We start from the raw sequence: 69,357 nt of genomic DNA, 5'->3' as shown, positions 1-69,357 counted from the left end.
CCATGGCCTCCAAGCTCACCTGGCCAGGTGAGGAAGAGAGAGAGGAACAACTCGGCATTAGAATGTTATGTCATAATGTAACACACACACACACAGAGTTGTTGCCCCGCCCACCTTGTCTCCAGTGGGCGTTACCCAGTAGAACTGGGGGGCGGGGTCAGCGTCCGCCCAGCACTCCAGCGTGATTGGCTGCCCGGCGCTGACGTTCAGGGCCGATGGAAAGGCGTGAGGAGAGATGTGAGGCAAGCAGCTGTTGGCCCCGCCCCCCGCGCCCCACCCGCCCCCCACCACCTCCTGCAGCTCTCGACCAATCAGGTGAGGAGGGGAGGAGCAGAGCGTGATGGAGGACTCCTGCATCTTGAGGTGTGATTGGTTGCCGAGGTGAGGCCCCCAGGAGGAGAGACAGTCACAGCGCAGCGGGTTGGAGTGGAGAGACACCTCCTCCAGGGAGGGGAGGGAGGACAGGAGGTCTCCAGAGAGGAGGCTCAACTGGTTACTGTGGACCAGGAGAGTCCGCAGGGAGGACAGCTCACTGTGGGGGGGGGGGGGGGGGAGGAGAGGAAGGGAGGGGAGAGGAGGGGAGGGGAGAGGAGAGGAGAGGAGGAGGAGAGAAGACAGTAAAAAAAAGGACAGAAAAAGGTCATCTTTAGACAGACAGACAGGTACCTGAAGGCCTGTGGGTCGATGTAAGACAGCTGTGGGTTGCTGCACAGTTCTAGTTTGACGATTTCCGGAAGGTTCTTGAAGGCAGCACGCTCCACCATCAACAGCTGCTCCATGTTGTTCAGACTGAAACAGTCAACGTGTTATTATTATTGTTTATTATTGTTGTTGTTTATTATTAGGGTTATTATTTATTTCTTTATGACTGGATCCAGCAGACTGTATCATCCAAATGATTTAGAGAAACACGTCGTCATAAACATCTCTGTTTCCATGGAAACATCTCACCTGAGCTCCTCCAGGTGCTGAAGGTTCTGGAAGTCTCCCTGCTGGACTCGGCTGATCGGGTTCCTGTTCAGGTCCAGGAATTTTAGGTTGGGGAGCACGCTCAGAGCGTCCCGAGGAACGGACCTGTCAGGAGGTCACATGACAGTCGGTCAGGGGGACAAGTCACATGACAGGCGGTCGGGGGCACAAGGTCACATGACCTCGAACCAGCCAGCCTCCTCAGACTCACCTGAGCCGGTTGTCGTAAAAGGAGAGGCTCTCTAAGTAGTCCAGACCCAGGAAGGCCGCGGAGGGGACCGAGGAGAGACCCATCCCAGCCAGCACCAGGCTGTGGAGCCGGGACAGAGGCAGGAAGTTCTTCTCCTCCAGACCCAGGATGGGGTTCTCCCCGATCATCAAGATCTCCAGGGACGGCAGAGACTCGAACCAGCGGCTGTCGATGGCCACCAGCCGGTTGGAGTTCAGGTGGAGCCTACAGCACAAAACACAAGATCAGAGACCGGTACTTTTCTAGGTGGTTCCTGTGGTGCTTTAGAGGGTTCTAGTGAGCATTCAAAGGTTCTCTATGAGCTTAAGTACTACTGGGGTCTAGGGGTCCTGTATGACGTCGCTGTGGACACTGAGCTGGATCTAAGGTGATCCCTTTAGGTGATTCTGGTGGTATTTTAGGGGGCTCTTTTGGGTCATTTAGGTGGTTCCTCTGGTCATTAAGGAGGTCCTATAGGTATTGAGGGGTTACTAGCGTTTAGGTGGTTTTATTGGCCTTTCAGGTGATTCTAGTGGTCACTGAGGAGGTTCTAGGGGTTCTGTATGTGGTGTTAGTGGTTCTTCACAAGGCTACGGTGGTTTTAATGGTCTGAGATGGTTTTAATGGTCTGAGATGAGATCAAAGGGTCACGTAGGTGGTTCTAGTGGTCACTGTGGGAGTTCTCAGGTCACTTAGGTGGTTTGAATGGTCTTTGGTGAGGATCTGGTTCTCAATGAGGAGGTAATTCGATGCTAGAGGTTCTATAGGTGGTTCTTGTGGTCACTGATGTGGTTGTAGGGAACCCAAACGTGGTTCTGGTGAAGAAGTTACCGCAGCAGGTTGGTGAGTCCAGCAAAGGCTTTGGGTCCGATGGAGGAGATGCGATTGTGGTTGATGTAGAGCTCCTCCAGACTGGACAGGTTCCTCAGACTGAAGTCCTCCAACTCCTCAATGCGGTTCTCCTCCAGGTACAGGGTCACCAACCGGCTCAGAGAGGACAGACCCATAGAACTCACCTAGACCGGGACGGTTTGATATGTGACATGTAGAAGAACATTAATGGAGGAGAACATGGAGGAGAACGTGGAGGAGAATGTGGAGGAGAACGTAGAGGAGAACGTAGAAGAGAACATGGAGGAGAACATGGAGAAGAATCAGGAGGAGAACGTGGAAGAGAATGTAGAGGAGAACATGGAGGAGAATGTAGAGGAGAAAATGGAGGAGACTGTATAGGAGAACATGGAGGAGAACATGGAAGAGAACATGGAAGAGAATGTAGAGGAAAATGTAGAGGAGAACGTACCGGAGAACATGGAATAGAACGTATAGGAGAACGTATAGGAGAACGTATAGGAGAACGTATAGGAGAACGTAGAGAAGAACGTAGAGAAGAAAATGGAGGAGAACATGAAAAAGAACATACAGAAGAATGTAGAGGGGAATGTAAAGGAGAACATAGAGGAGAACATGGAGGAGAACATGGAGGAAAACATGGAGGAGAGCGTAGAGGAGAACATAGAGGAGAACATGGAGGAGAACGTGGAGGAGAACGTGGAGGACAACATGGAGAAGAACTTACAGGAGAACATGGAGGAGAATGTAGAGGAGAACATGGAGGAGAACATGGAGGAGAACATGGAGGAAAACATGGAGGAGAGCGTAGAGGAGAACATGGAGGAGAACGTGGAGGACAACATGGAGAAGAACTTACAGGAGAACATGGAGGAGAATGTAGAGGAGAACATGGAGGAGAACGTGGAAGAGAACATGGTACCTGGGTGAAGTGGTTCTGAGACAGGTCCAGCTCCGTCAGGTTGGTCAGACTCTGTAGTTCAGTAGTGATGAAGGAAACGTTGTTACTCTGCAGCAGCAGAACCTGGAACATTATCATAAACATTATTATCATTAACAGTATTATCATAAACATTATCATAAACATTATTATCATTAACATGATCAGAAACATTTAATCATAGACATGATTATAAACATTATCATAAACATTATTATCAGAAACATGATCAGAAACATTTAATCATAGACATGATTATAAACATTATCATAAACATTATTATCATAAACCTTATTCTTAAAACGGGCAGCGGCGGGTCACCTGGGTGTCGGGGGACATGTGGACCGGGACTCGGTGCAGGTGCAGCTCGTTGCAGTCCACGGTCCTGGCCTGGTGGAACACGGACTGGGGGGTGTACCAGGGTCTGGTCTCACACACACACTGCAGAGGACATGGAACAGCGCCACCTACAGGACACAGCACAGGTCAGCATCCACGCCCACGTCTCACTCTGGCCCAGTCTACAGTCCCACCTGTACCTGGACTGGCCCCGCCCACTCCAGCACACGCCGATGATGTCACCAGGCAGACTAGGAGAACGAGGACTGCAAATCCCATGGTGCACTGGGGGCGCGACAGGGAGGCCGTGCCGGTTCTATTGTGGGGACAGGTCCGAGGAGGCGGGGCATCTACCGCTGGAAACACACAGGAAGTGATGTCATAGTTATAGTTATAGTCCCGCAACAAAAAATAACTTTTGCTGATTCAACAGCTCTCAGATCAGGGTTTCCCATGATGCTCCGGGGTTTACTTGAGTTGTGGTTGGTCTCTGTTAACTGAGGTTTCTACTTTCCCAGACTGACCTTGAATGCAGCGTTCAAACATGTGAGCTTCCTCCTCCCTCTCCCCTCCTCCTCCCCTCCTCCTGCTGCTGAGCAGATGGAATATTGATGAGGTGATATTAATTATTTAACGAACTGTGAGCCCCTTGTTAAGTGTCCTGCTGAAGACGCTGTGATTGGAGGAGAACTGGTTAATTAACTCTGAGCGGTGATACATACACACACACACACAAATATACACACATATATATACATATATATATATATATACATACATACATATATATATATATGTATATTTATACATACTTAACTTTAACAATAACAATAATGAAATATAATATTTGAATGTCAGAACAGTTCTGAGATCAGATAAACGAACCACTTCTCACCTCTCTCTCTCTCTACCCACCTACCTACCTCTCTCTCTTTTCCCCCTGCGCTCTCATTGGATACTGTCCCTGTACTCTGATTGGATACTGACCCGACGACAATCACCTTCAGGTCTTGACCAGACGGGTCTTCACGGTATGAGACAGGTAAAAGTCACCGTGAGGGGTCGTGAAGCAACGTTGGAGGAGAAGAGGTGAAGAGAGGAGGTGAAGAGGAGGCGTGATTACATAAAGCAGAGTGGTTGTTACCGTGGAAACCTCCTGAAGTGAAACTAACTCTGTGACCCAGTTTTATTACACAGTGAGACAGGGGGAGAGACAGGAGAGGAGACAGGGGACAGAGTCCACTGAAACAGAACCCTGACCCGGCGGATGGATACACTGTTGAAGAAGTAGTCCCAGTGACGTGTTTCTACGTCGGTTTGGGTTCAGAACAAATGCACGCTGGCCCGACTAGCTGGTTCCTCTAATGCTAAGCTAGGCAAGGCTAGGCTAAGCTCGTCCTGACGTCACCTCACTAGCAACAAAAAACAAACTGCTTGTGCTGAATATTTTATTGATATTATTGTTGTTGATCATCTGTTTGTTCGTTTTCAGACACACTGGTCACATGGTGAACAACCAATAAGAAAACACGTGACATCATGATTAAAGATTGCTTCTCTGTTTTAAAGACAATCACGTTTTTGGTGATTTTTCGTCTTGAATCTTCCTTTCAACACAGCTGATGATGCGTTCAGGGACCGTCATACAGTGTTGATAGCATCCTGACATTAAACAGCAGAGAAGCAGCGACCTTATAACCTGCGCTCTTATACATAATAATAATATAATATAATATTAATAATAACATAATTATTGTTCACACTGAGAACGAGCACCGCGCGCTCCCGCGTCTCCAGGAGGACAGACGCCCATGTTCTCACCTTGCTGCTCCGCCGCTCCGAGCCGGGACCTCCGAGCCGGGACTGGGACCACCGAGCCGCAGTGGGACCTCCGAGCCAGGACCGGGACGAGCAGGGTCCGGTAGGAGTGGCAGGGTCCGTGGTTTCAGGAGGTTTAGTGGATCCAGATGAGTCCTGCTGCCGCCGCTTTTATCTAAGGCCCCCCCTCTCTCTTTCCTGTCCTCTATCAGGTCCGCAGCAGCTGACTCCGGATCAGCCAATGTGGTTTATAGGCCACTGGGTGATAGACCAATCAGAGCTCGGATGCTGCACAGCGATGATGGGGAGGGTTATGACGTAATGCTCCACATTCTCCTAATGACTCGAGTCTGCGTCTCTCTTCTACCTCACTTGTCTCTCGTGTCTTTCACATAGACAGACAGGCAGACAGACAGGCAGACAGACAGAACCTGACATTTTATACGTATAAAAATAACCTACAAGTATAAAACTATAAACACTAAAAGTTACTGCAAAAAGGATTTATTTTTTATTCTTGTTGATGAAACTTTATGACTTCTTGAATTTATTTATGATGAGCTTCAACATTTAATATTTCATGTGTTTAAAAATCGTGTTAATGACGATAAAATAAATATGTTGAAGTTTGTTTACAAACAATAAAACTCAGTTCAGACAGAACAACGACCACAGAAGAAGAAACAAACAATTTAACTTGGTATAGGTATAAGGTATAAGATTATATAAATTATAAGATTATATGTTTATACAATTCATATAAATGTTCATATTACTGTTTAATATTTGGACAAATTATATTTTGATGCTTCGGCAACATTGTTACCGAAACATTCAGCCCATAACAATCCTTTGAATTTGAGAAGCCATGTTATGAGACAGCTGTGACATCATCAGTGATGACATCATCAGGGATGATGTCACAGCCAGCCAGTAAATGTTCAGCTGAGTCAGCGTCACTGAACTCTGATGAAGACTACAGCTGCTGCTAAATAATGAGATACAGTTGAATCCAGAGGGGGGTCAACATGGGGGCCAGGGCCTCTCAGAGGGGGGTCAACATGGGGGCCAGGGCCTCTCAGAGGGGGGTCAACATGAGGGTCGGAGAAAGTGATTATTTTAAATGATCGCTCTCCAGTTTTTAATAATCTAAATCAACTATACCAAGACTTCTGTATTATAACACACAGACAGGCAGACAGACTGTGTATTTCCTGGAGTAAAAACAATCCTGCTGCCACTGAAAGCAGCTTAGTTTGGATTAATATAAAGAGGGGGGGGGGGGCAGTAACATCACAGACACAATCAAACAACTGTACATTGTGAGATCATTTAAACTCAGATGTCATGTGACATTTGTCTCTCCTCTTCCAGGGTCCCTGACCTGCAATATTATTCTATATTCACTTTCATTCATATTTGCTTTATTTTTACCTGTAAAACTATCCTGATCATGTACTCCGGTCTCTACAGGTACTATTTTTTAACCTTTATTTTACCAGGAAAGTCCCATTGAGATTAAAAACCTCTTTTTCAAGGGAGTCCTGGCCAAGAGGCAGCAAAAGTTACAAAGTTACAATATACAGACAACAAATAAAATGATAAAAAACAGTTACAAGGAGGTCGTCTCGAGTGCTCTCAGCCTGGATTTAAACGCATTCAAAGATATCAATTCAGTTAATTTCCAATCTTTTGCAGCATCTTCCAGGTAGAAGGAGCAAAACAGAACTATACTGGTCACTACCTTTTAAAGACCTGACCCACTCTGCCTCTGATTGGCTCATAGATGTAGGACATCAGGTTAGCCAATCAGAGGGGGGCTGGTGATGTCCAGTCCACCCATCAATCACCTGTTTCTAGTTTTCCTGTCCAGGGTGGTGGGGGTCTAGAGTTGATCCCAGGGGATCCTCAAACATTATTGTGTTAGTGTGTGTGTATATATATATATATGTGTGTGTGTGTTTGTTAACTCCGCCCAGAAAACAAACACATAATTTATAAACAACACAAACTGACGTCAGGTCCATAAAAAATAATTTTCTTTTAATATTTGTTTCCAGTAAACGACACATAGAACTCTGTCTCAGAAAAATAAAAAGCAGGCCCCGTCCCTTTCACATCAATAAACCCCTCAGCCAATCACAGCCGAGGAAGGGCGGGGCCACGCAGGAATCTGACAGCGACGATTGGCCACAGAAACAACACGTCATCAACACTCCTCAGCCGTACAGAATATAGAGATTATATTTAAAACATCCCATAGAAAACCGTAAGAAGGTAGCTCTAATCCCGCTGCAAAGGATCATGGGATTGCCCAACAGCGCTCACATGTAAACACACGACACGGCCCGTCATCAAATCTATTAGAAACAAACACCCGGATCAATGACGAACCAATGACACGGATCAATGACGAATCAATGACACTGATTAATGATCAATGACCCAGATGTCACTAATTAATCACATCAATAATCTCCGTGACGACGTTTACATGCACACTGATATTATTGATCAAAATATTGATCCGCATCATTGAAACAACATGGCGTCTGTTCTCCTACATTGCCGTGGCAATGGTTCACCATGGCAACAAAGCGACGCAAAAAAGAGACGTGAATCTGCACGGCTACAGAGAAAGAGGCTAAACCCCACCCCTTCCCGTGTCTCCATGGAAACCTGATTTCAGAATAAATATTTTTCTACCTTTATTTATAATTTATTGATAGCGTCCGATTGTCCCTGAACGCCACGTGAGATGTTTGTCAGTGTAACGTTTTGATTAGTTAACGAGGTCGCTTCTCTCACGCGACGTAGCATAGCTAGCTAACTTAGCTAGGTACATCACCAACATGTAGCTGGCAACTTAGCTAGGTACGTCACCAACACGTAGCTAGCTCCGCTGCTAGCTAGCAACTTAGATAGGTACGTCACCAACACGTAGCTAGCTTTGCTGCTAGCTAGATAACTTAGCTAGGTACGCCACCAACACGTCGGAAGTGTAATTTATGGAACAATTCAAACAGGATCGAATTATTCGTCTTGACTAACATAAATATTTATTCTGAAATATAACCCTGAAGGGATAAACAGTAGATATTCTCAGCCGTCCAATGAGATGGCGAGACAAACAACAAGAAAGGTCAAAGGTCCCCGTATCTAATCTAATCAGAGAGCGCCGCTGTCAGCCATCCAATCAGAGAGCAGTTGCAGGACAACCATCAGATTGAATAATGAGCCACTTAAACAGCAGATCAGCGTGTCAACGTTAAAGTAACTAAATACACAACGTAAGTACAGTCAGAGGTACTTTCTACTCCAAATAAATATCATACTCGGCTTCAGCAAATATAATCAATGTCTAAATGATGGATCCAGCAACACATCATAAAAATATATTACATCATCAGGAGAATCTTCATTTTTGGTACTAAATATATTTTGATGAAACTTTGTTCAGTTAAATTCTGAATGTAGTACTATATGTACATAGTGGTATTTGTACTTGTATTGCATCATTCTTTGTATAAAACATTTGTTCACGGTTCTGTTCATTTTGGGGATTTTCCTATAAATTTAGTCATTTGTTTATGTTTTTTTTTTTTTTATTTCTTTGAGGTTGTGTACATTTGAAAACTTTGTAAATGGAGAAATTTAATTTGTATTAATTAATCAATAACAAGAGGAATCAATCTTATATATGATTATAATAATAATAATAATAATAGTTGTGTCTATGGTTCAGAGATCAATATTTAACCAGATTAGTTTTGCTGCTGTTAAAAGTGGCACATCATTTTTTACAGTGTACTTCCATCAAACAGAGCCTCACACATTACCCAGAATGCAAGGCTGTTACTAATCAATAAAAACATTCTTGTCCAATGTTCTGCTGGTTCGAGAAATCGACCGCGAATCAGAAACTTTGTTTTTAACGAGCTGAGAACCAGAAGAAGAAATACATGGTTGAGTCGATGACATCATCAGAGAAATGCCGCTGCCAAACAGGAAATGACACATTAGTGAGGAGCATGCGATGTCCTTCATCATCAAAGTCCAGATGTTGGTGATGACAACATGATTCTGGACAAGACTTATTTATTATTATGTATATTTACTCATTGATGAATCTGGTTTGATGATGTCATCCGCTGCAGGATGGATCCCAGCAGGCGACGGCTTTATGACGTTGGTCCAACATGTGTTTTTTCTTTCTTTAACCTCATAACTTCTGGCTCCGTAACGTCTTTTTGTAAATCCATCTACAACGATTCACTGACACCACAAACGTTAGCGAAAAGATGTCGGACACAAAACCTTCGTCCCAGGTTCAGCTGTCTTAGAAATGGCTTCTTCTTCTTCCTCCTCCTCCTCGTCATCTTCATCATCGCCTCGTTAAGATGCAGCTGTGAGCTCGTTAAGGCTTCATCGCACTTTAAAAACGTCTCGAGTAGAAAAATAGAGTCATGCTGTAAAAGGAGAGAACAGTCGAATACAATGGCTTGGTGCTGCGTTCAGGTCTGCGCCGAGGCTGGGAAATCCCACCGCCAGGAACCGAGCTGAGGCTGAATGTTCGTTAACAAGTCTGTCAATGTTTCTGATCCGGACCTTTTAAATCTGACAGCAAGCGCTGGTGCAATTTTAAAGACCATAACTAACAATAACTACAGTAACAATAACCAACGATAACCAACAGTTAATAACAATAACTAACGATAAATAACAGTAACTAACAATAACTACAGTTACGATAACCAATGATAAATAATAGTAAACAATGACTACAGTAACTAACAATAACCATCAATAACTAAAATAAATTAATAATATCCAACAATAACTAACAGTAACTAAGAGTAAATAACAATAACTACCAGTTACTAACAATAACTAACAGAAATTAACAATATCCAACAATAACTAACCTTAACCAACAATAACTAACAATTACTTACCATAACTAACTAACAGTAACTAACAATTACTTACAATAACTAACAATAACAGTAACTTACAATAAATAACAGTAACTAACAATAACATTAACCGACAGTAACATACAATAACTACATTAACAATAACTAATGATAAATAAAACTAACTAATAACCAACAATAACTAATAACTAGAAAGTAACAGCAACTAATAACGATACCAACGATAAATAATAACACTAACAAAGTAACAGTAACTAACGATAACTAACAGTAACCAACGATAACAGTAACTAACAATAACTAACAGTAACTAACTTCAATTAATGATAACAATAAAAAAACCGATAAACAACAATAAATAACAAGAACAAACCATAACTAACAGTAACTACAGTAAACAACAATAACTAAGAGTCACTGACGATAGCTAACAACTAACAGTAACAAACAATATAAAAATAAGTAACAACTAACAGCAACTAAGAGTAACTAACGATAACTAACAACTAACAGTAACTAAGAGTAACTAACGATAACGAACAACTAACAGTAAATAAGAGTAATTAACGATTACTAAAAATAACTAACAACTAACAATAACTAAGAGTAACTAACGATTACTAAAAATAACTAATCACCTACAGTAACTAACGATAAATAACAATAACAACTAACAGTAACTAAGAATAATAACAATAACTAAAAATAACTAACAGTAACTAAGTTACTAAGAGTAACTAACTAAGTTTAATAGTTCACTTTTGAACTATTATCCATGTCTCTCTCTCAAACACACACCACGAGCAAAGCGCGGTCCATTATTTTCTTCTGAAGTAATCATGATTTCATCTCACAACATCTGCTTTACTCCATGTTTGTTGATGTTTAGCCTTGAAAAAGCTGCTCTAACACCCATTGAACCAGATGCCAATCTGCGGTTGTGTTAAAGCTGCATTCTCTCTGCTGACCACCTGGGGGCGACTCCTCTCTGGTTGTATAGAAGTCTATGAGAAAATGATCCCAAAAAATGTGTGGCTTCAAGACTAAACCTCAACAAATATGTAAAAAAAAGTTGATCAGATAAAATCATGTTGTGAAATCAGGAAATGACATTTGTCTGCTTTGATGAATGTTGACTTTTGACTGAGTTGTTTATACGTCAACATAAAACATTAACAATCAATCAGGTGGTGATATTGTATTGATCATAAAGCTGTTATATCAATTATTAACGTAAAGTTAAACCTTTTGTTTTGTGTTATTTTATTTTACTGATAAACTAGAACATCAGCCTCACTCAGTTCCTGCGGGGGTGTGTGTGTGTGTGTGTGTGTGTGTGTGCGTCTGTGAGTGAGACAGAAGCGTAGCAACACATTAACAGCATCATCACGAGGAGGAGGTGGAGCTTCAGATGCTCCGCAGTAACAACAACAACAACAACAACAACCTGCAGGTGAGCAACAGTCAGCAACAGTCAGGTCAGGTTACCGTGGCAACCGCAGAGCTCAGCTAGCTTGGAAACAACAACAATAACAACAACAGTCGTTTTAGAAGAAGAACCTCGATGTGTTTCTGCAGATCCAGATGTTGCCACAAGTTGAAACCTCCAGGAAACCAATGATGGCGAGCAGCGACTCATGTGACGCTCTGGTCAGTTGACCTGAAACCACCACGTCATCTACTTTACCTCCGCAAGTAAACCTCAACAAAACTCACGGTGAAATCAGATTTATATTTGCCGTCAGTTTGAAAGTATGGATGTCTTTTCAACATCTTTATTCATTTATTTATTTTTTTAAATAAAGCTTTCAACCACATCTGGTTGTCTTCCTCAGTTGTCGTGACAACCAGAGCATCTACATCGTTGTGTCTGAGTGAAGCCACCACGAACGTTAACGCAAAAGTCTGAAAGTTCAAAAGTCCTGCAGTCAACGTCGTTATTGAAGTGAAAAGAGGATTTGATCTGTGATTTAATATCAATAACCAGATGAAAAGGATGCTGAAATAACTCCATAATGATGGTGATCAGTAAAAAGTCATGCTTTGTTAGGTTCGTTGCAAGACCACAAGATAGCTACTTTTAAAACGCTGGTTTTCTGAATGGAATCTGGTTGATGGGTGCTAGGCTACGCTAACATCGTAGCTGCTCCATCAACACTCCAAATAAGGTCATCTAGACATAAATACAGCAGAGACCTTGTTGTCTCTGGTTTCTCCACATAGTCTGGTCTCTGGACTAATGTGAGCTACTATCGTAGACCTCTAGGGGACCACAGACAGTCTCTGGTTTCTCCACATAGTCTGGTCTGGTCTCTGGACTAATGTGAGCTACTATTGTAGACCTCTGAAGAGCTTGTTGCCATGGAAACTTGTGGCAACATCAGTGCAGAGTGACAACACGCCGAGTATGAGGCGTTCAGGAACAAACATTCATCGAAGCTTCAACAAACATCTAGCGGACGTTGTTAATAATGAAGAATACAAACGGCTGCATCGTCGGCGTCGTTACAAAATATACAATCTGTCACACGGAGAAACAACGTGGCTGTGATCAACGGGTCATCGCCGCCGCTTCTCTGTGATTGGTCGCTGAGGAGCTCGGTCCAATGACGGGCCATGCATAAGTGGAGAAAGGCGTGGCCTTTTAAAACAGCGGCCAATGAGAGCGAAGGAGCAAAAAAAAAAACCCCTTTAAAAGTCTGAAGGAATAAAAGTAGCCACATGGTCGCCATGATGAAGAGCAACGTTCAAGAAAGAGAAATAAATAACAAAGTTGGTAAAAAAAACAGACGAGGAGTGAAAAAAACCCAGAATAGAAGATTTGAGATTCCTCGAGAATATTAAAGATTAAATCCTTTAAAAATGGAAACACGAGCCACGTCTTAAAAACCTCTTCATGCTGGTCCCGTTTTCAGGTCCCGTCTTCAGGTCCCGTTGTCGTGATGCGTTCAGGGGCGTGAGATGCGTCCCGTTTTCCCACAATCCCTCGCCATAGCGTAGAAGACCAGTACGAGGGTCTCGGAGGATGAAGCCCAGACATCCTCCCTCTTTAAAATGCCATTCTGGTTTCTGGTCCTCCACCAGTGAAAAGGTCCCCATAAATCACCAAAACCCTTCCAGTCTTACCAGTTAGGGGCCTAAAAAAACTACATGGTCCCTGGTTTGAGTTTCAGACTGGGTCCAGATCCAGGTCTCCTCCAGGGAGGCGAGACGTGAGGAGCACAGTGAGGAGCAGCCCGAGGGGGGCGGGGGTCTCAGGGTTTCTGGGGTCCGGGTGAGAGGACCACGGGGGTGGAGAGACCGTCCACGCTCAGGGCCGGGATGTGGATCTGGTTGCTGCCGTTGGTCGGGAACTAGACGGGGAGACAGACCGGGACTCGTTAACAGGAAGTCAGGGACATGGGAGATAGAGGAGGAGGATGGAAGGAGGGGAGGAGGGGAGAGGGAGGAGGGGGAGGAGGGGGAGGAAGAGGAAGAAGAAGAGGAGGACAGGGAGCGCTGACGATATGGACTCCATAAATACAAAGACAATAACTCATGATATTGATTTAGGAAAGAATAAAAGCATAAAAAGAATAAACAAATACTAATAACAAGAAAGAAGACGGGAAGGAAGAAATAAAAATAATCTATTGTATTGATTGATTTGATCCCGTTAAGAATAATTAGTCTCTTTGTTTAAACGTTCATATAAAAGGTTTCGTTATGTAGAGATGTGGAAATGATGGTTTATAAAATCAATGATTGTTTATAAAATCAATGCTGCTTTTTAACATTCATGACTCATCACTTCTCCTTCATCGTCACTAACACAACGTGATGAAATAAACCTCTGACTTCTTTTTGTTTTATTATTAAACGGATATAAACACGTGTGTGTGTGGTCTCAGTCTGCATTAACCAGCTGCACCACAAGGAGGCGACATAGTGCCACAACAAGCGAGGGACTACTTCCCTGTTAGAAAGTAGTCCCTGTGAGCCCGGCACTGGATCACGGAGCCTGGACACGGTGAGACCAGATGGTGTTTGTGATCTGGAGCATTAATAACTGATCAAGACACAGATGGAGCCCAAATAACGGAGCCAGAACCCTGCAGAGGCAGAGGCCCCAGAACCCTGCAGAGACCCCAGAACCCTGCAGAGAACCCAGAACCCTGCAAAGACCCTAGAACCCTGCAGAGACCCCCAGAACCCTGCAGAGACCCCAGAACCCTGCAGAGACCCCAGCTCTATGAGAGACCTGGTCCTGGATAAGAGACAGGTTCACGCAGGGCACACAGAGAGAGAGAGAGTGTGTATGTGTGTGTGTTAGGATCTTTAAATAGAATGAAATGTGCTGATTCAGTCAGATTTAAAACAATAATGGAGGAGCTTTAAAATGTGAACACACACACACGAAAACACACACACACAAGAAAACACACACACACAAGAAAACACACACACACACACGAAAACACACACATGAAAACACACTTACTGTGTGGGTGTATTACCTGTGAGGAGGGCTGGGTGTATTACCTGTGAGAAAGGCTGGGTATATTACCTGGAAGGAGAGTTTGGCAGGGGAGCGAGGAGCAATGGGACTCAGCGTGCTCCAGAAGTGGATGGTGGAGGGAAGAGGACTGGGAGTCAGCAGGACTGGAGTCTGGACAAACAGAGACAACAACCTGTCAGAACAAACCATGTCTCCCTCACAGAGGACCAGAGACCAGAGAGACAGAGACCCAGAGAGACAGAGACCCAGAGAGACAGAGAGACCAGAGAGACAGAGACCCAGAGAGACAGAGACCCAGAGAGACAGAGACCCAGAGAGCTGTGGGTGCTCACCAGAGCATGGGAGGTGATAACGGTCGGCGTCAGAGTGTTGGTTGCTGATCCAGGAGCCAGTAAACTGTTAACGGCTGCGTTCACCTGCAGAGGAAACACCTGTTACACCTTTATTCACTTTATTCAACAATCTAGGATCTGGTTCTCTGCAGACCTTATCCAGGGAGAGGCCAGGGGGCAGGGAGGGGGAGGAAGGCAGCTCCAGACCCCGAGGCTTCTTTGGTTTGGGAGGAACGGCGTCCGAGGTCACCGGAGGGGTCGCCGCTGAGGAGGAGGTCACCAGAGGGGCGGAGTCTAACAGGGAGATATGAGACTAGTGTCATAACAGAAACTGTTCTCAAACAGGGTCAAGGAGGGATGTCCTGGTCCTGATGCAAACCATCAGCATCAGGACTCATCTGGGAACCCAGATAAAACCTGATCCTCAAGACCCCCCCCCCCCCCCCCCCCCCTGCTGCCAAACCAAACTAGACCTACAAAACCAGAGTCCCAGACCCTGTTCTCTGCTGGCTGCTTGTCCTCAACATTAATAATAAAATCTAACACCAATCTAAACATGGCCACTTCCTCCCCGTGGCCCCTCCATCCTCACCTGCAGGTTGCTGACCTCCGACCCCGGCCTCCACGCAGGGAGGAGGTGGGCTCTCCACGATGGTGAGAGGGGGCTCTGGATCCCCGGAGCCACAGATCAGCTGAGGGACCTGGAAGGAGGAGGAGCAGAGAGACATCATGAGTCATTAGTCTGAACCATAACTTGGCAGAAACCGTTAAGCTCCTCCTCTCACCTCTTCCGCCCGCCGCTCCTCCAGAGAGACCATCTCCAGCAGCTCCTCCCCTGACGGCAGGCTCTCCTCCTTGATGACGATGGGGGGGGGAGGGGCCGAGGCAGCCGCCATGGCTGCCTGCTGGTGGCTCGGTGGGGGGTTGATGATGACGAAGACGGGCGCGGGGTGAGGAGGGTGAGGGGGTAAGCTAGCGGGGTTGGCCATGCCCCCGCAGTCTTCCTGCTGAGGCCCCTGGGGGCCCATCGATACGTGGGGGGGAGGGACAGGACTCACCGACCCCCCCACAGTACCCAGGGGGATGAGGGAGGTCAGGGAGGACGGGTCCCCCACCGTGGTGAGATAAATCTGAGGAGGGTCGCTCAGAGGAGGAGCAGGAGGATTCTTGGAAAGAAACAGAGACCAAGACTCAACACAGACCAGATGGGACCAGTTTATGACTAACAGGGGGGGGGGCTCACACTGACCTGGGATTGGCTGTTGGGGCCGGCTGATATCTGAGGACTGAGAGACGGAGTCGGACACGGAGACGGATGAGTGACGATCACCTGCAGACAGGAGTCAACACCTCTTCCTCCTGGTGAGGACTCTGGTAGGACACACACCTGAGGGGGAGGAGGAAGGGGGCGAGGAGGAAGAGCAGGAGGGGGGTACAGATGAAGTCCAGACAGGAAGTCCAGACAGGAAGTGAGGGTTCAGAAACAGGAAGAAGAATCTCACCTCTCTGGGCATGCGATCGGTTTTGGCGGCGGCGTCTTGCTGCAGCAGCAGCTCTGTTTTGATTGGCCGAGGACCGGGCGAGGCCTGCAGTGATTGGATGGTGAAGGTGGAGTAGAGGCCGGACTTCATGTAGTCGTTACGGGAGCTCCTCTGGGAGCCAACAGGCGACGAACGCTGATCAATAACCAAACCAATCAATCTCTGTATGGATCTCATGTTAACACCACTGTGTGTGTATCCCAGAGGACGTTTACCTGAGGTAAGCCCTTCGACGTGCAGGTTGAGGACCCGCCCCCCAGGCCCTTTGATTGGCTGTTGGGGTCGGCGGCGTCCCTCCTCTGGACTTCCTCTCCATTCCGCAGCGCGTCAGTCAGAGAGTCGGGCTGACTCACGAACTTATACACGAACTTCTGCCCGCTCACCTTCTTTATGATGTTCTGCCACCACAGACACACAAGATCAATACACACACACACAATACATACACACACAAACAACACAGGAGCGGCTGTAGCTCAGAGGTAGAGCGAGTCGTTCTCCAATCAGAACATTGGCGGTTCGAATCCTGGCGAAGATACTGAACCACCAATGGCCAATGCTGCGCCATGTGAATGTGTGTGAATGAGTTAGATCCTGATGTGGAGGCGGCTCCTCTGCCATCTGAGTGTGTGTGAATGAGTTAGATCCTGATGTGGAGGCGGCTCCTCTGCCATCTGTGTGTGTGTGAATGTGTGTGTGAACGGGTAAAAGTGACTGACTGTAGTGTGAAGCGCCTTGAGTAGATTATTTATAGCTAGATATATAAATAACACTATATAAATCCATTTAGTAGTACCAGTACCATGCCTGGCTCAGCTTGTCGTAGTAGTAGGAGTACCAGTACCAGTACCTTGTCATAGTAGTAGTAGTACCAGTACCTTGTCGTAGTAGTATCTCAGTGCCCGGCTCAGCTTGTCATAGTTCATGTTGTGCTTGTTCTTGCGGAGCCCCCAAAGCCGGGCCACCTCCTCGGCGTCCAGCAGCTTGAACTCCCCGTCCTCGCCGGTCCAGGAGATCAGGTGACGCTGCCGCTGGTCCTCCAGCAGGTGGAGGAGGAACTGCCACAGCGTGATGGACGGGTCCATGGCTGAGGGGGACGGACACACAGATATACTCTCATCAGACATTTCCCCTCATCAACTTCTCACAGAACCCCCACCTGGAGGGTGGAGGGCGCTGTTTTACAGAAAAAAGTCTTATGATACTCTGTTTAATGTGAAATCGTGTCGTAAGTATGAAGTTAACTATCAAAGAAATCACATAAACTGAAGTTTAGAGACATCAGATTATTACATACATGTATACTACAAACTACTACTACAGACAGGGGGACAGACAGGGGGACAGACAGGGGGACAGACAGGGGGACAGACAGGGGGACAGACAGTCCTGAGAAGGCTGACATTAAACAGACCCCAGTCAGCCATGTTAATGAGCCTCATTGGCATCAACTGACCTATCAAACACCTTGGAAACCATCGCCATGGTGAGGCCTTTCATCAACGGTGACCAAGGGAGAAGGAGGCAGCCAAGAGGTAGAAGTACAGACCGAGAGACGTGAAGAGGCTGCTGCCCTGCTCAGAGGTCTACCATAGTAGCTCACATTAGTTCAGAGACCAGACCAGATTATGTGGAGAAACCAGAGACTGTCTGTGGTCCCCCAGAGGTCTAGATAGCAGCTCACATTAGACCAGAAATCAACAAGGTCCATCCATCCATCGTCTAACGCTTATCCTGTATTCAGGGTTGCGGGGGTCTGGAGCCTCCCAGCTGACATTGGGCAGGGGTTCACCCTGGACAGGACGGCAGTCTATCACAGGGCCGACATGTAGAGACAAACAACCATTCACGCACACATTCACACCTACGGGACATTTAGAGTCATCAACTAACCTATCCCCATCCTGCATGTCTTTGGACTGTGGGAGGAAGCCGGAGAACCCGGAGAGAACCTACGCTGACACGGGGAGAACATGCAAACTCCACACAGAAGGAACCTGAAACAGACCCGGGAATCGAACCCGGGACCCTCTTGCTGTGAGGCGACAGTGCCACCCAAACAACAAGGTCTCTGCTGTATTTATGTCTAGATGACCTTATTTGGAGTGTTGATGGAGCAGCTACAATGTTAGCATAGCCTAGCACCCATCAACCAGACTCCATTCAGAAAACCAGCATTTTAGGAAAACAAAGTGACTGTGAGACGGGACTCGGTACTCCGTTGGGCCTGTTAGAGGTTTTCTCCTCTTTTCTTCTCCTAAGTCATAAACATAATGAATGAATGCTGGTGATAACAATAAGCCAGTGAACACCTCACACAATGTGATTGTATAATCTGACTGAGCCATGCTCGGAAACACTAAATCACACTAATGGCTGTGATCAGCTTCTGCATTAATCAATCAGCAGGACTGACAGCTGATCTTTGTGTTCCATCTGCTCAGTAGAGACCCAGTAGACATGGTCAGTACTACAGTACTCCTACAGTGGTACTACATTACTAGTACTACTGTGACCCCCCTATCAGTCCCTCCTGGCCCACAAACTTGTCACATCTCATACACACCATTCAACACCCTCATCAGAGTGCGTCAGTGTTGCCATGGCAACGTGTGAATATTACATCACAGGTCTCCATGTTAACAGTCAGCATCACGTCTGTAATGAGGGCTGACATTTTAGAGAGCAAGGTTCAGTCCAGGACCCGTTTCCACCTGAACCTCCTGATTGAATATCTCAGTAAATATCAAAAACACGACTTCATGCTCTCCAGACTTCAACCAGAGATAGTTTACCGGGTAGAAGAACGCTGTACAATCAATACCAAACATGTATGTATTTATCAGTTAAGAGCTCAAATGATGTCCTTTGTGATCGATTGATCATTTAATTGACACCCAATCACTGGCTCTGACTTCTCCGAACACCAGAGCCGGATTTCAGTCAGCAGGATCAGATTTTACTTTGTTTTCTCAATCAAACGTTCACCGATTCTGGTCTCTATCCTGAGCCTGACCCCTAACTTGGTCTCTGTCCTGACCCCTGACCTGGTCTCTGTCCTGACCCCTGACCTGGTCTCTGTCCTGACCTGGTCTATGCTCCGCATTGTTCAGGTGTTTTAGTGCAACCTGAACACTCTGATGGAACCAGACTCCATGAGGACAAGCTGCAGGTTTCTACACGAAAACAAACCAGCATGCAAATCCACGGGCGCGCACACGCACACTGAGCTGCAGGCTGCAACGGGCCTCCGCAGCTTCCACACACACACACACACACACACACACACACACACCTGTTGGAACGGCCGCTTCCCTCCAAACAGCTCAGAAACACACACACACACACACACGTGCACGCAGACGCGCACCTGCAGCACGTAAACACAGCGGCAGCGTCTCTTACCGTTGATCAGCGGGTTTGAATCCATCTTCAACAAAACGTCCCGTGTTGCCCGTCTGTCTGCCTGTATGTATGTGTGTGTGTTTGTGTGTTGTGTGTGTGTCTGTCTGTCTGTCGAGGCCGGTTCCGGCCGTCAGAGCCGGGCTGAGGAGGCCGAGGAGGAGGCGACGTTCAGCGGCTTCTCCCGCGACCTGCTGCCGTTATGTAACCGCTGCGAGCCGCCGCTGCTGCCGGGCTGCCAAGCCTCCATGCTAACGCTATGCTAACGCTATCACCGACTGGCACCGACCACTGAGAAAGTTCCGCTACGCCCGAGAAGCACGGTCCGAACACACCGACGGGAGAAGCGGCGGAGACGAACGTTAGACGCGTACGGCATTTAAGCCGCACACAGCTTAGTGCTAATTAGCATGCTAATGCTAATTAACGTCTAATAACTTTTGTATTAGCGTAAACATACGTGACGCGGTGCGTTACACCCCGCTGTCAGAGCCGTGTTGACGAGCGCTGATGGGAGCTAATTAGCTAGCTAACTAACTAATGATGTTAACGCTAACGCGGGAATAATTGTCGTATTTTTATTGTGTTAGACGTTTCCGGAGACGCCGATTAACCCCACAAAGTTTCTTTAAGTTGAGTTTTTTGGGGGCTGAAGTAGTTATCCTAGCATGCTAGCCTAGCCTAGCCTGCTGCTGTGACAGCCCCCCTCCCACCTCCTCCTCCTCCTCCTCTCCTGCTGGTGCGTCAGCCCCCCGAACAGCACTGCTCCCTGCGGGCTGGAGTTCCCCCACAAACCACCCAGCGTCCTCCGACACGGAGGGAAAGTCCGCCCGGGAGTCTGGTGGCCGTCCAGCCGACTCGAAGTGTCCGTCACTTCGGCGTGTTTTCCCAGTTTCTTCCTGTTTGGACGAACGCCTCCTCACTACTTTTCACCACTGTCAGGTTAGCCGCCATTCAAACGGGCGACCTTCCGGTGACGGATTTCTAAATAATGGACTTGTGCTATCAAGTGTTCAGCACACCACGATACAACAGAATAAAACATTAGTTAATACAATTTATGTGTAAAGAGTGTCTTTTTTTCATTTTTGGTAATTTTTCTATTTGGTATTTTATTTAAGTTCTTCACTGCAGTTCGTTGCTTTATTGTTTATTCTTTGTAAAAAAAAAAGAATGTGCACTGAAGACTAAGGCAAATTCTTTGTATGTGAAAACGTACTAGGCAATAAACTCCTTTCTGATTCTGATGTGACACATACAAACTTTTACTTCCGTTAATGTGCACTTTATGTTTATTGTTTTCTTCTTGATGTTTGGGTTGCATTTATTTGCATGGTGTGCTCGTTCAAGTCATCAGTGGTTATTTTAAAATGTGCTGTATGGACAGGGGAAGGGGTGAAAGGTCAAAACATCATATCTTCATCTTCTACATATTTCATATCTTTATTTGCATATTTCATATCTTCATCTTCTTCATTTACATACTTATGTTTTGTGTTCCTCAAGTTGGTGCTTTTATTTTGATGAACAGTCGCCAGTGCTTTGTCTGAGTTCCGGTATTTTTAATTGTGTGAAGCGCGCGCTTGCGTTTCTACAGTAGCAGGGCGGTTACGTCACACGAGACGACGCTCTGCTCCCACAGCGAATATCCTATCTAAAGTAATAATATAATAATAATTATAAATTAATAACAATAACATTATTACAATTAAATGATATAATAACTATAATATAAGAGTATTATAATAATTCAATAATATAACAATAATTATATATTATAATTAAATAATATGAGGTTACAAACAAAGAATAACAATGATAATTTGAGGATTGAAGACACGAAAATGAATAAATGTACAAATATGAGAAAGACAGCCACCGTCACAGGTTTGTCTCTGGAATAACAGATAAATAATTTTAAAATACATGAAATAACAATATTAAATATATAGATGTATTTAATATTGAAGATACATTTAATATAAACAGATATATTTAATGTTAAACATAGTTTTAATATAGAACAGATGTATTTAATATAGAAGGTTTAATAAAACTGATCTGCTCATGAAGACGACGAGACAGTCACTTGATGTCTGTTGAGTTTATTCAGCAGTTTCTGTTCATCAGAGCCAGGAGGAGACACGGCTGTTGCTGAGGAGCCGCTGAGCAAAACACCAAACCAATGAAACATTAGTACGAGTCTATCTGGTTTCGACCGTCCAATCAAATCAGCTGCAGTCGTTGTTTCATCTGAAGACTCAACATACGAGCTGCTGTGTGTGTGTGTGAGTTAGTGAGTGTGTGTGTGTGTGTGTGCACGTGGGCATCATCTCTCAGCTTCTTTACACCACTGCCTCGATTTAGCATCTAGTTTCCATGGCAACAAGCTGGGTGTTGACAAGGCAGCTCTGAGAGCATCTTGTTTGTATTTGCTGTAGAGCTCAGAACACAAGAATCTCTGATCATGTTCACGCTCCTCATTGGTCACATCCTGTTTATTTACTTTAATCTAAGCAGGACAATGACATCATCAGGACGTTGCTCAGCTGGTTCATATATAAACATAAACAAACACATAGAGCGACTTGTGTAACCCGTCAGAAACGTCCTTGTTAACCGCTGACATCACTGGTTTAGAGTCACACGACTTTATTGAACCACCAGACAGTTAGACAGACAGTTAGACAGACAGACGGACAGACCGGCCAAGTTAAAGATGATGATATCATCATGTGTTCGTGAAGAGATGGAGGGACAGTTGGACTCTCATTCACCTCCGTCTGTCTGTCTGTCTGTCTGTCTGTCTGTCTGTCTGTCTCTCCGTCCTGCTAAAGGTCCACGTCTGTTACAGACCATAATAATGTCTGAGTCTAGAAGACTTCTCTTCTTTTGCTCTCTGGAAGGTCTGTCAGTCCCTGCAGCTCCCTCAGACCCTGAGGTGGAGCAGAAGGAGGAAGAAGAGGAGGAGGAGCGGGAGGATGAGGAAGAGGAGGAGCAGGAGGAGGAAGAGGAGGAGCAGGAGGAAGAGGAGGAGCAGAAGGAGAGTTAAACCAAAACAAATGTGCGAAATATCAGAAACATTTCACAAACAAATAAAAAATATATTAGTAAAATATCAGAAAATTCTGAGTAAATGTTTTGTTGTGTGTGTATGTATGTATGTATGTATATATAATATAGTGATAATCAATCAACTGTTATACATAAAATATATATTTTATGTGTGGTGTTTGAACTCTGACCTCCAGCACCATGCGGATGTTGGCTTTGATCTTGGCAGAGTCTTTAGTCAGCTGCTCCGTGAAGCTGAAACACACAACGTTAGCACGGTTAGCATCTCTCTCTCACAACAATGGTGGAGCTAGCGTCCAGCTAACACCCTCCGGCTCCATTCAGGGTGTACGGGGGAAACCACAGAAGAAGAACTGACGCTGTCAGCTGACTCGTCTTCTTGTCGATGAAGCTCAGAGCCTCGTCGTGGGTCATCTCCACAAAGAAGCCGTAACCCACGGCAACGTGAATCCTGGACGCATCGTCCCTGAGAGACGAGTCAGATCAGAGTTATTGATCAGATCAGAGTTACTGATCACAGTTATTGATCAGTGTATCAGCAGCTCACACTTCAGCCTGGACGAAGAAGTTACAGCCGAGATCCACGTCTGTCTTCAGCTGCTGAGAGCCTGCCTCCTGGAGAACACACACACAATATACAACATAATAATGAGATTTTAATTTGTCCGTGTGTGTGTATATGTCTATGTGTGTGTGTATGTATGTGTGTGTATGCATATGTGTGTGTATATATGTGTATGTGTGTACCTGTAGACTCTGGATTGTGTTCTTCAGCTGGAGATACTGAGAGATCTTCTCATAAACAGAGTCTCTCTGATGCAACACTTTCCTGTAAACAACAACAACAATACTGAGTGTGTACTGTGTGTATATTGATTGTGTACTGTGTGTATAATGAGTGTGTACTCTCTGTACTGTGTGTATAATGGGCGGTTCTTACTGTAAATCTCTCTTCAGAACCTCGTTGATGAAGTTTTCATATTGCAGAAGCTTCTGATCCACGTTAGCATTAGCGTTAGCATTGGCATCATCAGGCGGCGACATCGTCTACGTTTCCCTCTTTGTCTAAACTTCCGATTCTGTGAGAGGACCTCCTCCGATAAACTCCTCCGGTAAACTCCTCCGGTAACCCGCGGAACGTCGGACTAACGCGTCTGCGTCATCATCGAGACACAAACGGTCCGGTTAGCCGGTTAGCTACTGAAGCCTCGCGTAAACACCGATCTACATCCGGTGTTGACAAGTATTTCCGGATTTCAGAATAAAAGCACTAAGCAAAACTCGCCTCGTGACGTTGGAAAGAAGGCATTTGATTCAAAACCTCACAAAGATAAAAGCACAGCGTGATCTACTAGATATTCTACAAAATAAATTAGTGATATCGAGTATTATTTCAGTATCTTAGACACATTTATATGATTGAGAAGATATTATATTAATTTAGTTATTTATCATTCATATTTTTTTATTTTTTATTTAAGTTTATTTAATTTTCTTTATTTATTCATTTAGAATGTTGTACATATTAAAGAAGAAGAAAAAGAAAAAGAAGAAGAAGAAGAAGAAGAAGAAGAAGAAGAAGAAGAAGAAGAAGAAGAAGAAGAAGACGAAGAAGACGAAGAAGAAGCCCGTGACGTCACTATAAACAAACATGGGGGACTGTCGGTGGCTCCGTCGCTAGCTTGTTTAACAAAATGTACTTAAAACACGCGTCTCTTTGGTTTACGTCGGACACGCGTGACGCGACACCAGCAGCCGTTTACAGCGGATCTTCATGGTTTACGTGGTTTTAGCTCGTTGAGCTAGTCGGTTACCAAGGCAACGTTAGCAAACAGGTCGGCCACCTAGATTTTAGCTGAGAATACGGGTTGAGCTTGTTTCTTTGTGGTTTTCTCCGCGCCGAATCAAAGTACACCGTCGTAATGTTCCTGCGTTTGAAGTTTTGTTTACTGGCTTCGTATATTATTGAGCTGAGAAGCGCGATATGCGGGAATCTCTGGATTTATTAACGGAGTTCGTTATTCTCTCCGATTTTGGGGGCTTCTGCTAGTCGACTGGAAGATCTGGACCGGAGTTTTACATCGGGTTAACACTCACGGGACAAACCTGGGGTCCAGGTTCACCGGTCAGACCTGAGCCCAAGTTTACAGGTCAGACCTAAGTCCAGATTCACCAGTCAGACCTGAGTCCAGGACATGGAGCAGTACAGTATTCTTGGTCGGATCGGAGAAGGAGCCCACGGCATCGTCTTCAAGGCCAAACACATCGAGGTAACATGAAAGAATAAAGAATCATATTGATCCACAAATACTTTGATGGAGAACAAATTTGATGTTCTGCTGATTTTTTTTATATCTGCATCACTGGAGGTCCAGGAGAGAGGACTCTAGAACCCCCAACCCTCTCTTCTGACGACATTATTGTTCTTTTATTTTATTGCTGTGGGCTCTTTAAATAACTCTTTGTCACCACATGACATTCCATAATGTCCATCCATCTCCATGGCATCGCTCCGGGAAACAAACATGACTTCATGTGACTTTTAATTGAACATTTCAATGAAAAACACAGAAAAAGTGCATTTAAAAAAACTTTTATTGTGAAGGCTAGAGGATGGCATCAGCAGACTTCCTGCTGCTGTGAGCTGGTCTCCAAACACTGATGTTGGTCTCAGCGATCAATAATAATAATAATAATATTCAACCTCCTTAATCTGTGCTGTCAGACTGGAGAGACGGTGGCCCTGAAGAAAGTGGCCCTGAGGCACCTGGAGGACGGGGTCCCCAACCAGGCCCTCAGGGAGATCAAGGCCCTGCAGGAGATCCAGGACAACCAACATGTGAGTATGACAGGAGGACTTAGGCTGGAGGTCAGAGGTCAGCCTCACGCTGCTCCTCACGCTGCTCCTCAAGCTGCTCCTCAAGCTGCTCCTCAAGCTGCTCCTCATGCTGCTCATCCTTCAAACGCTCCTCTTACTCCTCCTCAAGCTCTTCCCCCTCCTCACGCTCCTCCAAACACTCCTCCTGCTCCCCCTCATCCTGCTCTCCCTCCTCCCCTTCCCTCCTCCCCCTCTCCCCCTCCTCCTTCTCTCCATCCTCCTCCTCTTCCTCCCACTCCCCCTCCTCCTCCTCCCCTCCTCCTCCTGCCCCTCCTCCTGCTCCTCCTCATCCTCCTGCTCCTCCTCCTCAGGTGGTGAAGCTGAAGGACGTCTTCCCCCACGGTATGGGCTTTGTCCTGGTCTTTGACTTCATGCTCTCTGACCTCTCTGAGGTCATCAGGAACTCCCAGCGACCTTTGACCCCAGCTCAGGTCAAAGGTTACATGATGATGCTGCTGAAGGGCGTGGCCTTCCTGCATCACAACAACATCATGCACCGGGTGAGAAGAAGGCATAGCAGGAAACAGATCTCCATTCTGACTTCAGGAATCCTTCACAATAAAAGTCCTGGTGTGTGTTTGTGTGTGTTTCTAGGACCTGAAGCCAGCCAACCTCCTCATCAGCTCCTCAGGTCACCTGAAGATAGCAGACTTCGGTTTGGCCAGATTGTTCAGTGAGCCGGGAGACAGACTGTACAGCCACAAGGTGGCCACAAGGTGGCACTGTTTATAATTATTATCATTATTATTATTATCATCATTATTAGCATTATTATTATCATTATTATTATTATCATTATTATTATTATCATTGTTATTGTTATCATTATTATTATTATTATCATGGACTTCATCTTTTACACTTTCATAAACGATGACCGAATCTGGAAGTGCTGATGTCTTTGTCTGTTTGTGTGTTTTCATGTGTGTGTGTGTGTGTTCAGGTGGTACAGAGCTCCTGAGCTGCTGTACGGAGCGAGAAAGTACGACGAAGGAGTCGATCTGTGGTGAGTAAAACCACTAGTATTAGTATGACTAGTACTAATACTTAGTCCACTTAGTACGACTAGTTCTAATGATTGATTGGTGTTATTTATGTTAATCAATAATGTGGTGTTGCTGACAGATCTTATAACTGAGCAGGACGGTGATTCAGCTTCCTGTGGCCCTTCAGAATAAAAGCCCTGACCTGTGTCCTGTGTTTCAGGGCAGTGGATTCAGCTTCCTGTGGCCCTTCAGAATAAAAGCCCTGACCTGTTCACTGTGTTTCAGGGCAGTGGATTCAGCTTCCTGTGGCCCTTCAGAATAAAAGCCCTGACCTGTGTGCTGTGTTTCAGGGCAGTAGGCTGCATCCTCGGGGAGCTGCTGAACTCGTCTCCTCTGTTTCCTGGAGAGAACGACATCGAACAGCTGTGCTGTGTCCTCCGAGTCCTGGGCACGCCCACGCCACTCAGCTGGCCTGTGAGTCACGCCCACGCCGCTTCGTTGGCCCAGATCCCTATGTTGGCTCAGACCCCTACGTTTGGCCCCGACCCCTACGTTGGCCCCCGACCCCTACGTTGGTCCAGACCCCTACATTGGTCTGACCCCTATGTTGTCCCAGACCCCTATGTTGTCCCAGACCCCTAGGTTTAGCCAGACCCCTAATTGGCCCAGACTCCTATGTTGACCCAGACCCCTATGTTGGCCCAGACCTCTACGTTTGGCCCAGACCCCTACGTTGGTTCAGACCCCTACGTTGGCCCCCGACCCCTACGTTGGTCCAGACCCCTACATTGGTCTGACCCCTATGTTGTCCCAGACCCCTATGTTGTCCCAGACCCCTACGTTAGTAGTTTTGTGACCTGTGGTGGATTCTTTCTGTCCCCCCAGGAGATAGTGGAGCTACCAGATTACAATAAAATCACCTTTACGGAGAATCCAGCGATCCCATTGGAGGAGATTGTGCCTGACACGTCCTCGCAGGCGGTTGACCTGCTTTACAAGTTCCTGGTTTATCCGTCCAAACAGCGCTGCTCCGCCAGACAGGTAGGAAACAGGAAGTAGGCAGATCAAACTGTGGAGTTCCTCAGGGATCCACCTGAGGCCCTCTTCTACTTTTATTCCAGAAACACAAGAGTCATATTGGTGTAACTCACTGCTTCTGGACCCCCCAGTGGGCTCTTCTGGTATTGCAGTGGGTACATTATTGTAAGGCATTATGGGATATGTAGGAAGCATCACTATCTGGAGCTCTCAGACCTGGACCCTTTTATTCACGATACCCGATCAATGTAGAAATAAGATGGAAGATTAACTGATCCTGTATTTCTGAACATATCAATGGGTCTATTGAGTGATTGACTGACTAATCAATGATGACCTGGTTGGTGGATTTCTTTGTGATTGGTTGATTGATCTATTGATTGATTGATCCTGTCTGCAGGCTCTCCTCCATCCATACTTCTTCTCCTCTCCTCTTCCTGCTCACCACTCAGAGCTGCCCATCCCTCAGAGGGGGGGTCGACCCCCCCGCCAGCGTCTGCAGGCTCCGCCCACCGACTTCTCAGTGGACCTGCCCCTGCAGAACAGCGTGGTAGACCCCGCGCTGCTGCAGGGACACGCCTCCTGCCTCTGAATTACAGGTCGGCCAATCAGCTTCGTACCTCAGTGACTCTTGATGGACATCTGCTGATAAAGTTCACTGCAGCGCAGTGACTTTCACAATAATAGTGATCATCCATAATAACAACTTATCTATTGATAATAAAATATAAAATAAAATATAAATTATCTTGTTTTGTTTATACATTTGTCACCTGAAAAGTAACTTCATCCATCATCTGGAGGGGGTCTAGAAGGGGTCTGGAGGGGTCTGGGGGGCCAGAGACGATCCCAGCTGACATTGAAGGTGAAGGTTCACCTGGACAGGTAACCAGTCTATCACAGGGAGACATGTAGAGACAGACAGGTAACCAGTCTATCACAGGGAGACATGTAGAGACAGACAGGTAACCAGACTATCACAGGGAGACATGTAGAGACAGACAGGTAACCAGACTATCACAGGGAGACATGTAGAGACAGACAGGTAACCAGTCTATCACAGGGAGACATGTAGAGACAGACAGGTAACCAGACTATCACAGCTGACATGTAGAGAGACAGGTAACCAGACGATCACAGCTGACATGTAGAGACAGACAGGTAACCAGTCTATGACAGCTGACATGTAGAGACAGACAGGTAACCAGTCTATCACAGGGAGACATGTAGAGACAGACAGGTGACCAGACGATCACAGCTGACATGTAGAGACAGACAGGTGACCAGACAATCACAGGGAGACATGTAGAGACAGACAGGTAACCAGTCTATCACAGCTGACACACAGACAGACAGGTGTGATAGTCTGGTTACCTGTCTGTCTGACACAGAGACAGACAGCCGTCCATACGGGACATTTAGAGTCTTCAGTTAACCTCCATGTGTTTGGACTGTGGGAGGAACCGGAGAACCTCTCTCCAACCCGGAGTGGAACCCAGAGTGGAACCCGGACTGGAACCCCTCCCCCTGTGCAGGTGCTCACCACTAGAAAGTAACCTGTAGTAAGTAAACGTAGTGCAGTAGAAGTACAAGTAGAGAGGAGCATAACATGGAAATACTCAAGTGAAGTACAAGTATGTCAAAGTGTTTGTGTTTTTACGAAATAATAAGAGAAGAGAAGGTAATGCAGCGTAGTAGTCTGACTCCTCCCTCACTTCCTCCCTCACTTCCTGTTTCTGCTCCGTCAGCAGCTTCACTGAGGAGACGACCACAGTTCAGCTCTGAGCCTCTCAGGACCACATTGTCTTCATCATCCTCTTCATCATCATCACATCCTCTTCATCATCATCGCCTTCATCATCGTCACATCGTCTTCATCATCATCACGTTTTCTTCATCATCTTCACCCCATCATCTTCATCACCGTCTTCATCACCTGCTGTGAGTCTCATCCTCATCCTCTCCTTCTTCTCTGTGATGTTTAATATATATCTCTTTGATCTTTTTAATGTCATGTTTTGTTTTCCCTTTCTTCCATCTTATTTGATCGTTTATCACTTTTGTCTATTTTTTCTTTTATTTCTTGTTTTATCTTCGTGTCTCTCTTCTTCTGATCGTTTCATTGATTGATGTTCCCGCTGATAGATCAAAGATCCTGTGATGTAATGAGAGAGAGCTCTCACTCTGTCTCTTCTTCTCTGCCCGTCCTCTCAGACCCTCGCTGACCATGTCAGAGTATTTGCAGCGAGCTGATTGGTCGTCTGGCGTTGTGCCATGTGACCCGTCAATGATCAACTTCCAGGTCCGACTCCGTTTCATCTCCACTCACATTCAGAGACACAATGTTCCACAACGTTCCACAACGTTCTACATTCTAGAACATTCCACAACGTTCTACAACATTCCACCACATTCTACAATGTTCCACAACAACGTTCTCCTTACTCCGACCTGTTCCTCCCTCAGACAGACAACCAGCCGACACCTGCGTGGAACGGTTACTATGGCAACGGGTACCCCTCCCCATCCTGCTCTGGTGACTGTTCGGGACCTGGCGGTCTGTCATGGAGTCCAGGTGGAGCACCAGGTGAGACATCTACTGTGAACTACACCTGTACATGTGTCTGAGAGGCAGGAAGCTTCATGGTGTGTGTGTGCGTGTGTGTGTGTGTGTGTGTGTGTGTGCGTGTGTGTGTGCGTGCGTGTGTGTGTGTGTGTGTGTGTGTGTTCAGAGCAACGACAGTGTGTGAGCTGTGGAGCGAGCAGCAGCGCCCTCTGGAGGAGAGACGCTGCAGGTCACCTGTGTAACGGCTGCTGCCTCCAACAGAACATCTTGAACGGAGCTCTGCTGAGACCCAAGAGGAGAGCTGTGAGACACACACACACACACGCACACACACACACCCTAACTAAAGCTACTATGTAACTATGTGTGTGTGTGTGTGTGTGTGTGTGTGTGTGTGTGTGTGTGTGTGTGTGTGTGCAGGTTCTGAGGAAAAGAAGTGTGTGTGTGAACTGTTCGACTGGAACGACGACATTGTGGAGGAGAAATTGTGATGGAGACTCCATATGTAATGCCTGTGGGCTGTACTACAAACTACACAAGGTACTACTACTACTATAATACAAACTACACAAGGTACTACTACTACTACAAACTACACAAGGTACTACTAGTACTATAATACAAACTACACAAGATACTAGTACTACTACTACTACAAACTACACAGGGTACTAGAACTACTACTACTACAAACTACACAAGGTACTAGTACTACTACTACTACAAACTACACATGGTACTAGTACTATTTCAGGTGTGTGTACTCCAGGTGTGTGTGCTTCAGGTGTGTACTTCAGGTGTGTACTTCAGGTGTGTGTACTTCAGTTGTGTACTTCAGGTCTGTGTACTTTAGGTGTGTACTTCAGGTGTGTGTACTTCAGGTGTGTACTTCAGGTGTGTGTACTTCAGGTGTGTACTTCAGATTTGTGTACTTCAGGTTTGTGTACTTCAGGTGTGTACTTCGGGTGTGTACTTCAGGTGTGGACTTGAGGTTTGTGTACTTCAGGTGTGTACTTTAGGTGTGTAATTCAGGTGTGTGTACTTCAGGTGTGTACTTAAGGTTTGTGTACTTTGGGTGTGTACTTCAGGTGTATACTTCAGGTGTGTGTACTTCAGGTTTGTGTACTTCAGGTGTGTACTTCGGGTGTTTACTTCAGGTGTGTACTTCAGGTGTGTACTGGGTTCCAGGTCAACAGGCCGCTGGCGATGAAGAAGGATGAGATCCAAACCAGAAAGCGGAGAGTGACCAATAAGAAGAAGAGGAGCAGAAAATCTGACCAATCAGAGACCAAGCTGTCTCTGCTGCTCCCGCCCACCCAGGATGCCAAGTTTCACTCAGCTGCTCTGTGACCTCCTCTTCCTCCACCTCCTCTTCTCCTCCTCTCCTCTTTCCTTTTCCTCCTCCTCTCCTCTCCTCCCCCTCCTCGTCCTCCTCTCATCTCCCTCCTCCTCCTCCTCTTCTCTCTTCCTCGTCTTCTCTCCTCCTCCTCTCCTGTCCTCTTCTCTTCCTTCTTTTAATGTTTTATTTCATATTTATTTTGATTATTAGATTTATTTGTTTCATAAACTTTTTGAACTGATTTTTTTCCATCAAAATAAATATTTTCACATTTTTCTTCTGCATCTTTTTTTCTCTTTAATACATGTTGACAATGTTGTCTTCCTCCTCCTCCTCCTCCTCCTCCTCCTCCGCCAAACATAATCCTGTCAGCTCCTTCGTTAACGTTCTACCATAAAACACTGTTAGCCAGAATGCTCTGCTCTGTCAGATCACATCTGCTCTTCCAGGATTTAGCCACGTTCCACAGCCGTTTACATTCCAGAGGGAACTGATGATGTTGAATGTGTTTAAGTGATGAAAAGATCGTTAATCAACGGAGGACTAAAGCTGCCGTTTTATTCATAAATGTTCAAATTAATGTGCAGGTTAATGTGGAAATGTTGCCAAAAAATGTGGCCCCCCGACCCCTATGTTGGCCCTTGATGGATTATTTATTTGGTCTATATTCCTCCACCTTCTCCAGAGTCAAATTCAAGCACTTTTCAAGCATTTCCATGCTTTTCCAGCACCTTCCAACTGTGATAAACTCCATATTTGTATCAATCCAATGGTCAGTATTCAGTCTACTTATTATGTCACTTGTTCATCACATTAAATGAGATGTTATTGTCCTCTAAACAACCAACATGATGTTTGGAGACAGCTTTTTACAGAAGGACCACAAATGAAAGGAAAACTAATTCCACTAACAGATCCACAGAAATATAATCACCAACTATTTTCATCATCTGTTCATCATCAAAAGTCATTTTTCATAAAGAAATGTCAGAAAATGCTGTTTTCAGTCCCTCAAATATGGAGATCTTCTTTTCTCTCTGTTATATCATATATTTCATCGCATAGAACAGACATTTCAAGCACTTTCAAGCACTCTATTCTAAATCCAAGCACTTTTCAAACCTTGAAAACTCCACACTAAAATTCAAGGGTTTTCAAAGATTTTCAGCACCTGTACCAACACTGTATCATATTTTTTCACATTTAATAATCTCCTAATGTATTATTTTATTGCAGGTTACCCGTTTGTCGTTCTCGGGTGTATTATTGTGAAACAGGAAATTGATTCTTTTATTCTGGTGTTTGTGTCTCTGTTGTCTCAGAGTCTGTCTCTGAAGAGCATCATGTTGTCCCCCCCCCCCCACCACACACACACACACACACACACCACCACCACCAGGCTGCTGTTGCAACAGCAGGAGGTTCTGGTTTTCCGGAGCCAGGAAACGGGAGATGGAGGGTCTGGTTGGAGGACGGTTGGTGGTCTGGAGGCCGTCCTCGTCTTTGATGGAGGCGGCTCGATGCCGCCTTCTCCCACCACAACAACCGTCTGCCATGTGGACGTTACACACCGCAGCGCCTCGCACACCTGACTCCTACAGTTCATGATCCACAGACACGTTGAACACACTCCTTCCTGTCTCTCTGTTCCTGTCTCCCCTCTGGTCTCATCCAGCATTGGGGAGGCAGAATGGGGATTTAGACTTTGTCTCCATCTGCACTCGTTTTGTGTCTCTGTGTCCTCTCCGACCTCTTAGACCACATGACCCCTCAGACCACATGACCCCTCAGACCACATGACCTCTCAGAAAGGAGGTATGAGTCTTCTTCAGTCTAGCATGATGTTCATTTAGTACATTATGGTCCATTTAGAGTCCAACAGACCAGAAAGCAGGGGATGCTTTAGGGGGCGGGGCTTACCTGCTGATTGACAGGTGGCTACCACGGTACCAATGCTAGTTAGCTACTAAGATGACTAAAAAAAAACTATCCCCAACTCCATCGCTTTCCAAATTTAATTCCACAATAATATAAAATCTCTCAAATGTATTAACTCTAAAAAACGTATTAAAACAAACTCTTTAATTTTTTAATATTTTAATTCTAGATGTATTTATTTTCTTCTTTTCTCAATGTATTGTCAAACGAGAAATGTATGTGGAGAACATTGATCTGCTGTGAAATTGTTAAATAATTTGTGTTAATTATTTCACACAAGTGACCAAAACAACGTGTTAAGTTATTGTCCAATCAAGACTGCGGTGCTGACGTCATCGTCCACAACTCGCGTAAAAGTCAACGTCGGTTTGTCCGGACGGGGAGAGTCCGAGGAGGACCGAAAGCCGGGAGCTGAGCTTCACTTAAAGTCCGGAGAGTTCTCGGAAATGTTCGGCATTCATCGGGAAACAGGGGCGTCAGCAAGTGACAATGAACTTTTGAAGCCGGCCATGTCGTCGTCGAACGTGAGTATGACGTTCAGCGGCCCTCCGGCGGCGCTAACGCTGGTAGTAGGCTTGTTCAGGATGGTCTTGGCTTGACTTGACTTGACTTGACGAGAGCTGCAGGTGTCTGAGGGGGCGGGCTTTAAAAGAGAGTGTAGCTAAACGCCGTCAAGTCGGACACAAAATAGGATATGTATGTATGTGTGTATATCCTCTTAGGTTTGCTGCTGTGTTCTATCGCTTGAGCACCATAGTCACGTTGACTTTGTTGTCCGACTTGACGGCGTTGCCTGCCGTCTCTTTTAGAGCCCGCCCCCTCAGACACCTGCAGCTCTCGTCGGCGTGATAAGTCAAGTCAAGTCAAGCCAAGACCATCCCGAACAAGCCTTGTTTTATGTACAATGAGATGACATCATCAGAGGGGAAGAAAAAAATACAGCTGTTTTCTCAGCTTTTCAAAATAAAAGACACCCCACCCCCCCACACACACACATCAAAAACACATACTACAAATATACTTTGACACTTTATTAAACCAACACAGTTCAGTTACGTTCCTCCTGTTGTCTGAGAACAGGTCTGACGATGAAACAATTGTGTCCTCCCTGGTCGCCTTGGGACCAGAACCTGAATATTCAGACCCACCAGGACCAGCATTAGAGTCCAGGCTGTGTGATCCTCCAATCAGCTGATGATCACCAGCAGGCAGTCTTAGAAAATGCATAGAAGAAGAAATATCCAAAATTGCCTTTAAGAGAGCAGGCTGTGGGGCGGAGCTAAAGGGCAGCGCAATGGTGTGTGGGAGTTGTAGTTTTGCTTGCTGAGGGCAGACGGATGAGGGAGCTTCTCAGACCACTACCCCAGTCAATCGTGTGGGTTTTAGTCCAGGACTCTAACGTCTTTACATGCTACATTTAGTTTAGTGTATTAAATTAACCAACACTAACCCTGAACCCGACCCTGAACCCTGACCTCTGGGTTTACGTCGGTGTTACAGAGTGGCACTTCTTCCCACATAGATGATCTTCGGCTGAGTACAGATGAAACATTTAATTAAATCTAACAAACTTCAGAAGCTGCAAAGATTCATTGATTTAATCAACTGAAAAAATAGTGGATTAGGATTATTTAACTGTATTGCAATAATCCTGAACGCTTATATCAAACTGTGTGTGTGAGTGTGAACAGGAAGTTGTGGTGGCGTGACGTGGTGGTCGGTCAGTCTGCAGGACAAAGGCTGAAATCAAATGAGGCACTTGTTATGATCCAGAGCTGCAGGTCGCAGCGTCCTGCTCCACCGTGGCCGTTGCTATAGAAACGGGTCATCCTGCCGGCCGATTCTATGGTTATTGACAGCCAACATGACCACAGCTGGGCCTGAAGTGTGTGTGTGTGTGTGTGTGTGTGTCGTCATCAGGGCAAAGTTATTTATTTATTTTTTCTTTTTACAAGCAAGCAGGCAAATCGGATCATCTCTGGTCAATCTCTAATAATAATAATATTAATATTAATAAAGTCATTGAGCATTTACATGTTCAGCTTATAAAAAATAAAAAATCATTCCAATGATATCACATGCTCAGATTCCACAGAATCACAGAACGGAAAGGTTCATGTTGTTTGCATACAGGTTTGGTGATGTCAGCAGGGCCTGATGGCGAGGATCAATGAAGCTGGTTATCAATAATCTCATTGTTTGTGTCCCAATGCAGCATTCATCCCTCAGAGGACGCATCGGTCTCTGAAATGAGTACAGAGGAATTCCTGTTTCCATCACGGTTGACTCTCCCGTCGCCTAGCAACCAGCTGTGGTTGACCCATCGAAGAGGTAACTTTTACGTTATCTGATTACATTTTATTTAGATCTGATCCTCAAGTGACTCGACGTCGGCTGGATGAATCACTGACGTGGTGATACAGTTCTCAGGATGCACTGAGGCATGATGGGTAAAATAAAAAGAATAAATTCAGCGGCTGTATGTGCAGCTGTTAAGCCATTTGCCAAACAGAGGCCTCAAAAGCCACCTGCCAGCCACTCAAAAGCTAGTACTTGTCTACTTGACTTCTCATCGTCCAATCAGAAAAAGACTTCCAGTAAGATACAGGAGGAGGCGGGTCTTCTCTCAGCAGGCCTATCAAAAAAGCCCTTATATTTAACCTAAAAAATCATCAGTGAATGACAAATGAGCCAATCAGAGAGAGAGCCCGCCCACTAGTTCCCGTCCACTGAGCCGACTGCCAATCAGAACCTTTGTCAGTCTCTGTGGGCTCGGCTTCAGCCAGGGGCCCGGGGCCTTCTCCTGTTGCGACTCTGCTCTTCTCCAATCAGAATCCTCCCTCCACTCCGCTGTGGCGATGCTGGCTGCTGATAGGCTGACCTCTGAGAAGCTGGCTGCTGATTCGCTGTCAGATTGACGCTGGTGCTTGTCTTCGTCCATCGACATGAGGAAGGAGAACGGCGCCCCAGAGCTCCCAGAATGCTTTGCGTTGCCGGTGGCGCGGTCGTCTCTCTCCTCCCTCCTGTCGACCTCCGTCACCCTCCTCCTGCTCATCGTCTCGCTCTTCTTCCTCTCCTTCACTCCTCCTCCAGACTCCTCCACCTCCATCCCCTCCTGCTGCAGCATCAGCGTGTCCCAGGATGGAGCACTGATCCTGGGTAAGCTCCTGCTCCTCTTGCCCTGCTCCCTCTTGTTGTCCCATTTCTCCTTCTGCCTGACAGTCTGACTTCTCCTTCTTCTCTCCTCCTCCTCCTCCTCCCGTGCCTCCTCCTCCACCACATCTAGGTCCAGATCTGGAGGCCCTTCCCCTCCTCCTCTTCCTCCTTTTCTTCGTTTGGTTTCTCCCTCTCTCCTGCTCCTCTCTCCTCCTCCTCCTCCTCCTCCTCCCCACTGCTGGCTGAGGGAGGTGGTTGCCGTGGTGACTGTATCCACATCGTGCTCCTCTGTGTGTGCAGAGGAGGAGGGGGAGAAGGCTCCTTCCTCAGGGCCTGACGGACAAACAGAGAAACATGCTGAGCGTTCTTCTTCTACTGTTTCTATTGTGTTGTAGACGCTGCAGGAAGGAGTCACATGTTAAACAGCTGATCTGACTTCTTCTTCTACTGTTTTTATTGTGAATTATTGTCTATTTTCTGCAATACTCCAAAATGTAATGGAAGAATCTAGTTGTCTGATTGTGGAGGGAACTTCCTGTCGCTAATATCAACTTAATGACACGTTATGTCATATGGTGGTTATTAACAACTGACTGATTATTGGTCAACAATATGTAAATTATGTATATATCTACAACACAATTTATAACATCAATTTGTTATTAACTTTTTCAACATTAAAAGCATATTAACACATATCGTCATCATGTAAATCAACATTTCAATATCACTTATCTACGATGGCGTATAAGGGCCACTGTAGGAAAAAAAAAACTGAACCGAGAGAGGGGGGCAATATTCAGGGGGAAAAACTTGTTTGCGAGTTCATAAAGTGGCAAATTTACCACTTTATAAACATACATAGCAGATATAAGCAATTTGCTTGGTTCTGCTAACACCGGATGTTTGCCGTTACTATGACAACAAATAAAAGCTACTGCTAGTATCTTAGCCCAACCGCCCCGATCAATAAACACCCATAAGAAAACAATTTGTCCTCATAAATTAAACCAACAGTAACCATCGACATCATCGCCCTAAGGACCTTAATGAGGCGTTGTCACAGGTTGGGATGGATTCATTAGAAACATAAATGTACATTCATGGGAAGTTAGCTAGCATAGATGCCGGTTGTTAGCATCATAATAAAGTCGAAAATTTGTCACTTTATAAACTCGCAAATTTGCGACTGTTCTCTGAATATCACCCCCCCTTTCTCAAAAACGTGTGAAGGTGTGATGAAGAAACAAAGATGGAGGATGAGAGTCGGTGAAGAGATGGAACGCACGAGAACAGGAAGTTACCAACCGCGAGTTTTCAGTGCGTCCAATCACATAGAAGCAGGGTTCACCCTGTTTAGAGTTGGTCATACAGAGAGACAGGCTGGACAACTCCACTGAGGAAGAGGAGGGGAACAGGAAGTAGCGGACAGGAAGTGGAGGACAGGAAGTACAGGACAGGACGAGAAAGTAAAAGAACAAGGTCAAGGCGAGAGGTTCCCAGAGCTGTGATTGGACGATTCAGGTTCAGAGAGTGTAGGATTACAATTATTTAATTATTCATTCTTATTTCATTGTTTATTTTATATCTAAATTATTTTTATATTTTACCAACTCAAAAGTTTAGCAGTCATCAAGTGTTGTTATCCGTGGTGGAAAGTAACGCAAGTACTGTAATGTGATGGTACAGAGCTGGGTCGGCTCACCTGTACTGTCAGATCACCTGTGCTGTCGGGTGTCGGGTTGCCTGTACTGTCAGATCACCTGTGCTGTCGGGTGTCGGTTTACCTGTACTGTCAGATCACCTGTGCTGTCAGGTGTTGGGTCACCTGTACTGTCGGGTCACCTGTGCTGTCGGGTGTCAGGTTACCTGTACTGTCAGATCACCTGTGCTGTCGGGTGTCGGTTTACCTGTACTGTCAGATCACCTGTGCTGTCAGGTGTTGGGTCACCTGTACTGTCGGGTCACCTGTGCTGTCGGGTGTCGGTTTACCTGTACTGTCAGATCACCTGTGCTGTCAGGTGTTGGGTCACCTGTACTGTCGGGTCACCTGTACTGTTGGGTGTCGGGTCACCTGTGCTGTCAGGTGTTGGGTCACCTGTACTGTCGGGTCACCTGTACTGTTGGGTGTCGGGTCACCTCTGCTGTCAGGTGTCGGTTTACCTGTACTGTCAGATCACCTGTGCTGTCGGGTGTCGGTTTACCTGTACTGTCAGATCACCTGTGCTGTCAGGTGTTGGGTCACCTGTACTGTCGGGTCACCTGTGCTGTCGGGTGTCGGTTTACCTGTACTGTCAGATCACCTGTGCTGTCAGGTGTTGGGTCACCTGTACTGTCGGGTCACCTGTACTGTTGGGTGTCGGGTCACCTGTGCTGTCAGGTGTTGGGTCACCTGTACTGTCGGGTCACCTGTACTGTTGGGTGTCGGGTCACCTGTGCTGTCAGGTGTCGGTTTACCTGTACTGTCAGATCACCTGTGCTGTCGGGTGTAGGGTCACCTGTACTGTCGGGTCACCTGTGCTGTCGGGTGTAGGGTCACCTGTACTGTCGGGTCACCTGTGCTGTCAGGTGTTGGGTCACCTGTACTGTTGGGTCACCTGTACTGTTGGGTGTCGGGTCACCTGTGCTGTCAGGTGTCGGTTTACCTGTACTGTCAGATCACCTGTGCTGTCGGGTGTAGGGTCACCTGTGCTGTCGGGCCACCTGTGCTGTCGGGCCACCTGTACTGTCGGGTCACCTGTACTGTCGGGTCACCTGTGCTGTCGGGTCACCTGTGCTGTCGGGTGTTACAGTACAGATTGAAACGGTCCGTAGTGTTTCAGGTTGTCTCACCGTAGTCTGGTACATATCCGTTCCCCTTCTTGAGGACCAGGTGGATCCGATGGCCCCCCCTCCTGATCTGCTCCACAGCCTGACTGTGAGTCATCCCTGAAGTGCTGTCTCCATTTATCTCCACCAGCTGGTCAGACACCTGAGACACCAGGTAACGTTATGTTCACACTCTCCTACGGCTCTCCACTCACAGACACACCTTCAGTATGGATGATGTCACAGGTAACGGGAGAGGGGAACGAAGCCGGGACCAGCAGGTCCAACAGGGACCGGGTGTAGGGCTCTATCAGACTGAGGTCATTAATGTAACAGCTGCTCTGAGCCGCTGGGGCCTGCAGGCGGCGCTGACGGGTAACTATTTAAAGCTGAGGAAGCAGCTGAATCTGAACAACCAATCAGGACGTTTCTACCTCCAGGCTCATTAAATGGGATGTATTAATCCTTTAATTCTGCTGGACTGAAGAAAAGATCACCACATCAGCTCATTGATTAAGAAAATGATTGGCAGTGTAACAGATGAGAGTAATATTTACATTTACAATGGAATAGAGGCTAAGCCCGGCCCTTTCATGTGTCCCCATTCAGGGATCCTGTTTGAAGTGTGTGTGTGTGTGTGTGTGTGTGTGTGTGTACCTGTATCTTGTTGCTGCGCTGGGCCGGCCCCCCCTCCATCAGACCCAGTACATACAGTCCCATGTTGTACTCGCTGCCCCCCCTCAGAGAGAAACCAAACCCTGTAGGCCCTCGTTCCAGATCCACCGTGTAGAACCTGGACTCATCCTGATGGACACACGAGAAGAGTACTGCTGTTACTAGTACTGTGGGTGTACAGGTACTACAGTGTACTGGTACTAGAACTACTTTAACAGTGAGGAGTCACACTGACCTTTGACCTCCCTCTGGGTCCTTTCATCACGCGGCTGTCGATGTCCAGGTCTGCTCCTCCCGACAGAGAGGAGGAGGAGTCTGAGGAGAGACCTACATCATTACATTGGTACGTCTAGTACGGTACCATGTAGTGGAAACCTGGAAACCTTAGTGGACCTGCATCTAGTGTGTGTGCGTGGGTGTATATTAGTGTATCAGTGTGTGTGTGTATCTGTGTGTGTGTGTATGTCCGTACGGTGTCTGGTCGTGATGCTCAGTTTCAACGTGTTCCCAGCTCTCCTCAGGATCTGGGCGAGGTCTCGGTGCTGCAGACCTCCGACCGCTCGACCCTCCACCGCCTCCAGCTGGTCTCCAGGTTGGATCTGCCCGCTGCGAGCCGCTGCGCTGCCGCGCCGCACCGTCACGAACCGGTGAGACATCAGGGAGGGGGCTGCAAGACCACCAAAATAAGAGCCGGTTTATCATATTGTTAGTTTTACTGATGATAAAACCACCAAAATAAGAGCTGTGTGGTATTATTGTTAGTATTACTGATGATAAAACTACCAAAATAAGAGGTGTGTGGTAGTATTGTTAGTATTTCTGATAATAAAACTAAGGGAACCAGCTGTTTTATTTTCTGTATTTCCTCCTTCGGCTGATGAAGTTAATGCTGATAAAGTTCTGCTACATCACAGATTAATTATGTTTTCTTGCTGATATGAAGTTCAGCTTGTGTATTTAAAAAAAAAAAGTTAAAATGTTTTTTAAGCTTCAGTCACATTCATCATGTTCCTGCTGTGAACTCGAAAACAATATTTGTGTGGGAGTTGGTTCTTACAACACACACACACACACACACACACACACACACACACACACACACACACACACACACACATTCTTGGAAAGATTTTCTGGAGGACAAAGAAACTGGAAACGAGACAAAGTGGTTTCTGCTCCAACGGAGAGATCACATGACCAGCGGACGGACAGACGGATGCACACTGACCCCGTCACCATGGTAACCATGAACGGGTCCACACCGGCATTGTTTGCACAGTTTGATGTTGTGGAGTCAAACAGCAGCAGATAAACTGAAGGTCAGGGAGCAGGTCGACGCAACAAAGTCAGTCCAAACTGTGAGGGAACACTAGTGAAGTCCAGGATCAGGATTTAGCACTTTACAGGCTTTAAAAAGACTAACTGACTAACTTTCTGCTGTAAGAGGCTTTACAGTTACATCACAGCCAGCTGTGGATCATCAGCTGTTCTCTGATTCAGGGACTCTGGTAGGACTGGAACCAAAGACTCACAGCGACCACAAAGACTCACGACCACAAGGAGACCCACAATGACCACAAAGAATCACAACGACCACAAGGAGACTCACAATGACCACAAGAAGTCTCACAAAGAATCACAACGACCACAAGGAGACTCACAACAGTCACAATGACCACAGTGACAACAAAGACTCACAGTGACAACAAAGACTCACAGCGACCACAAGGAGACTCACAATGACCACAAGGAGACTCACAGCGACCACAAAGACTCACAGTGACAACAAAGACTCACAGCGACCACAAGGAGACTCACAACATCCACAAAGACTCACAACGACCACAAAGACTCACAGTGACAACAAAGACTCACAGCGACCACAAGGAGACTCACAACATCCACAAAGACTCACAGTGACAACAAAGACTCACAGCGACCACAAGGAGACTCACAGTGACATCAAAGACTCACAGCGACCACAAGGAGACTCACAGCGACCACAAAGACTCACAGTGACAACAAAGACTCACAGCGACCACAAGGAGACTCACAACATCCACAAAGACTCACAACGACCACAAAGACTCACAGTGACAACAAAGACTCACAGCGACCACAAGGAGACTCACAACATCCACAAAGACTCACAACGACCACAAGGAGACTCACAACGACCACAAGGAGACTCACAACAACAGTTGGCTGATGAACTGCTCCTGAACTTGTTTGTTGAACGTGAAACCAGCGGCGGGCTGGAAGGAAGGTGAGCCATCTAATTGTTGACTTAATGTGTTAGATCGTAACCTACTACAAACTACATCGACATGGTGTTCCACAAGGCTTAATATCGGATCATCTGCCCTTCTGATTAATGATATAAATATGTAAAATGATCAAAGAGAAAAAAAGTAACAATCTATTTTTTGCCTCAAGAAATACCATGAGTGAGATTTTGTTTGGGGAACTGCTCCTCAGAGACTCTGGGCTGAACAAACGGGTCTGGACCCAGAAGGACTAAAGTAAACAGGATCCATAGAGAATAGACTGCAACAGGAAAGACACAACGGCGGCCCTTAAAAGTAAATTCTGTAAATTATCAAAGTGAGTTTAACAACGTGAAGCTGACAACCAAAAAGATCCAAACCGAAGATTTATTCTATCACTTAAATGAGTTTGACTACATGAGTATATGGAAACCTTAACCAACAGCTGCTGCCATTAAAACCTGGGGAGGGGGGTAAGAGGAGGGGGAGGAGGAGAGATAAGAAAAGAGGGAGGAAGAAATAACTTGACGGAGGTTTTACATTCTGAAGTCGTGACCACAGATGGAAGGAATTTTAAAGTGTTTTACATCTTTGACGTTTCTAAACTACACTGGTTTCACTGCCGACAGTCAAAGCATCACCACAGGACTTTAACCCAGGAGAAGGTTGTCAGTGTCCCTAGTCCTGGGACACCTTAGTGTCCCTAGTCCCGGGACTCGTTAGTGTCCCTAGTCCTGGGACTCGTTAGTCTGTCGTGTTCACACCAACTAGCTGAGTGCTTTTGTTGCTTCCTGCAAAGTTTATTTTGAAAGGTCACTCTGATGTATGTAGTGTATATTGACACGGCGTCAGTAATAATACATATACACACCTGTTAACAAACATTAAATAGTGCAGCTTTAAACCAGAACACTCACACACACACACACACACACACACACTGACTTACGTCTGGAGTCCTTCACAGTTCTCAGAACTGACTGCAGACGCTCCAACATCATGAAGAGTCGAGAAACAAGCAAAAGCAAGAAATAACTCTGTCCTCCTGTCTGTCTATCCTTCTGTCTATCTGTCCTCCTGTCTGTCTGTACTCCTGCCTGTCTTTCTGTTTGCAGGTCCTGCCTCTGAATGCAAACGAGAGAGACTGACTACGATCTAGAGCGAGACAGCTGGGAGGTAGGGGGTGTGGCCAACAGAGCAGATAACACACACACACACTCTCTCTCACACACACACGTTAACACCAGAGATTATTATAGGCGATGCATTTGAGGTCCGTAAACATTGTTATTCTTCTCAGCTGAATCAAACAGAGAAATCCTTATACACGTACAGCAGTGTCAGCGCCACCTACAGGTTATACAGGTCATTACAGTTCAGAGGCTGTTTATTACACCTGTAGTCGGTTCATCTGGTCTGGACAAAGTGGAAAACATTACACACTGATTCACTTTAGATTGGTGAGTATTTACAAACAGGACTTCGCACAAGACCAACAGGTAACTCGTTGATCGTCAAACTGCATCCTCAGGACCAGTATCAGCTAGTTCGTGACTGGGATTGTTTTTAATAATTAGTTTAAAGGGTAACTGAACGAACTGAAAAGAACAAATATAGATTAATATGTGACGTGTATATGACATCATCAGTGTGTAGAATGACTCACCCCCGTTGGTCACTTCCTGAGAGGCGATGACGAACCCGAAGCCTTCTCCGGACCGCCGGCTCAGCTCCACCTCCACCGTCCTTAGTCCGACTCGTCCATCCTTGGCCACCGCTCCCAGGGCTTCTCCTCCCACTCGGATGGGAGGAGGCCCACCAGCACTCTCCTCCACTCCCAGCAGATCACGTGGCTCTAAGGTCATCGTCACGGGAACCGAGTCCAGGAAGCTGGTGCTCTGGATGTGGGCCGGGGGTCCATTTGGCGTTTGAGCAGGAGGGGCCCCTGGATAGACAAAGGGGAGTCAGACTGCTTGACAAGGAGGCCACACACTGACGGGAGCAGACAGATGACCCGATAAAGAACAAATAAGTTACCTTGGTGGGTCCCTCGGGCTGGTAGATGCCCCTCCTGGGGACTCTCCAAGACCACGCCAGCCTGGCTGAGTGGGGGGACGCCCCCCACCAAGGCACCCGTGGACGGGGAAGGCAACTTGGCTGACGTTGGTGGGTGGGAGGGAGTGGCTAGGCTGTGTGGGGACGGGAGGGGTTTGTAAAGGTTGGGGGTGACGACTGGGGATGACATGGGACCTGGAGGATGGACAAAGTCATTTATTGGTGCTCTGTAATCAAATTTCGTTAATGGCAAGAAATGATAATCGTCAATGAGGACTTAGAAACTTAAGACTCACCTCCTCTGTAGACCAGTAGTACCACCTCACCCTGTTTGGTGTGCTCCTGCAGGACTCTCTGGACCTGAGGACCGAAATGCAACAGTGGTTATGTATGGTATAGAGAGTAGTGCCATTATACTAGTTCCTGTCTGTGTGGAAGTGGTCCTCCAGGAACCAGCTCACGAGAAGATCCTCCTGGTATCATCTTCCACAACTCAACACTCAAAGGTCACCCAGTGGTCTACATTTTCCCGTTCACACACCTTCATACACTGATGGCTCAGCCTTTGGGGGAAATTTGGGGCCCAGTGTCTTGCCCAAGGATACAGTGGCATGCAGACTGGAGGAACCGGGATTTGAAACACTGATCTTATGATTGGAGGACGACTCATTCTGCCTTTGAGCCACAGCCGCCCAGAGGTAGATTCAAATTTGGTGACTATTTCATGGGGCCTCAGAGCAAGAGGGGCCGGGGTTCTCTCCGGCGGCCTCCCACAGTCCAGAGAGAAGGGAAGATCCTTAACAGGATAAGTGGTGGATGAACGGATATTTCATGGACTGCTGTGAGACTGTTGAACACATCTGTCATTGATAGGCCAGGAGGTCTATGTTTAGGACTACAGGTACTTGGGAGTATGCATTGACAACGAACTGGACTGGTCCAAGATCACTGAAGCCCTCTACAAGAAGGGCCAGTTTAAGGTTGGGGGAAGGCTAAGGTCCTTCAACATCTGCCGGACAAATCTGAGCATGTTTTCTTGTTTTCTGTTGTCTATGCCAACAGACTCAACAAACCCAAGACCCACAAGACCAGTGATGTTGTGGCGGTGGAGCTGGACTCCCTGACGATGGCGTCAGACAGGAGGATGCTGTCCAAGCCACAGGCCATCTTGGACAACATCTGCCAACCACTCCATGACCTCCTTCTCAAACACAGGAACACATTCAATGGAAGATTCATTCCACCAGGATGCACCACAGACTGGCATCGAGACTAAACGGACACGTCTGATAGAAACACTGCGGACTGCATATGCGGTTTGACTAGTATTCCCTAGATAGTCTGCAACGTACTGAGACCTTCAGAGTGACATCATGTCGACTCCCCACAGTCTCTTGCTCCAGTAGCAATGAATCTCTGGACAGCCAATGACAGTTGATTGATGTGAGGCTACCTTGACCCTGACTGGTTGGTTGTTGGATCTTTTACCTGGGAGAAGCTCAGGCTCTGTACGTCTGCTCCGTTGATCTTAGTTATGGTGTCCCCCGACTGCAGTGAGGGGCAGTGCCTTCGATCCCAGACCCGCCTCACCACCGCCATCTGACCTCCTTGCCCCCCTGCAGTCACACTGAAACCTATCCCCCCACTCTCACTGCGCCCAAGAGCCACTGGTACAAGCTCCCCACTTGGACCGGACACAGGTGACCCTTCTCTGAAGGGTAGCACCAACCCTGGGTTTCCTCGGGAGGCTGGGGAGGATGCTTGGTGATTGGCTGGACAGCCATTAAAGCCACATGTTGGGACGTCTCTGGGTGGGGTCAGTGCGAGGGAGGTCTGGGGCATCGGTGGGCGCTGCACAGGAGCACCAGGAGGTGTGGAGGAGGTGGGTTTGTTAAGGATTGTAGGACTGGGAGAGTTCTCTGGCTGAGAGAGGGGCAGTTTGGACAGAGTGTGGGAGGACGAGGAGGTGATGGGGAGAGTGGATGTAGACAGATCGCTCTCTGAAGACTTGGAGCTCTGATGGTGGAGGAGGGAGGAGGAAGAGAGGGCGGGGAGAGTGCTGCTGTTGTAGCGAATCAGAGAAGACCTGCCAGAAGCAGAAAACACATGTTTTATACAAATAATTCACCCCCAACATCTCCCAATTACCACTGATACTACTCCTACTCCTCCTACTACTAGTACTACTACTCCTACTTCTCCCACTCCTACTACTAGTACTATTACTCCTACTTCTACTAATCCTACTACTAGTACTCCTAATACTACTACTACTATTAATACTACTACTACCCTACTAATACTGCTAGTACTCCTACTGCTACTCCTACTACTAATACAACTCCTACTACTCCTACTACTACTAATCCTACTACTAGTACTACTACTACTCCTACTACTACTAGTACTACTACTACTACTACTAGTATTACAACAACTACTACTACTACTCCTACTACTAATACTAGTACTACTACTACTACTACTACTATTATTACTACTATGGCGAAGAGAAAGAGGAATGATTTTGTGACATGGAGGGAACATTTCTGTTACTATGGCAACTAACAGCACCGCCTTTGTCGTGATCGTCCCTCGAAGAAAGATAAAAGCTGGAGAGAAACAGCGGAGGTCCTTCATCACCTGGTAAGTAGTGATAACTTGTCTCTCTTCAGGACAGGGCGGACATCGTACAAACATCCAGTAGTCTGGACTAGGCAGCTGCTAATAACCTCGAGAACAGCTCCCCTAATCACTAACTTCTGATTGGTTTAGAGCAAAATAAAGCAATAAGTTATTTACAAATGACATATCAATAAAAATAAAGGGAAAAAAGCAGCGGCCCCAGAACACACCATCCTTAATCGAGAAGAGCTACCACTGTCAACCATGATAAGTGTTCTGTATTATCACGGTATGCTATCACGGTAGAATGATCTTTCTATCGCTAACCCTGCTAATGCTAACACTGAAGCCCCACCTACCTGCGTATTCCGGCGTTGGACACGCCCACATCACAGTCACTTTGATTGATGGCTGCCGTCCTCTCAGGAGGGGGGGGCGGGGGTTCTGGTGCAGTCGGTGTATGTGGCCCCGTCAGCCCATTTGTCATTGGCTGAGTGGCATAGGAGGGGGGGGTATGGCTCGGTCCTGGATTTCAGAGTGGAGGGGTTAGTAATTCATAGACAGAAAGCTTATTTATGGTCACCATAGTTAAATTGAAATTGGAGTTTGACCTCTCTGACCTGGTGTGCTGCCGTTGGCGTCCAGCGTCCGGCTGTAGGTGAGGTGTGTCAGGCCACGGTTCAGGTTGGGGGGCTCACTGGGAGTCTGCGGCTGTTGAGGAGGTGAAAGAGTCCGATTACATGATGGGATCCAGATCGGGGCTCATGTTCAATTAGAAACGCTGTAGGAACCCAGTAAATACCGTGTCCAGACTCTGTTTGGGACACCCGTCAGGGTTGTAGAGCATCGGGTATCCTCTCCTCAGCACCACGTCCACACTCTGACCCATCGGCACCGCCTTCAGCATCTCCACCACCTCCTTATGGGAGCGGCCCAGCACACAGCTGTCGTTTATGTAGACCAAGATGTCCGCTGGAGGACCACAGACCAGGAGACAGTCAGGTTGAGACCATTAAGCTACATAGTTAGGTTGAGACCACTTAACTACATAGTTAGGTTGAGACCACTAGACTACATTAAGGTTGAGAAAACTAAACGACATAGTCAGGTTGAGACCACTAAACGACATAGTTAGGTTGAGACCACTAAACGACATAGTCAGGTTGAGACCACTAAACGACATAGTCAGGTTGAGACCACTAAACAACATAGTTAGGTTGAGTTTCTGCTACCTGTTGAAACTCTGCTGTCTTTCCCAGGAGGCTGTGTGTGTGTGTGTGTGTGTGTGTGTGTGTGTGTGTTACATTCCTGAGTATTTATCCTCTGTGCACGTGAGCAGATCTGACAGTGTGGGAGAGAAAGGAGGCTGTGTGTCAGACAGATTAAAGTGTGTGTGTGTGTGTGTGTGTGTGTGTGTGTGTGTGTGTGTGTGTGTGTGTGTGTGTGTGTGTGTGTGTGTGTGTGTGTGTGGATTAGTTGTAGATCATGTGATTGTGTGTCTGGTTTTCAGGTCTCTATTTTTCTCAAACAGCAACATAATCCTGTAGAAAGGGTTTGTTAGTATTCTGTTAGTAAGAAGACGATCACGGCTGAAATCACCAGTACATCTGCTTTTTACATGTTAAAGTCCCAGTTCCACCAGGAAACCCCACAAGATAACTACTTTTAAAAAGCTGGTTTTCTGAATGGAGTCTGGTTGATGGGTGCTAGGCTATGCTAACATTGTAGCTGCTCCATCAACACTCCAAATAAGGTCATCTAGACATAAATACAGCAGAGATCTTGTTGTTTGGACCACAGACAGTCTCTGGTTTCCCCGCATAGTCTGGTCTCTGGACTCATGTGAGCTACTATCTAGACCTCTGGGGGACCACAGACAGTCTCTGGTTTCCCCACATAGTCTGGTCTCTGGACTCATGTGAGCTACTATCTAGACCTCTGGGGGACCACAGACAGTCTCTGGTTTCCCCACATAGTCTGGTCTTGTCTCTGGACTCATGCAAGCTACTATCATAGACCTCTGGGGGACCACAGACAGTCTCTGGTTTCTCCACATAGTCTGGTCTCTGGACTCATGTGAGCTACTATCTAGACCCCTGGGGGACCACAGACAGTCTCTGGTTTCCCCACATAGTCTGGTCTTGTATCTGGACTCATGCAAGCTGCTATCATAGACCTCTGGGGGACCACAGACAGTCTCTGGTTTCCCCACATAGTCTGGTCTCTGGACTCATGTGAGCTACTATCTAGACCTCTGGGGGACCACAGACAGTCTCTGGTTTCCCCACATAGTCTGGTCTCTGGACTCATGTGAGCTACTATCTAGACCTCTGGGGGACCTCAGACAGTCTCTGGTTTCCCCACATAGTCTGGTCTTGTATCTGGACTCATGCAAGCTGCTATCATAGACCTCTGGGGGACCACAGACAGTCTCTGGTTTCTCCACATAGTCTGGTCTCTGAACTCATGTGAGCTACTATCTAGACCTCTGGGGGACCATAGAACCCAGGAGACAACATCTGGTCCCTTTATGTAGGACTCAGACTTGTCTGGAAGTACAGTATGAGTACCTGTGTTTAGGGCTGGCGGCCCCCCAGGTGTGACGCTGTACACCTGCAGGAACTCTCTGGGTCGACTTCCTCCCACGATGTTGAAGCCGAAACCTCGAGCACCTTTCGAGAGCCGGGTGTGGATGGAGTAACCCTTCAGCTGGCCGGGCAGCTCTGTGAACTCTGGCACTGAGGGGGAGGAGGTATTTAATGATATACACGTCTGTTCTGCCTCCTGCTGGCTGCTGCTGTCAAAATAAAAGTCCTTTACACACTAACAGGAAAGGAGTTTATCAGCAGAACTTAACAAAGTAAAATAAATACAGAGATGAACCTCCGGGATGTAAATATAATAATTTCACTTTATTCAGTCCTACAATAGTTTATTTAGTCTATATTTACATTTATGCAAACAAACGTTCTTTTTTCATTCAGAGCTGTGAAGTAGAATAGAATAATAATAATAAAAGAAATAGAAACTCATAAAATAATACAATGTAAAACATAAACAACCAACTCATAAGACTTACGTTCTGTAAGGGGAGTGGTCTCTTTGTTCTGAGTTCGAGGGTCCAGCCAGCTGGTCGTCTTCGACTTGTGACTGAAAGAGTGACATCATCATCATCAGTCTAAACACATCCACCATCAGAGTGAATCCTGGGTAATATAGGAATTTTGGAACTCATCAGAACATCTATGTCCGTTTCCTCTGCCTGGTGTGGCACTTTTTAAAACTTTCCTTTCAGAAATGACCAGTGATGATGTCACAGCTGGCTATGAGGCAACAAATGCCCAGGGATGATGTCACAGCTGGCTATGAGGCAACAAACGCCTACTGATGATGTCACAGCTGGCTATGAGGCAACAAACGCCTACTGATGATGCCACAGCTGGTTATGAGGCCACAAACGCCTACTGATGATGTCACAGCTGGCTATGAGGCAACAAACGCCCAGTGATGATGTCACAGCTGGCTATGAGGCAACGAACGCCTACTGATGATGTCACAGCTGGCTATGAGGCAATAAATGCCTTCTGATGATGTCACAGCTGGCTATGAGGCAATAAATGCCTTCTGATGATTTCACAGCCGGCTATGAAGCAATAAACGCCCAGTGATGATGTCACAGCTGTGAGGCCTTTGAAGGAGAAAGTAATTTATATGAACCAGACTTCATTAAGAAAAGCTGAGACCAAAACCTGATTATTGATTAGAATGAACCGATAATGATCAGTATCGTCACTTACTCAATGTAGTACGGCTCTCCTGATTCGCTGAACGCCAGCTCCCAGTTCTCAGGCAACGGACCTGCTCCTCCTGCTTCCCCTCCTCCTCCCACTCTTCCTCTCCCAACTCCTCTTCCTACTCCGTTCTCTGTTCCCTCCCGACTCCCCACTGCCGACTCCCACGATTGGCTGAGAGGCAGGATGGTGGGCGGCACTCCAGCTGAACCTGCTATGACAGACAGACAGACAGACAGGCTGTGATCAGCAGTGACCAATGAGAGCGGAGCATCTGTCTGTCAGGAAGACATCTGTCTACCTGACAGTCCGCTGTCCTCCTCGCTGTTGTCTCCTTCCTCCACAGCTTTCTCCAGGTTACTCAGAGACTTGCTCCTCGTCCTGAAGTTCCTCAGCAGGTTCCGATGCTCCTGGTACGTGATTGGTGGACTCTCTGGACCGATGTGGACTGGGCGGGGCGTCCCATAGTAGTTCCCTGTGATTGGACGGTGAGAAAAGGAAAGAAAAATTGTGACGTTTGAAGAACTGATCAATAATAAATTACATTTAAATAAACATGAATATCATACTTAAAAACAGAAAATAAAAGTAATTTCTAAAAGAAAATAAATTATAGTGATTTTATTCTGAAAGGTTTTAAACTGTTGAAATGTTTTTAACAGACGAGAATCAGAATCTTCACTTTGTTTAGTTTTTATGACAGTGAGACATGAGAGTGAGACAGGTAGGCACATTAGGGAGAGAGTGAGATGGGTAGAGACATGAGGGAGGGTGAGACAGGCAGAGACCTGGGGGAGACGGTAAGACAGGTAAAGACATAAGGGAGAGGGTGAGACAGGTAGAGACCTGAGGAAGAGTGAGACAGGTACCTTTGAACTTGCCACTCTCCAGCAGAGCTCCAGACTCCTCCAGAGAGAAAAACTCCTCGATGGACACGAAGTTGTAGTCCACACCTGAGATCTCACCGTCCCGAGGAAGCCGGGTAGTACCTGGGGGGGGGGGGGGGTCACCATGAGGTCATCACCGTGATGTCACCACAGAGGGACACAGCTGTGTTTCTGTTACAGGAAGTGGACTCAAACTTCCAGAGGTGATTCTACTGAATGTAAATAAAGTCTCTCTCTCTCTCTCTCTCTCTCTCTCTCTCTCTCTCTCTCTCTAAATGTTTACTTCCTCTGATCATTAACAGACTCTTTATATTCTGGTTGAACTTTAACTTTTATTTAAAGGAAAAAACCGATTTATATCACAGAGGACTCTATAGACCAGGACCAGGACCACAAAGGACTCTACAGACCAGGACCGGGGGGGCAGGGACTTACAGGGGACGGCCCTCAGGTACAGGTTCTCCCTGATGAGCTGCTGCAGCTGGCTGTCGGTGGATCCCGGAGTGAAACACTTGCTGAGGTACAACCTGAGGTCCTTACAGAGGGACGCACCTGGCGGGGGAGGACATGATGTCATAGTGATGTCATCAGATTACAAACAACGTTACACACTAGAGGAGCTTTAATTAGTACAATTAATACATTTAATTGTTGTCACACAGATGGTCCTTTGGTTATATAATATAATTATATATTTATATATAAATTCATATATTATTATAATAGTAGTAATTATAGTTATAATACATCCTGGTATTCGTCTTTGTTCCTGCTCAGCCTTCAAAATAAAATTCTAGGGCTGCAGCTAATTATTTGAATTAATCTGCAGATTATTTTCTCCATTAATCCATTCATTTAATTAATAAAATGCTATTTGTATGACTTATAAAATAAAAGCACACTTTTCACGGGAGAAACAAACAAATAATCCTGTTGACTGATTAATGAATTGATCTTTTCAGGTCTTCCTGTAAAATAACGTAAAACATGAATCAACAAAACAATACGTTTTACAGACGAAGACGTCCGACTCACCTGGCAAGACCGTCTTGATCCTGATTGGATGAGGACAGGAGTTGAGGACTCCTCTGACATCACCGAGGGTCATCCCTAACACGGGCGTCCCCCCGATCTCTAAGATGATGTCGCCCACAGTGGCCCCGCCCCCGTGGGCCGCAGTGACGAATGGGAATTCGCCGTAGTCTGCCCCGCCCCCGATGGCCAGTCCCAGCTCTCCGGAGCCGCCGCCCAGCGGGACGAAGCTCTCCTGCACCTGGAGATGGACACGGAGGACAGGAAGTCACATGACTGAACGACCCCGGAACAGCTGATCATCAGGTATTAAGAAAGCGTTACCTTGGAGCGCCAGTGCAGCTTCTTCACCGTTGCTTTAGACATGGCGGCCGAGCTGCAGACAGGAAGGAACACGGTTAGTGAGCTCGACGACACACCTGGGCTGCAGTCGAATAGTCTATTTTCTTAGGGAGGTTCCTAACTGAAGAAGTGACCCGGAAGTAAACAAGTGGCCGCCATGATAAGAGCCGTTCGGATTCTCTAAATGCAAAGGGAAGGAGCTCCAATGCTTCCTTTCAGAGCTCCTTTAGCATAGGATGCAACGGACCTTCCTATGCGAAAGGAAAGGAGATTACGCCGACCCACAATTCTTTGCGAGAGCAACATTTAAAGTGCCGCACACCTCGGCCGTTCATGAAAACAAACGATATGTGCATTTGCATATTTAACAATTACTTCATGCAGACATAGAGTAATTGGAATAGTGTTGATAAATGTGTGGACAGTGATAATAATTGAATGGTATTTTTTATTTATTTCAATCATCCACCCTTATGTGGCGCTGTTTCTGCAACAAAAATACACCAAAAACACAGAAGAAGAGACGGAGCATGGGGAAGTAAACACGTTGCATGACCGGATGTTTGCCGTTGCTATCGCAACAAGTGAAACTTACGGCTACAATCCACTCGATCAATAAATATCCATGAAATGACAATTTGGCCCGTATAAATAAAAAAACATCAATAAAAATAAATAATAATAAAAAACAATAAGCATCAACAGCCGTCACCCTAAGGACCTTAACAAGGCGTTGTCACGCGTTGATGGATTAATTAGAAAAATAAATGCGTTGGTTGTTTATTAGCGTCGTAACAAAGTAGCAATTCTGCGACTTTTTTTCCCCGGAATATTTCCCCCCTCTCTCGGCTCTGTTTTTTTTTTCATACAGTGGCCCTACGCCGTCGTACAAATCAAACTTCAAATCAAACTTTATTTATAAAGCACTTTTCATACACAAAGTGCCGTGCCAAAGGAGTAGAATATCTGCTGCAGCACGATCACGAACACATAGGCCGCTGTTGTTGTTGTTGTTACGAGACGTTGCGGAGGAAGAAGTCAGGATAGAGGGTCGAGGGGTTGGGCGATGACGTCATCGTATGCAGTTTTGCCGTTTACACGAAAACGAACACAAAACGGAGGGGCACCGTTTTTTTCTTTCTCACCCTGGGACCTGGTTTCAAAAAAGTGCGTTTTCAGGCCCTGAAAATGCTGGATCCGGAAACGTTCTTTGTGTGTTGTGCGTTTACACACAAAAAAACGTTTTCGTGTGGACGGGGCCTGATAGCAGACCTGCTGCTCACACAACACAGTGATCACACCTGTAAACACCTGAACACACTTGTAAACACCTGATGACCACTTGATCACACCTGGAAACACCTGAACACACCTGATCACACTTGATCACACCTGATCACCACGTGATCACCACCTGAACACACCTGATCACCACCTGAACACGCCTGATCACCAACTGAACACACCTGTAAACACCTGATCACCACCTGTAAACACCTGAGGCCTGTACTACGAAGCGAGTTCAACATACCAGGGTATCTTTCAGTTATCCAGCTTAAGTAACCCTAACAAAGGCAATTAGAGATATGCGGTCACACATCGCTGGTTATCAACTCGGTAAGTCAACCCAGGGTTTCCCTTTCCAGCTATGAGCGCGTGCACATAAAAGAGGCGGGGTTTGTAGCATTTGACCAATCACAAACATGGATCAGTCTAAGGGCAGCAGAGCAAACCATAATCCAACAGAAATACGAAGAAGTTAAACACATAATACAGGCAAAAACAAACAATTTCATCTGCCAAATGCAGGAAGGACAGCTGGCAAAAACTCACCGACTGTGTGAATGCGTAAGTCGTATTAATAGTATAAATAGTTGTATACGACTGCCCCATCATAACGGCAGTACCCTATCTGACTGATTACATCGATTTTCAAGAGCCCTGATAGCTCAGTGGTAGAGTTACCGCCCCATGTACCGAGGCTCCCTACAGCAGTTGGAATCAGCCCCACGGCCGTCTTTTAATGCAAGTCGTCCCTCTCTCTCGCCCCTTTCACTCTCATGCTGTCCTCGCGCAAAAAAATCACGTTAAAAAATCATTGTGATGCTTAGATGTATTTTTATGCCGTGGTTTATGGCAATATCAGCCTAATTCTTTCAGCTGCAACCCCGGTGGTGTAAAACGGACTTTGGCGCAGATAAAAACATAATTTAAAGTGGTAAGAAGGCTGTATGCTGACACAGATAAGTCATGCCCTCCGATGAGAATCTGTATCTCTCATATAAATATCGTCAGACACAGACAAAAGGGTCTTTGCCGGTCTCTGAACACTCTAGTTCTCTTAAGAGACCCGATCCACAATCCACCGAGCTCCACGGGATCTTTTACAAACGCTGATGCCAACTTCAAGAGAGCTGATTGGTCAGTAGGCGATGCTTTTCTCCACGTTGATCTCTTATCAGGAACATAACCTGCTCCGGAGCAGGTTAGCTCTGCAGTGTAAGTTACCATGGCGATGTAGGAAGTAAACCAGCATCGAAGGACGGAAAACCCAGGGTTAACCCTGAAGTTACCTCGCTAAGCCCAGATCCTGCTTCGTAGTACAGGCCTCTGATCACCACCTGATCACACCCGATCACACCTGATCACCTGGGATATTTATGGACCTCCTTCCCTCCTCACAAGGAAGCATCCTCTTTCAGCCTGTGGTCTTAATTGGTCTCCTAGCAACAGCAAGGTGTTGTGATGATGTGATGTTTAATCCGTTTGACATCATCAGTTCCTCCGTCAACACGACGACGTTGCTCAATGTAATGGCAGATGGTGGAGGACTGTAGGGTGCCACACACGCACGCACGCACACACACACTCACACACTGCTAGACGGCGTACGTTAATTATGCATGAACATGTGAAGGTCGGAGTCAGAGAAGAAACAAATAACATTCTGGAGACAAGGAGGAGAGTGTTGTTGGAGCCGCTACAATGTTAGTGTAGCCTAGCACCCATCAACCAGACCCCATTCAGAAAACCAGCGTTTTAAAAGTAGTTAGCATAGCCTAGCACCCATCAACCAGACCCCATTCAGAAAACCAGCGTTTTAAAAGTAGTTAGCATAGCCTAGCACCCATCAACCAGACCCCATTCAGAAAACCAGCGTTTTTAAAGTAGTTAGCATAGCCTAGCACCCATCAACCAGAACCCATTCAGAAAACCAGCGTTTTAAAAGTAGTTAGCATAGCCTAGCACCCATCAACCAGACCCCATTCAGAAAACTAGCGTTTTAAAAGTAGTTAGCATAGCCTAGCACCCATCAACCAGACCCCATTCAGAAAACCAGCGTTTTAATAGTAGTTAGCATAGCCTAGCACCCATCAACCAGACTCCATTCAGAAAACCAGCGTTTTAAAAGTAGTTATCTTAGGTCTTGCAGACAGACCTAACAAAGCATGAAATACCTGGTATTTATTTTAATATTTCCTGGTGGATCTGGGACTTCAACATGAAGCAGTGATAATGGAGGTGAATGAAAGTAAGTTGTTACCTCAGGTAAACAAGGAGGTCTCTCAGTCTCTGACAGAAAGTGAAGTGATGCTTGTCGCAGCTTGAGGTCAACTCTTAACACAGCTAACCCGTCAAAATAAAAGACTTTACCGAGATTCGATGATTGGATACAGGAGACTTGTGTGTCGTACCTCTACAGTCTGACAGTCCTGCTGTCTCTCTGACGGTCTGTCTGATGGTCCAGCATCCATGTCTCAGTGTGCAGGTTTCTGTTCAGTCCTGATAAGGCTGGTCAGGGTTCAGGCTCGTGTGCTCAGGGAGTGGACGCCCTCTTCACTCTCTTTGTGAACGCCGTCTGTAGGAATGTCGAGGCGGTCCACGTGACATTCAGTGACTTTAATGCAAACCAAAACCATGCCCGGGATTGGCTCATACTCTCGTGCCAGTCAAGACGGCAGTAGTGCCATAAAAGGCTGTAACGTCCTCTTAAAGGTGCAGCCCGTCATTTGAATCCACATCGAGTCAAATGTGTCCTGCTGTGTTCATACAGCTCTGTAAACAGGAAACAAACAGGTATTATTCCAGCCAACAGGGGGCGTCGGTACTCCTGACCATCACAGAGGGACGTTAATCTGTTGTTGGTTACCGGTATATACGAGATCACTTTACTGTTGGTGAAGGAGATCCCTTTACTGTTGGTGAAGGAGATCACTTTACTGTTGGTGAAGGAGATCACTTTACTGTTGGTGATGAAGATCACTTTACTGTTGGTGAAGGAGATCCCTTTACTGTTGGTGAAGGAGATCACTTTACTGTTGTTGAAGGAGATCACTTTACTGTTGGTGAAGGAGATCACTTTACTGTTGGTGAAGGTGGTGAAGGAGATCACTTTACTGTTGGTGAAGGAGATCACTTTACTGTTGGTGAAGGAGATCACTTTACTGTTGGTGAAGGTGGTGAAGGAGATCACTTTACTGTTGGTGAAGGAGATCACTTGACTGTTGGTGAAGGAGATCACTTTACTGTTGGTGAAGGAGATCACTTTACTGTTGGTGATGAAGATCACTTTACTGTTGGTGAAGGAGATCCCTTTACTGTTGGTGAAGGAGATCACTTTACTGTTGTTGAAGGAGATCACTTTACTGTTGGTGAAGGAGATCACTTTACTGTTGGTGAAGGTGGTGAAGGAGATCACTTTACTGTTGGTGAAGGAGATCACTTTACTGTTGGTGAAGGAGATCACTTTACTGTTGGTGAAGGTGGTGAAGGAGATCACTTTACTGTTGGTGAAGGAGATCACTTGACTGTTGGTGAAGGAGATCACTTTACTGTTGGTGAAGGAGATCACTTGACTCTTGGTGAAGGAGATCACTTTACTGTTGGTGAAGGTGGTGAAGGAGATCACTTAACTGTTGGTGAAGCTGGTGAAGGAGATCACTTAACTGTTGGTGAAGGAGATCACTTCACTGTTGGTGAAGGAGATCACTTAACTGTTGGTGAAGGAGATCACTTGACTGTTGGTGAAAGAGATCACTTTACTGTTGGTGAAGGAGATCACTTTACTGTTGGTGAAGGAGATCACTTGACTGTTGGTGAAGGAGATCACTTTACTGTTGGTGAAGGAGATCACTTTACTGTTGGTGAAGGTGGTGAAGGAGATCACTTTACTGTTGGTGAAGGAGATCACTTCACTGTTGGTGAAGGAGATCACTTTACTGTTGGTGATGAAGATCACTTTACTGTTGGTGAAGGAGATAACTTGACTGTTGGTGAAGGAGATCACTTTACTGTTGGTGAAGGTGGTGAAGGAGATCACTTTACTGTTGGTGAAGGTGGTGAAGGAGATCACTTAACTGTTGGTGAAGGAGATCACTTCACTGTTGGTGAAGGAGATCACTTAACTGTTGGTGAAGGAGATCACTTTACTGGTGGTGAAGGAGATCACTTGACTGTTGGTGAAGGAGATCACTTCACTGTTGGTGAAGGAGATCACTTAACTGTTGGTGAAGGTGGTGAAGGAGATCACTTAACTGTTGGTGAAGGAGATCACTTCACTGTTGGTGAAGGAGATCACTTTACTGTTGGTGAAGGAGATCACTTGACTGTTGGTGAAGGAGATCACTTCACTGTTGGTGAAGGAGATCACTTTACTGTTAGTGATGAAGATGATGGTGCCTCTAGTCACTTTATCAGTGTCTGCATGTCAATATACACTCGTTACATCTTTTCAAAAATAAACTTCCTGTGAAGTTTATTTACACAACAAAACTACATCCCTAGGTTTAGGAAAAGAGCTGGTTTATGTTAACTTGACTGGGTCACGTGACTAAATGTGTAGACTAACTCTCTATTCCATGTAGAGACTATGTTTGTGTATAAAATACGAATTAGTAAAGTAAGTAAAGCCATCAGATAAATGTAGTGAAGTAGAAGGACCTGTGATGTACTTCAAAGAGCGGAGCTGAAGCCTTATCATATTCAGAGAACAGGAAGTCTAGACTTCTTACAGCGTGCTCAGTAATGTATCCCAGAGGGCCGAGCTGTCAGCATCGGCTGGGTTCACATGGAGGCCCTGACTCACAGAATCCTCTGGGAGTTGTAGTCTCTCACATCTAATATCCATAGTTTTAATAGAACCATGAATGAGATTCTTCGTCCCAGCAAATGGAGCGTTTAATCCTCAAACGTTGATCGGACGAGAAACACAGCATTGATGAAACCACCTGACCTGATGGTATGGTTAGCTTAGCATCAAGCTCCCAGTCTGTATGCTCCTTGTGACATCACAGTCACCAACAATTCCACGCACCGATAGGACACATGGACTCAAATCACTCTTTGCCTGGCAGCTTTCCGGGTTTTTCCGAGAGGAACCAGGCCGCGGATCCATGTGGTTAAAAAGCCTTCACAGATCTGAAGAACTCCACACCACCTGCTGCCCTGGAAACCACAAATCGTCCTCTTCTTCGTTCAGAGACGCACTATTTTTAGTGCAATCTCGTTAGCCTGTTAGCATGCTAGCCTGTTAGCATCACGTAAAACCCTGAGAGACAGACGACAGTAACTGTGTTTCTGCTGACTCATCGTTCTCCGTCAACATGTAGGAAGTAGTCAACAGGCTAAAAGATGCTCCTCCTCCTGGTTTGCCTCCTCTTCTTCCTGTCCCATCTCTAGACCATTGGATCCAGGAGAGACCAGTTTATTACCCCTTTAGATTCTGATTATAAATATTGCATTTTACATGCAGGCTGTTCCAACAAACATCTGTGAAAGAATAGGTCGCTCTCAGGAGCTCAGTGAATTCCAGCGTGGTACTGTGATAGGATGCCACCTGTGCAACAAGTTCTGTCGTGAAATTTCCTCGCTCCTAAATTTTCCACAGTCAACTGTCAGTGGTATTATAACAAAGTGGAAGCGATTGGGAATGACAGCAACTCAGCCAAGAAGTGGTAGGCCATGTAAAATGACGGAGCGGGGTCAGCAGATGCTGAGGCACATAGTGCACAGAGGTCACCAACTTTCTGCAGAGTCGATCTCTACAGACCTCCAAACTTCATGTGGCCTTCAGATTAGCTCAAAAACAGCGTAGAGAGCTTCATGGAATGGGTTTCCATGGCGATCAGCTGCATCCAAGCCATACATCAGCAAGTGCAATGCAAAGCGTCGGATGCAGTGGTTTAAAGCACGCCACCACTGGACTCTAGAGCAGTGGAGATGCGATCTCTGGACGGACGAATCACGCTTCTCCATCTGGCAATCTGATGGACGAGTCTGGGTTTGGCGGTTGCCAGGAAAACGGTATTGTCTGACTGCATTGTGCCGTGTAAAGTTTGGTGGAGGGGGATTATGGTGTGGGGTTGTTTTTCAGGAGCTGGCCTTGGCCCCTTAGTTCCAGTGAAAGGAACTCTGAATGCTTCAGCATCCCAAGAGATGTTGGACATTTCCATGTTCCCAACTTTGTGGAACAGTTTGGGGATTGCCCCTTCCTGTTCCATGACTGTGCACCAGTGCACAAAGCAAGGTCCATAAAGACATGGATGAGAGAGTTTGGTGTGCATGAACTCGACTGGCCTGCAGAGTCCTGACCTCAACCTGATAGAACACCTTTGGGATGAATCAGAGTGGAGACTGAGAGCCAGGCCTTCCTGTCCAACATCAGTGTGTGACCTCACAAATACGCTTCTGGAAGAATGGTGAAAAAGTCCCAGAAACACACTCCTAAACCTCGTGGAAAGCCTTCCAGAAGAGTTGAAGCTGTTTTAGCTGCAAAGGGCGGACCGTCGTCATATTAAACCCTATGGATTAAGAATCGGATGTCACTTAAATTCATATATGAGTCAAGGCAGGTCAGCCAATACTTCAGGGTTTAATATGACGACGGCAATATAGTGTTTATAGATATAGATATATATACACATATATACACATACACATATACATATACTGTATACATACATATACTGTATATATACATATAAACACACACCTCCTCTCTATGGAGTCCTCCTCATGATATTTCACCTCCTCATTAGTGCACCTCCTTCATACACACACACAAACTCTCTCTCAGTGACCCCACTGCACCTCCTGTGAACCTCCTCCTGCTTCATCAGAAGCGGTCAGAGCAGACAAAGAGCGGCTTCTCTTGCGCAGATCCACCATGTAAACACACACACACACGCGCGCGCACGCACGCACACACACACACACACACACACACACACACACGGTGTCCCCTCCGTGCACTGACACCGATCCCAGAGCAGCTGGTAGTGTACAGTAGTGTTTAATGCGGTGGCAGATGAGGCGTTCAGGTGCACAGTGATGGAGGATGAGACCGGCCGCCCGCCGCGGCTGCGCCCGGCCAGCGGGCTGCATGTGTCGGTGAATGTGCTGACAGCGCCGTTTGTACCTGCAGGAGCACGAATGGATTCTCGGTCACCGCGGCCGAGAACGCGCCAGAGACCTAGAACCCCCACCCCCCCTTGGGGAACCGGGACTCCGGTGCTCCGGTCCCCCGCTGCTCCGGTCCCCCGGTGCTCCGTTACCTTCATTGTTCCCGCCGTCGTCCTCCGGTCCTCTCGGCCCCGCGAGACGCGTCTTCTCTCGGTTGCGCTGGAAATCCTCTCCGGGCTTTTAGTGTATTGATCGCTCCCTCGGTGCTGCTGCTGCTGCGTGCGTGCGTGCATGCGCGAGCGTGTGCGGCGGCGATGGGGTGCGCGTGCACGCGTGACAGTGCGTGATGTCCACTGCAGGTAAAAATGCAAAGTGCTGAAAGGTTGAAGATCACACACGCGCATACACACTACGCGTGTTTACGTGTGTGTGCGTGCGTTCGTGCGCAAACGTGATGCGTGTACGTGTGCAGCAGCAGCTTAATGGAGCCTTACTACACGATGACGCGTTAATGTCTCTCCACCATCTCTCTCTCTCTCTCTCTCTCTCTCTCTCAGAGGCAATAAGGAAGAGAGGGTGATGATAGAGGAAGCGTGTGCGCGCGCATGTGTGCGTGCGCGTGCGGAGGGGGCGGGGCACCAGGAAGGAAGCGAGTGAGGCAGCTCCGCCTTCAGAGGGAGGAGTCAGAGTGATGAGGAGGCTATTCAGGGTAAGAGGCTGACATCACCTTGTGTGTGTGTGTGTGTGTGTGTGTGTGTGCGTGTGTGTGTGTGTGTGTGTGTGTGTGTGTGTGTGTGTGTGTGTGTGTGTGTGTGTGTGGTTGTGTGTGTGGTTGTGTGAGTGTGTGGCTGTATGTGTGGCTGTATGTGTGTGTGAGTGTGTGTGTGTGTGTGTGTGGTTGTGTGAGTGTGTGGCTGTATGTGTGGCTGTATGTGTGTGTGTGTGAGTGTGTGTGTGTGTGTGTGTGTGTGTGTGTGTGTGTGTGTGTGTGTGTGTGTGTGTGTGTGTGCGTGTGTGTGTGTGTGTGAAGGTTCCTAACTGAAGAAATGACCCAGAAGTAAACAAGTGGCAGTGTGATACAAGCTGAATACTCTGACTGTTAAAGAGCCTCCATCTTTGTAGTTTTCTGCACTGTCCACCATCAGCTGTCATGGTTGATCAGTAGTTTAGAGGAAGTGGGGTTCTCTGATGACTCCTCCCTCCGTGACCTCGTGACCTTTTACCCCGATGTCAAGGAGAAGGCGTTAGGATGAACCCTGGTCCGTCTGTTTCCTCCTCCTGTTTAACGTTACTGTTGGGAGGAGGAGGAGGAGAGGAAGAGGAGGAGTGTACAAGGAGGAAGAGGAGAGGAAGAGAAGGAGGAGAGGTGAGGAGGAGGATAAAGGAGGAGGGGAGGAGGAGGAGGGAGAGGAAGAGGAATAAATCCCAGCAGGGTTCCTCATCCCTCCTGGTCTGGTGATCTCTCAGCAGGTCTTCCTCCTCCCAAGGTTAAAGAAAGGGGGCGGGGCCTTCACAAGACCCAACCAGTGCTCCAAGAAGACCTCTTGTCCCCCAGCAGGGCCCTGTAGTTAGAATTAGAATTAGTTTAATTAAAAGGGGACAGTGCAATTTCATAAAACACATGGTTACACATGGTTAAAAAAGCCAGAATTAGTCAGAAGGCTAGTTTTCATCTGTAGTCTGATCTGGGTCTCCGTGGGACCCCTCTTCGATGGTCTTAATGGTGGCCTGCAGCTCCCGAACAGCTGCCTGGGGATCTTGGCAGTGGATGGGAGGAGTACTGCTGGTAAAACCCGGGACCCCCCCCCCCCCCCCCCCCCCCCCACCACAATCCCAGTCTGGACCCTCCACCGGAATCCCAGTCCTCCTCCTCTCTCTCCCCTCCTGTCCTCTCTCCTCCTCCTGCTCATCCTTTTTTCCTCCTCCTCCTCCTCCTCCTCCTCCTCCTCCTCCTCCTCCTTTCCTCCTCCTCTCCTCTCTCCTCCTCCCCCTGCTCCTCCTTCACTCCCCCTTCTCACCTCCTCCTCCTCTCCTCCTCCTTCTACTCCTCTCTCTCCTCTTCCTCCTCTCTCTCCTCCTCCTCTTCCTCCTTCTCCTCCTCTCTCTCCTCTTCCTCCTCTCTCTCCTCCTCCTCCTCCTCCTCTCCCCCTCCTCTCTCTCTCCTCTTCTTCCTCTCTCTTCTCATCCTCCTCTCTTTCTCCTCCTCCTCTCTCTCTCTCCTCATCCTCCTCTTCTCTCGTCCTTTCCTTCTCCTACTGCTCTCTCTCCTTCTCTCCTCCTCTGCTCTTATCCTCCCTTCTCCTCCACTTCTCTCCTCCTCTCTCTCGCTCCTCTCCTCTTCCTCCTCCTCTTCCTCCTCCTCCCTGTCTGTCCAGCAGGAGGCAGCAGAGCTCTGTTTACTGTCTGGGTGATGACATCATCAGAGAGGATTATGGGACATGAGAGCTGCTTTTATGGAAACTAATGATTAAGATTAATATTCATAAAATAAAATAATTAAATTAGTTTTAAACAGTTTATTAAAGATAAATAATTAAATAATAACCGAAGACAGAATCTGTTTACAGTCTTTACATGACGAAAACACACATTTATTATTGTTATTATTATTATTATCATTATTATTATTATTATTATTATTATTATTATTATTATTATTATTATTATTATTGTCTCCTCTGTGAATCTGCTACTATCACTGTTCATCATATAAAAACATGAAATGAATGGTTAAGTTGTTAATGTAAATAATATAATAACGAAAATAATAATATAAACAATAATAATAATAAAGCGTGTGTTCCATAGTGGAGGGGGGATGCGTGTGTTCCACATCCCCCCTCCTTTACATAATAATAATAATAATAATAATAATATGTAATTAGTAATAATAATAATGTTATTTGTAATAACATGTAATTAGTTATGATAATAATATGTAATAAGTCATAATAATGATAATAATATGTAATTGAACTTCTTATAAATAAGTGACAGAAATATTAAACAGTAGCTAATGTCAACGTAACGTATGTATTTAACGTAAGCACAGCACCTGTAGCTACCTTTAGTACAGCAGTTAGCTAGCATTACTGCTAACACTGAGAATCTTACAATAATAATAATAGTTAGATCAAGACTTTTTCATATTTTATTTTTGTTTCTATTTCAGTTTTTTATTTCTTATTTAATTTAGAAATGTAGGCTATTTTGTTCCATGTTTTGTGTTTTATTTAATATTTTATTTTAGACAATATTCTATTTAATATTTTATTTTGACTCAAACAACGAATGATGGATAGAAAAGAGAGAAAGAAGTAAATCCTCTGAGTCCAGGACCAGGATTATAGAGGATTATTACTGGAGCTTAGAGAGAGAGAGAGAGACACACACACACACACACACACACACACACACACACACACACACACACACACACTGTAACACACACATCAATGTGTCCCTGATCGTGTACCGGATCGTTGTGTCCCGGATTGTGTACCGGATCGTTGTGTACCGGATCGTTGTGTCCCGGATCGTTATGTACTCTGATGTGTCCAGAGAAACTTGATTCGCCACAAAACCCATTTCCATGTCAACATGATAGTTTAATTCTGTGGGGAGACATGATGTGGTCTGGTCTGCAGGTACGGGGGCTCTGAGGGGCCAAACCAAACCAGAAGGTCAACGTGATCAATAACGTATAGATCTATAAAATATCTATTTATGTATTACTTATAGATGTATAAAATATCTATGTATTTAATATATATAATATATATATTTATTTATTACTTATAGATGTATAAAATATATATCTATATATTTTTTACTTACATATACAGTATATATATATATATATAAAATATCCATTTATTTATTACTTTTAAATTATATAAAAATATTTATGTATTTTTTATTTATAGATATATAAATAAAATATCTATTTATTTATTACTTATAGATTTATAAAATATCTATTTATTACTTAAAAATATCTATTTCTTTATTACTCATAGATTTATAAAATATCAATTTCTTTATTACTTAAAGATTTACAAAATATCTATTTATTACTTATAGATATAAAAATATCTATTCATTTATTACTTATAGATATATCAAATATAGATGTATTTATTACTTATAGATATATAAAATATATTTTTATGTATTACTTATAGATATATAAATCAAATATCCATTATTTATTACTTATAGATATATAACATAAATATGTTTTTACTTATAGTTATATAGTTATATATATTTATTTATTAAATGTGGTATCTGAGGAAATATTTAAAATAAAATAAAATAAATAAAAATTCTAAAATTCAAACTATAATCCCGATCGTCCATTTTTCTTTTGACTGAAGCTTGTTTCAATTATAAAAGCTGATGATTTTTATTCTCTGTCGCCTTTAATTCTCCAGCTGCCCTCCCCTTTAAATCTCTCTGTTTAATCCCAACTGGGAGGAAGAGAGAGATGAACAGAGAGAGAGAGAGAGAGAGAGAGAGAGAGAGAGAGAGAGAGAGAGAGAGAGAGAGAGAGAGAGAGAGAGAGAGAGAGAGAGAGAGAGAGAGAGAGAGAGAGAGAGAGTGTCAGATTAGTCAAGCCGAGCTGAAAAAGCAGAATTTCTCTCCTCACATTTATCTGGATTCATTTTCTCTGCTCTTCCTTTTTCTTTTGGATTTAAATCGATGAATTGATTTGTAGCCGAAAAAGAAGAAGAAGAGGAGGAGGAAGAGGAAGAGGGTTGGGTTTATTGATCCCGGTGCTTGTGGACCAGAAGAAGAAGAAGAAGAAGAAGAAGCAGCAGCTGATGAGGAAAGTGATTGAAGATGATCGTCGGTGTTTTCAGCAGCTGAGAGAAAATGTTGGAGGAGCGACTCAAAAGTAAGTTTGTTTATTTACTGTCATCATGTGACACCGATCAGCTGTTTCACTTTACAGGAAAACAGTTCCACATTTACAGGTCGTATAACAGGCATTTGAACGCATCGTCGGTTGTTGTGAATTTAATCTGAAACATTTGTATTAATTATGTTTTTAGACCAAACAATCAAATCAGAAACAACAAGGTCTACTTACTGTGCTTTCAGCCTCATCCCCTGGTCTTCTTCTTGGAGTAACTCTGAATGTGACTAAATATAATTGTTACAATAATCAGATAAACGGCAGTAAAGATCTGCACATACAATAATAATAACAATGATAATAATTATATCAATAAAGAAGGATCTCTGATTGGTATGAGTTGATAGTTTATAGATAAAGTAAACAGAAATAATAACAGGGTTTGGTCACCTTTACCTGTGTGACATCATCAGCTAACTGATGCACCTGAGCAGCCAGCTGACCAATGAGGCTGTCGATCGTCCACTCTGAGGAGGTTCAGTCTGTGGAGGACCTCCCTAAGGAGGTCCACTCTGTGGAGATCCCCTCTGTGGAGGTCCACTCTGAGGAGATCCACTTTGTGGAGGTCCACTCTGTGGAGGTACTCTCTGAGGAGGACCACTCTTTGGAAGACCTCTCTGAGGAGGGCCACTCTGAGGAGATCCACTTTGTGGAGGTCCACTCTGTGGAAGACCTCTCTGAGGAGGTCCACTCTGAGGAGGTCCACTTTTAGAGGCTTGAACACGTAAACATCTTCGAAGTTTCACAAGAAAAAGAGGAAAGTAAATAACATCAGAAATAAATAGTTGTGTTTCTTAAATCCATCAGAGGAAAAAAAACAAGTTAACGGAAAGTTGGCGAAACCTTCACGTAGCAACATTTTTCACATAGAAATGTTTTTCACGTATAAAGTTTTTCACATAGAAACGTTTTTCACGTAGAAACGTTTTCACGTAGAAACGTTCACAAGAGCCTCAGTCAGCTGACCAAGTACACACTGTGACCTTTGACCTGAGTCAGGACGGGTAAACGGCGGTCACGACCTCCATCTTTTGGAGACTTAAATCCTCCTGGTGGATCAGACTTCCTGCTCTCTGCTGGCTCAGTTAAGATGGTGATAACGTTGTCATGGAAATGAGCATTAACAGGCGTGACATCATCAGTTGCCATGGCAGCAGAGTAAATCCGCCCTTTTGTTCCCTGAAACGAGGATTTATTTGAACTTGATCTAATCCTCAGAGGAAGGTGAGACACACAGGAAGTCCTTTTATTGATTCCTCCCAAGACAAAAGGTTCAACAGTCAACTGAGGTGTCCGAGCGTCCTCAAACACACCACCAGGTAGTCTGTTAGCTTCATTATGACACACTGAAATAATGTATTTACTTTATTTTTTATTAAAGTAAAAAACATTCATCAGGAAAGTTTGAAATAAACATCATTTATTTTCCAAATAACAGTGAGAGTGAATGTAAGGCTCAACCTAACTACGTAGTTTAGTTTAGCGGTCTCAACCTAACTATGTAGTTGAATTTAGTGGTCTCAACCTAACTATGTAGTTTAGTTTAGTGGTCTCAACCTAACTATATAGTTTAGTGGTCTCAACCCAACTATGTAGTTTACTGGTCTCAACCTAACAATGAAGTTACTGGTCCCAACCTAACTATGTAGTTTAGTCTCAACCTAACTATGTAGTTTAGTCTAAACCTAACTATGTAGGTTAGTCGTCTCAACCTAACTATGTAGTTTAGTCTCCTCAACCTTACTATGTAGTTTAGTCTCAACCTAACTATGGTTGTGTATTATTAACTGCACACAGTGAGAATCGAGGCAGTGAGAAGTAGAAAGTTAACAAGGCGGATAAAGGGTTGTGTGCCAGTGATGGATGCCCCCCATCACACGCACACACACACATCACTACACACACACACACACACACACACTGTTGTCATGATGATGTGAGTTGACGCGGGATAATTCGGGGCTAATTAGTCGGGTCTTAGTCATCCTGCGGGGGAAGCAGCTCCTCCACAGGAAGGAGCAACGTGACCCACAGTCATGTGACCTGCTCCGTCTGAACCGGAGCGGCTCATTGGACGTTTGACAAACCTGCTGGGACGCTACCAGGTCTGGGTTCAGGGGAGGGAAGCCTGATTGTCAGACCCAATGTATCTGGGTCCATCTCTCACAGGACAGGAAGTCTTATTTTGAAAGTCATCAGAGTGCGGTGATGCGGCGGCGATGCGTCCTCTGGTTCTGGGTCACATCTGTTCCTCTGAGCCACGTGAACCTGTGAGGAGTGTTTCCAGGAAATACACCGAGCCACTCGTACTCTGTTATTACACGAGACCAACGTATAAAAAAGGGACTCAGTGGCGGACTAAGCCCCGCCCACTCGCCATGAAAATAATAGATTTGTTTCATGTGAACGACATCTTAGCTAGCTCGGCCTGCTAGCTAGCTAGATAACTTAGCTAGGTATGACACCAACATGGCTGTTAGCTCGGCCTGCTAGCTAGCTAGCTAACTTAGCTAGGTACGTGACCAACACGGCTGTAAGCTAGGCCTGCTAGCTAGCTGGCTAACTTAGCTCGTCCTGCTAGCAGCTCTGTTGAACATCCAGCAACAGCAACAATAGTCGAGGAAAGATTGCGTCATGTGACCTGACTGTCCATCACTGGGTTTATGTGTGTTCAGGGTCCTCAGGTACTAACACATCAATCATGGTCCAGATGACACACAC

General features: G+C 45.9%; 6 protein-coding genes across 16 annotated transcripts in view; 2 read left to right on the top strand and 4 right to left on the bottom strand.

The window, feature by feature from the left end:
• Positions 1-5,332, bottom strand: part of LOC311016909 (leucine-rich repeat neuronal protein 1) — a 7,798-nt gene extending 2,466 nt beyond the window's left edge. The window contains exons 1-10 of the mRNA XM_084014921.1: positions 5,151-5,332; positions 3,530-3,685; positions 3,312-3,457; positions 2,973-3,074; positions 2,030-2,214; positions 1,181-1,423; positions 952-1,074; positions 667-789; positions 115-532; positions 1-19 (exon numbers count right to left, since the gene is read on the bottom strand). The exon at positions 1-19 is cut by the window's left edge and continues 111 nt beyond it. Coding sequence (XP_083871047.1) covers positions 1-19; positions 115-532; positions 667-789; positions 952-1,074; positions 1,181-1,423; positions 2,030-2,214; positions 2,973-3,074; positions 3,312-3,457; positions 3,530-3,608 — 1,438 coding nt within the window. The 5' untranslated portion in view covers positions 3,609-3,685; positions 5,151-5,332. The remainder of the gene's footprint in view (positions 20-114; positions 533-666; positions 790-951; positions 1,075-1,180; positions 1,424-2,029; positions 2,215-2,972; positions 3,075-3,311; positions 3,458-3,529; positions 3,686-5,150) is intronic.
• A 1,837-nt stretch (positions 5,333-7,169) lies between these two features.
• Positions 7,170-20,921, bottom strand: elk1 (ETS transcription factor ELK1). Of its 4 annotated transcripts, XR_014597568.1 has the most exons (12): positions 19,861-20,916; positions 17,334-17,542; positions 16,671-16,853; positions 16,417-16,590; positions 16,164-16,301; positions 15,700-16,080; positions 15,507-15,615; positions 15,069-15,208; positions 14,915-14,998; positions 14,631-14,732; positions 10,209-13,437; positions 7,170-10,037 (listed from the first exon to the last, which is right to left on the bottom strand). XR_014597568.1 is itself a non-coding variant. In XM_084014939.1 (11 exons), the coding sequence occupies exons 1-11, from the start codon at positions 19,883-19,885 to the stop codon at positions 13,339-13,341; spliced, it is 1,620 nt and encodes a 539-aa protein (XP_083871065.1). In that variant the 5' UTR covers positions 19,886-20,921; the 3' UTR covers positions 7,170-13,338. The 4 variants fall into 4 exon arrangements, 3 of the variants coding, with proteins under 3 accessions (XP_083871065.1, XP_083871064.1, XP_083871066.1); XM_084014939.1 differs by having other exon boundaries at positions 7,170-13,437; positions 16,417-16,566; positions 19,861-20,921; XM_084014938.1 differs by having other exon boundaries at positions 7,170-13,437.
• Positions 20,922-21,865: 944 nt separating this feature from the next.
• uxt (ubiquitously-expressed, prefoldin-like chaperone) lies at positions 21,866-24,160 on the bottom strand. 2 transcript variants are annotated; one of them, XM_084014975.1, is made up of 6 exons: positions 23,873-24,160; positions 23,680-23,761; positions 23,480-23,547; positions 23,291-23,398; positions 23,103-23,166; positions 21,874-22,793 (listed from the first exon to the last, which is right to left on the bottom strand). In XM_084014975.1, the coding sequence occupies exons 1-6, from the start codon at positions 23,974-23,976 to the stop codon at positions 22,731-22,733; spliced, it is 489 nt and encodes a 162-aa protein (XP_083871101.1). In that variant the 5' UTR covers positions 23,977-24,160; the 3' UTR covers positions 21,874-22,730. The 2 variants fall into 2 exon arrangements, with proteins under 2 accessions (XP_083871100.1, XP_083871101.1); XM_084014974.1 differs by having other exon boundaries at positions 21,866-22,793; positions 23,480-23,761.
• A 394-nt stretch (positions 24,161-24,554) lies between these two features.
• cdk20 (cyclin dependent kinase 20) lies at positions 24,555-31,896 on the top strand. Of its 5 annotated transcripts, none has more exons than XR_014597572.1 (14): positions 24,555-25,202; positions 25,658-25,771; positions 26,122-26,310; positions 26,405-26,526; positions 26,754-26,816; positions 27,147-27,270; positions 27,682-27,837; positions 28,235-28,433; positions 29,586-29,775; positions 30,049-30,136; positions 30,301-30,421; positions 30,567-30,703; positions 30,821-30,940; positions 31,589-31,896. XR_014597572.1 is itself a non-coding variant. In XM_084014959.1 (9 exons), the coding sequence occupies exons 1-8, from the start codon at positions 25,128-25,130 to the stop codon at positions 28,424-28,426; spliced, it is 1,035 nt and encodes a 344-aa protein (XP_083871085.1). In that variant the 5' UTR covers positions 24,555-25,127; the 3' UTR covers positions 28,427-28,433; positions 28,616-28,640. The 5 variants fall into 5 exon arrangements, 2 of the variants coding, with proteins under 2 accessions (XP_083871085.1, XP_083871086.1); XR_014597573.1 differs by having other exon boundaries at positions 29,583-29,775; XR_014597574.1 differs by lacking the exon at positions 29,586-29,775 and having other exon boundaries at positions 31,589-31,894.
• Positions 31,897-34,706: 2,810 nt separating this feature from the next.
• Positions 34,707-62,257, bottom strand: magixa (MAGI family member, X-linked a). 3 transcript variants are annotated; one of them, XM_084014903.1, is made up of 22 exons: positions 61,868-62,257; positions 53,298-53,349; positions 52,977-53,214; positions 52,377-52,493; positions 51,924-52,043; positions 51,356-51,529; positions 51,061-51,268; positions 50,343-50,413; positions 49,834-50,001; positions 48,066-48,235; positions 47,884-47,974; positions 47,623-47,788; positions 46,127-46,724; positions 44,935-44,998; positions 44,621-44,833; positions 44,250-44,528; positions 40,789-40,983; positions 40,552-40,631; positions 40,299-40,445; positions 39,666-39,804; positions 38,142-38,229; positions 37,025-37,166 (listed from the first exon to the last, which is right to left on the bottom strand). In XM_084014903.1, the coding sequence occupies exons 2-22, from the start codon at positions 53,337-53,339 to the stop codon at positions 37,160-37,162; spliced, it is 3,375 nt and encodes a 1,124-aa protein (XP_083871029.1). In that variant the 5' UTR covers positions 53,340-53,349; positions 61,868-62,257; the 3' UTR covers positions 37,025-37,159. The 3 variants fall into 3 exon arrangements, with proteins under 3 accessions (XP_083871027.1, XP_083871028.1, XP_083871029.1); XM_084014901.1 differs by lacking the exon at positions 38,142-38,229 and having other exon boundaries at positions 34,707-37,166; positions 61,868-62,254; XM_084014902.1 differs by lacking the exon at positions 38,142-38,229 and having other exon boundaries at positions 34,707-37,166; positions 51,061-51,265; positions 61,868-62,254.
• A 4,186-nt stretch (positions 62,258-66,443) lies between these two features.
• The window catches only part of cacna1fb (calcium channel, voltage-dependent, L type, alpha 1F subunit), a 31,459-nt gene continuing 28,545 nt past the window's right edge, over positions 66,444-69,357 (top strand). Inside the window, exon 1 of the mRNA XM_084016374.1 lies at positions 66,444-66,615. Coding sequence (XP_083872500.1) covers positions 66,594-66,615 — 22 coding nt within the window. The 5' untranslated portion in view covers positions 66,444-66,593. The remainder of the gene's footprint in view (positions 66,616-69,357) is intronic.

This window comes from Eutrigla gurnardus (genome assembly GCF_963514095.1).
Source record: "Eutrigla gurnardus genome assembly, chromosome: 8".
NCBI lineage: Eukaryota > Metazoa > Chordata > Actinopteri > Perciformes > Triglidae > Eutrigla > Eutrigla gurnardus.
Note: the sequence above shows the minus strand (reverse complement) of the source record. Positions and strands in the feature narration are given on the sequence as shown.

Excerpts from the sequence above, each read along its gene's own strand:
- elk1 (XM_084014938.1), bottom strand. The coding sequence starts at position 19,885 with ATGGATTCAAACCCGCTGATCAACG. Across the intron at positions 16,854-17,333 it reads TGAGATACTACTACGACAAG|AACATCATAAAGAAGGTGAG; the intron begins GTACTGGTACTA and ends CTGTGGTGGCAG. Across the intron at positions 14,999-15,068 it reads CTGGCCTCTCCCTGGATAAG|GTGAACGCAGCCGTTAACAG; the intron begins GTCTGCAGAGAA and ends TTTCCTCTGCAG.
- cdk20 (XM_084014959.1), top strand. The coding sequence starts at position 25,128 with ATGGAGCAGTACAGTATTCTTGGTCGGATCGGAGAAGGAGCCCACGGC. Across the intron at positions 26,311-26,404 it reads ACAACAACATCATGCACCGG|GACCTGAAGCCAGCCAACCT; the intron begins GTGAGAAGAAGG and ends GTGTGTTTCTAG. Across the intron at positions 27,838-28,234 it reads AGCGCTGCTCCGCCAGACAG|GCTCTCCTCCATCCATACTT; the intron begins GTAGGAAACAGG and ends TCCTGTCTGCAG.
- magixa (XM_084014901.1), bottom strand. The coding sequence starts at position 53,339 with ATGTCTAAAGCAACGGTGAAGAAGCTGCACTGGCGCTCCAAG. Across the intron at positions 51,530-51,923 it reads GGAGAGTGGCAAGTTCAAAG|GGAACTACTATGGGACGCCC; the intron begins GTACCTGTCTCA and ends GTCCAATCACAG. Across the intron at positions 40,632-40,788 it reads GAGCATCACGACCAGACACC|ACTCCTCCTCCTCTCTGTCG; the intron begins GTACGGACATAC and ends GTCTCTCCTCAG.
- uxt (XM_084014974.1), bottom strand. The coding sequence starts at position 23,976 with ATGTCGCCGCCTGATGATGCCAATGCTAACGCTAATGCTAACGTGGAT. Across the intron at positions 23,762-23,872 it reads GTTCTGAAGAGAGATTTACA|GAAAGTGTTGCATCAGAGAG; the intron begins GTAAGAACCGCC and ends TGTTGTTTACAG. Across the intron at positions 23,399-23,479 it reads TTCTTCGTCCAGGCTGAAGT|GGACGATGCGTCCAGGATTC; the intron begins GTGAGCTGCTGA and ends CTCGTCTCTCAG.